The 72089-nt window shown below is 38.1% G+C and overlaps 1 pseudogene; it reads right to left on the bottom strand.

The window, feature by feature from the left end:
* Positions 1-34955: 34955 nt before the first annotated feature.
* Positions 34956-68495, bottom strand: LOC112415011 (cytochrome c oxidase subunit 7C, mitochondrial pseudogene; annotated as a pseudogene).
* Positions 68496-72089: the final 3594 nt, after the last annotated feature.

The following is a 72089-nucleotide window of genomic DNA, read 5'->3' as shown; positions in this document are numbered from 1 at the left end:
ATGAAATGGACAAATTCCTAGATATGCACAAGCTACCAAGACTGAATCATGAAGAACTAGAAAATTTAAACAAACCAATAATCAGTAAGACTGAATCAATAATAAAATACCTTCTAACAAAGTACCAGATGGCTTCACTGGTGAATCCTAATAAGAATTAAAAGAAGAATTAACATCAATCTTCCTCAAACTCATCCAAAAATTTGAAGAGCAAGAATCAACATCTACATGCATCCCATGAGGTCAGCATTACCCTCATACAAATGTCAAACAAAGGCACCACAAGAAAACTATAGACCAATATTCCCATAGATGAATACTGATACAAGAATATTCAACAAAATACTAGAAAAGAGAATTCAATAGCACCTTAAAAGGAACACAACCAGAACCGAGTGAGATTTATTCCTGGGATGCAAGGATGGTTCAACATATGAAAATCAATCAATGTAACATACCAACCAAATTAACAGACTGAAGGAAAAAAATGACTTGATCACCACAATTAATGCAGAAAAAAATCTGACAAAATTCAACACCCTTTATGATAAAAATACTCAACACACTAAGAACATAAGCAAATTATGTCAACATAATAAAGATCATATATGAGAAGCCCACAGCTAATATCATACTCTGTGGTGAAAGTCTCAAATCTTTCCCTTTAAGATAAGAAACAAGACAAGGATGCCTACTTTTGCCACTTCTATTCACATAGTACTATAAGTCTTAGCCAGAGCAATTAGACAAGAAAAAGAAATTAAAAGCACCTAAGTTGGAAAGGAAGAAATAAAATTATCTGTTTTCAGATGACAGAATTTTATATGTAGAAAACTCTAAACACTATACACACACACACACACACACACACACACACACACACACACAGTTATAACTAATAAATTCACCAAAGTTGCAGGATACAAAATCAACATACAAAAATCAGTTTCTGTACACTCACAATGAATAATCCAAAAAGAAAATTAAATTTCCAATAACATTAAAATAATAAAGTGCTCAGGAATAAACTTAACCAAGGAGGCAAAATACTTACATACTGAAAACTACAAAACATTGCTTAAAAAATTAAAGAAGACATTTTAAATATTTAAAATGGATAACCATCAAGGACCTGCTGTACAGCACAGGGAACTCTGCTCTATATTATGTAACAACCTAATTGGGAAAAGAATTTGAAAACGAATAGATACATATATATGTATAACTGAATCATTTTGTTGTACAACTGAAACTAACACAACATTGTTAATCAACTATACTCCAATATAAAATAAAAAGTTAAAAAAAATTAAAGAAGACACAAACAAATGGAAAGACCTCACATATTCATGGACTGGCAGTGTGGTTACTACTACCCAAACTGATCTCTAGATTTAATACAATCCCTATCAAAACCCCAGTGGCAATTTTTGCAGAAATAGAAAAATCCTTCCTAAAATTCACATCGGATTTCAAGGAACCCTGAATAGCCCAAACAGTCTTGAAAAAAAGAAGAGCAGAGTTGGAGGTCTCACACTTCCTGATTTCAAAACTTATTACAAATCTACAGTAATCAAAACAGTATGTTACTGGCATAAAGACAGACATATGGGCCAATGGGCCCATAAACCCTTGCATATATGCAAAAGAATGAAGTTGGAAGCTTATCCTACACCATACACCAAAATTAATCAAAATGGGTTAAAGACCTAATTGTAAGACCCAGTACCATAAAACTCCTGGAAGAAAACAAAGGTGAAAACTTCATAACATCAGATTTGGCAATGATTTCTTGGATATAACACCAAAAGCATGGGCAGCAAAAGAAAACTAGACAAATGGGACAATATTAAACTCCAAAAACTTCTCTGCAACAATGGGCACTATCAAATGGAAATGCAACCTAGAATGGGAGAAAATATTTGCAAACCATATATCTGATAAAATATATATACATTTACAATATATATATAACTCAGCAATGAAAAATTAAATAATTTGATTAAAAATGGACAAAGAACTTGAATAGACATTTCTCCACAGAAGACACACAAATAGCCAATAAGCAAAATGAAAAGATGCTCAACATCACTAATTAATAGTGAAATGCAAATCAAAAGCACAGTGATATACCACCTCTCACCCATTAAGATGGCTACTACAGAAAAAAAAAAACAGAAAATAAGTGTTGGAATGGATTTGGAAAAAATGGAATCTTTGTGCACTGATGGTGGAAATGTAAAAAGGTACGGTTGCTATTGAAAATGCTACAGCAATTCCTCAATTCATTAAACATAGAATTACCATATAATCCAGCAATTCAACTTCTGGTATATACCAGAATTGAAAAGAATTGAAAGCAGGGTCTTGAAGAAATATCTGTATACCTATGTTCATACTAGCATTATTAACAAAAGCAAAAGGTGGAAGCAACCCAGGTATCCATCCCTGGATGACTAGTTCAACAATATGAGCTATATACAAACAGTGGAATATTATTCTGCCTTTAAAAAGAAGGAAATTCGTACACATGCTACAACATGGATGAGCCCTGAGGATATTATGCTAAATGAATTAAGCCCATAACAAAATGACAAACACTGCATGATTCCACTTATATGAGGTCCCTAGAGTAGTCAACTTCATAGAGACAGAAAGTAGAATGGTGGTTGCCAAGGGCTGTAGGGAGAGGAAATGAAAGTTGTTTAACCGTACAGCGTTTCAGTTGAGAAGGTGAAAAGAGTTCTGGAGACGGATGGGGGTGATGGTTGCACAGCAATGTGAATGTACTTAATGCCACTGAACTGTACACTTAAAATGGTAAATTTTATGCATATTTTATCGAAATTACAAAATTTTAAGAAGTCTATACTCATAAAAATACAATAAGTAAGATATAAGCTGTGTCCTTGAGAAGCTTATGATAGAGGAGACAGATGAAAAACCAGAAAATTCCAATAAAATGGAGTAACAAGTTGTTAAGAGGGGATTTTTCCTAATGTCCTAGGATTGTGGACTAGGCCCCCTGGACAAAGTCAAAGGTACCAGGAATCCCAGACCTTAAAGAGATCCACAAGGAGATGCCCGTGGCTGGGACCAGACACTACCCCATGGAGCTAATCAAGAGGTGTCAGAAAAAAAAATACATGCAAACAAGAAAAAAAAAAAAAGAGGTGTCAGAACAACTCCCGTGGATTCTGTTGAGGAGAGGGAAGGAGCAGTAGTCAGCCTTGTGAGGAGGGTGGGGTTTGTGGAGAGAAGCTCTTCCCTCCCCTTTGGAGAAGAAAGAGGTGCTTGACCTCTTGTAGGCTAGACCTACCTGATCCTGAAGAGTCTCAGATGTGTATGCTGAGAGAGCTTGCAAAGCAAAGGAGTCCTGCCTCTTGCATCCCATCTGGGTATCTGGGACCTGCAGGTCCTCTCTGGAGCTGCCACATGGGCAGAACATGGAGAGAGCTGTATCTGCGATCTCTAAAGTGTAGAGCATATGGAAATGTATGAAGGGCTGCCTGCTTCTCATCCTGAAAATTTGAAGGAGGTCCCTTCAAGACACCTGAGCCATCAGAGTTTGAAGGCAATGTGATGTCACGTGCCCAGAAAGAACATGGAGAAAATTCTTCCTTCTCCCCATTCTCATAGAGACTTGGAGGGTGAGGAAAAGGGAGCCGTGGTACCTGTAGCTCCAGGTGAAGAAGCTGAGAGCTTAGCAGAGAGGCAGAAGTGATGGGCAGCCCAGGCTCTACTGAGCCAACCCAGAGGACAGGTGGGGCGTGCAATGCTAGCAGGGCTGACAGCCAACATGGGTGCCCCACAAGGGATGGCCTCAGCAATGGAGGGGGGCTGGGGTGAGCATCCCCCAGAAAAGAAATGCTGACATCCACCTATTCCAAGAGCACAACTTCGGCAGAGGCATGCAGCAGGAGACTGAAGTAGATCAAAGCAGACCAAGGCGAGGGACACATCTGCACCACGGCCGACAGCAGGCTCTTTCAGAGCAGTCTGCTCCCTCTCTCCTCCTCCCTTGCCCCTGACGTCAGAGAAGACACACTTTGATGAGTGCAGAGGGGGTGAGTAAAGAGCAGCGCAACCCCGTTTCCGCCCTTGGTCCCTGAGCCACAAGCCTCACCTCTGTGTGTGTGAGGGGAGGGGGGGCGGGGATGGGAGGAGCTTTGGACCATATATGAGGAGGCTAAAGTTTTAAATGGAACCAGACTAAGTCTTCATAACTAAAAATGATTAGATCGTTGTGAGATTTTGAGACAAAATGCCAGTAACGGACCCATTTCCCAGTGAGAAGAGGCATGGACATTCAATACAGAATATTTGAGAGCAACGAGTGGGGAAGAGGTAACCTCATGTTATGTCTCTCCTCAAGGGAAGAATTTACTTGGTTGACCTAAGATAGTGTAACGCACAGTGTGCTGTAGGATGAAAACGAGGGTTACTTAGGATGCTTGCGGTGGCAAGAGAAGGGCCAGTGCTCAGACCCTGAGGTGTTTGGCTTAGGGCAGTCTGCATGGGTCTGTCAGAGCCCCTCTTCTTTTCCAACACCTGGCACCTTGTGCTTTGGGTCCCCTCGACAGAAAGGGTGCACCCCTCACTCTCTGTGCAAGAGCCTTTACTACCCCTAGTGCAGGGTTAGGCTGCCCACACCAACCACACTACTCATAGCACCTTAATCTTAAGCACTCTGCCAGCAGTATCACCCCCGTCTCTTGAATTTTCTCTGTGGCTCCTGGCCATGTCCCATGTCACACAGACATGATAACCCCTCCACACTCCCTTTTCCAGCTCAAGCAGCCTTTCTTAGTTATACTCACAAGTATGCACAACTCCTAATGCTTAGAGACGTAGGAGGAGCCCTCTTGAAGGTGTGCGTCCTGTCAAGCTCCTGGGTTATGCACACATACAGAGAAGTATAGCATCATGTGATATGTGAACAAAGCACTTGCTGGGGCTGGGTAGGGAGAGAGAGCTCTTATCTGAATGAGATCTTGAAGGACAGTAGTCAACATAGGAGTTGCTGTCACAGTAGTAGAAACGACAATAGTATTAATCTTAGTAGCTCACCTTTATGGAGAGCTTCAATGTGCCAGGCATGGCGCTAAGTATTTTCAATATAGCATTTCGTATTTCTCAGAACAATTAGCTCCCTAAGAGAGACAGGTAGCAAATAACTGCAGATTATTTATACAGATCCTCTTTCCCAGCCTAATGTTAAGTATTTTATTAACCTCTTTTTATTAATGAAGAAATTTGAATTTAGCGTGATTGAATAACTTGACCAAACATTACTCAGATAAAAGAAGTGACTTGTCCTTGATCACGAGACATTAATGTATCATAGTATTTTGGCTGAAAGCAGGAAGTCACTTATAACCAAATATTTAAATTCTACCATGGAAACCCCAAATTAAAAACGTGAGTTGAGGAAGACATTTTCACTTATCTGCAAGAGCAAAAATCCTACAAAGTTTTCTAGAATGTTCTCTGGAAAAAGAATTTGCAGCCATTTGCTTCAGTTTCGAATGCACTTACAGGGGAAGGTCCATGTAATATGAATCTTCTGCATTACCTCTATGATAATTTTTAAAGCATTGGCAAATATTAAACCTTTTTACATTTCCAGAAATGCTCTGACTAGGAAAAAGCTAACAGACAAAAATGGACTTTACAAATTCCATCCTTTAATCATTACGTTCTAAAACTGAGAACTGGTATCACCGAAAAGAAAACAGGCATTATTGTTATAATCTAGCTTGTGTATAGGGAGTTTTAAAAGTTTCACACTCTTACACTTTGTTCTTTGGGCATTTTCATATCTCACAATCAAGATTTTTGTGCCAATTAAATAAAATTAAAATTCAGAATACCCGCCCTACCTATTTTATAGTGTGGTTTGGGAAATAATACTAATAATGGTTACAATGAACATCTGTTGAGTGCTTGCTATGTATATATCTTAAATTCATTTGATACTCAAAAAAATCCTATGACGTAGGTACATACGTCATAATAATATGGGTATTATTATCTCCATTTTACAAATAAAGAAAGCAGATTCTAAGAAGCTAACTTGAGCTAAGTAAGCAATGGAGACATCTGAATGCAGGCAGGTTGGCTGCCAAGCCCAGGTTCTTAACTATTAACCATAAAATATGATAGTATATTTTTTAAAAATCAAGAGTTTCTTGACCAGTTCTCAGGCAATCAAGGCACCAAGAAAATATCTCAAATATTAGTTTAAGTCCCTCTCTTTAACTATACCTGACAGGGTTAAAAATCACTGCAATCAAATATTGCATCTTTGGAACTTGGTAACCACGTCATGTGGGTTCCAAAGGCTCTCTGAAAAGTTAAAAGCATTGCACAAATGTTAGTATTACTAATTTTATTGGCTTGAAATACTGTTCTTTTTTAATAGTCCCTGAATAAGATGATATTGATACTCCAAATTCAGAACTGAGTTTAGATTGTCCAAATATCATTCAGTATAAGTTCTTTTGGAATGCCTTACATTATTTCTCCTTACCCTTCCAAAACTAAAATTCTTAGACTCTATGATGTAAGTCAGAGATCATGCTATGGTGGGGCGGGGGGAGGTTTTATAATTATTTTCTCCCAAAACTATAATTCTCTGCCAAATCACCTACCATTCAAGATTGAGGTCATTATGACTTTTGGCTCTTTCCTCAAACCCAATACATCCTCCAAGAATGAAGACTCACCATTGATGATATGCAAAGGAATGTGACAAATCTCCCAAGACCATTTCCAAAGATGAGTTCCAACAGAAGCATGGTCACTATTAAGATCAAGATGGCGTCAGCATACAGCTGGCTTCAGTGAGTAAGGACATTGAAGTCAGTGGTATTCATCCAAAATCTTCTGTTATTTCATTTCGTGAAAAGAATTCATAGTATTTAACATACACACCTCACATATGTCCCCACATAGCCCCGTTAGTAATTCAGGGTCATGCCACCTTCTTGTACCAAACTTCTTGGCAAACGATCAACAGTATGCTATACTCAGAGTCAGAGCAGCAGGCTGACCTGGTGAACTCCCACCCTCCCCCAGCTCCTCAACATCTAATATCCTGAGCTACAGGACAGCTAATGGTGCTTGTGTTAGAAACAGCCAGGACAAAGGTCAGCTAGTGAAGAATGTCCCTAGGACCCCACTTAGCCAGCTCAGTGCACTGATGCAGAAGGGCGTGATGATGAGAACGTAAGACCACAACTGTTTGAGCCCTGTTATCTGAGCCAATGTAAACACCCAGCCACAAATACTTCCCCTTCCTCCTCCAGGATCCAAATGTCAATTGCTTCCAGCTTCAAAGTTCTGAATTTCTACCACACCTCCCTTTGATTCAAGCCTGCTTGGAAAGTGAACAACATGCCTGACTCCATCTGTGTGGCAAAACTGAGTCTCTCTAGCTGAGTTGTTAGGAGGTACTAGGCGTGCCCCAAACCTGGATCCCTGCCATTATAACGCACCCTAGAGAAAATTTTGGCCATCTATCAAATGACCACACAAACAACAGGTCAGCCTCTGAAAAGGCCATCCTCTAGGTGGGCAGGACCCAGGACAGATCAGACCTAGTCCCGGGGTCTGACTAGGTGGGCTCCAAGGCACACGAAAGATGCCACTCTGCTGAACTTAGGGGTTGCTCACATAAGGGCTTTACCTAGGAACTGTGACAAAGACAAAAAAGAATACCAGCTTTTCCCTGTTCCCTTCCCAGCCTCACATTCGTTAGGCCAAATAATATTGAACAGTGTTGTATTTCCATCCTTTTTCATTAGTAAACGTATCCCCAGACCTTTAACTTAAAAGTAGTTGATCTAATGATCCATTATAACCAGCTTGCTTAATAGTCCTCACCCTCTGAGTGCTTTTTACATTGGTACGGATGTTCCAGAAAATGTTTTGGCCATCTTTTCTTTTTGGCATTTTAAGGACTTTATATCACTCCTTTTGTTACCAGTGCTGTAAAGCTTCAGTCCAGCACTTGAGTTTGTTTTCTGTGCAAGGTATCTCCCTTTCCCTACCCTGCTCCAGAGGAGGTACCCTGTTCCCAGGCTCTGCCAGTGAGGACACCCATGATGCTTTTCACGTGGGTGCTAGGTTTGGACGGTTCCTCCTAGCTGTTTAACAGATTGTTAAAGGGTGGAGGAGGGACAAAGCTGGAGGTGAAAGTAGAGGCAGAGCCCTTTAAATTAATGAAACTGGGCTGACTCATGACCCTTCTGGGTGGCACCTTCCAAGTCAAGACTGAATGCTTCACCTTGTGCACCTCTCCTCCACCCAAGTACAGCCTGTCTCCAGCCCTATCCTTCTTTCCACTGTTCTAATTCTTGTTCCCATAACAGGCTTTTTTTTTTTTTTTTTTTTCGGTTCCAGCTCTCAGGCCATATTTTCATGATACGTAATTCCCCTTGGGTTCATAGGTTGGAATTTGACCTCTGGATTCAGAGGGCTCTGGTTCCTGGCAAGTATGAGAACGCTTCTTGTGAGAGCAACTTAGTGAAAAATCATGGTGTTGTGGCTGACCATTCCCAGAATTCCTGCTGATCTGCATGTTAACTCCATGGGTTCTCCTTTTCAGAAGTGAGAAACTGCCTGACCCCAGCCACTTTTATAGGCAAATGGAAAGTAGCACAAGAGGAAAGGATTTAGCTTTTAGAGTCTGTTGGGCTGGGATCCCAATTCTGTTTTAATCACCAATCCGCTGTGTGCCACTGGGAGCATGATTTCGATTTCCTCATCCATGTGCCATTGGGAACATGGTCTTCATTTCCTCATCCATAAAGTGGGATTAATCACAGCCTCTTCAAGAGCTGCTCTGGAGGAAGAGTGGGATGATGGACATACGATATTGGGCTTGTTTACTTTTCTTCAATGTTAACATGCTTTTCTCTGGTAGCATGTGGATCATCCCATATGCTACCCCTTTGTCTAGAATGTTCTCAGCTTGCTCCCAACTCAGAACCCACTCTTGTGCTGACTTTTAGTCACCTTTCAGGCTTCAGTTTCTATATTGCTTTTTCAAAGAAGCCTCTCCTCCCCCACTCACCAGACTAAGTCAGGTATCCCTTGTTCTATTCCTAGAGTAATCTACATATTCTGTATTTTACTCAGATTTCCTTAATTTTTACCTTATGCCCTTTTTCTGTCCCAGGATCCCATCTGGGAAACCATATTACATTTGGTCGTCGTACTTCCTTAGGCTCCTCTAGACTGTGATGGTTTCTCAGACGTTCCTTGCTATTCATGACCTTGACAGTTTTGAGGAGTACTGGTTAGCTATTTTAAAAACTATTCCTTAATCTGAGTGTGCCTGATGTTTTAATCATGGCTAGACTGGGGTTATGGGTTTGGGGGAGGAATTCTCATCACATCTTCTCAAGGGTACATGCTATCGATATGGCTTATCGCTCTTGAGGGTGACCCTGATCACCTGGCTGCAGTAGTCTGTGTCAGATTTTTCCACTGTAAAGCTGTTTTCCCCCTTTCCATACTTTACTCTTTGGGACGAAGTCACCACGTGCAGCCCACACTTAAGGACTGAGGAGCTATGTTCCACCTCCTTGAGAGGTGAATTTCTACATAAATTATTTGGAAATCTTTTGCACGAGAGAATTCTCTCTTCTCCTCCATTTATTAATTTATTCAATCATTTATTTATATCCGTATGAACTCATGAATATTTATCTTATGCTTTATGTTATAATCTAATACTATATTATTTATTTTGTTGCTCAGATTGCTCCAGTTTGGGCCCAAGAGAACCCTTTCAGGTTGGCTGCTGTGTTCTTTTGACATGTCCTTATCCTTGTGTGTGTGTGTGTGTGTGTGTGTGTGTGCGTGCATTTCATTATTTATTGGCACTACTACGTACTTCAGGCTACATATTCCCTGCCTAAGTCCTAGAATCAGCCATTTCTCCAAAGATCTCTAATTCTTCTTGCTTGAGAAGGTATTAGATACCATGGTCTGTGTGCCAAATGTGTTCATTGCTTATAGAGCAAGGAAATATACATGTGTACACTAATCCATGTATATACATATAGCTATAAATATTTCTATCTTTATAGATAGCCACTCCTACCTATAGGAACTAACATGAGTTTGCACTGATGTCTCCAACCCGAATTCAGTACCACATGGCTCATTCTAGTCTCTTCTCCTTCCTTGCTTATCTGAACCTTCCAACAGTGAGAACCTGGATCGCACTACCTGCCATTCATTCACTTAATTGTTCAATTCTAGTGTACAATGTACAGTGGTTTCAGAATTATTAACCCATACCCTTGTGGGAAACAACTTTACCAAACAGATGACGGTGTTTATGTGCTGTTCCTTACTTTTACAGTCCCCACTCACTTCCAAAGTTACTCAGGTCAGCACCTCCCCACCCAACTTCCCTCAGTGAGGTTATTTTATACATTTATAATATAGTTAGACCCTTTTGTCCTAACTTGCATTCGATCCTAGGACACCTTGACCTCCTAAGTAATTTTTCTAAATTTGCATACATTAAGGTTCACTGTTTGTACTGTAAAGCTCTATGGGTTTTAACAAATGCATACTGCCACATGTTCACCATTACAGTATCACGTCGGATAGTTTCACATCCCCCCGTGCTTTGCCTATTCAGCCTTCCCCCTTCCCCAAGTCACTGGCAACCACTGATGTGCTTACCCTCTCTCTACTTTTGTTTTTTCTAGAATATCGTATCAATGAAATAATACAATAGTTAACCTTTTCATACCAGGTTCTTTCACTTAGCACTATGTTATTCTGTAATCGTTTGTTCATCATTGAGGGCCATCTAGGTATCAGCTAATGCTCTTGCCAGACTGACCACACATTCACAGTTTGCCTCGGGTAATCCATGTTTACACCTGTTATCCTTGTATCCAATCCATCTTAGTATTTTAGTGCAAAACAAGTGTCCCAGGTTGGAAAATAAATTATACTGTCACCCTAGTTCTAGGTTATGGGAATATGTCAATGAACAACACAAAGTCTCCACCCTGAGGAACTTATATTCTAATGGGTGGAGACAAACAGTAAATAAGATAATGTCATATAATATTATAAAGGGAAAAGGAAAATATTTACAGAACTAAATAATCTGGGGGATAACTTACGTAGTGTGGTCAGAGAAAACATCTTCGACAATGGTATAGTTGAATCAAGACCTTGCAAAGAGCCAGGGAAAGAACCTCCCAGGCAGAGGGAACAGCAAATGCAAAGGATCTCAGGCAGAAAAAACCTGCCATGTTTAAGGACTAGAAAAGAACTGGGGGAGAATGGAATAAGATGAAGTTGGTGAAATAAGCCATGTTAAGAGGAGCTACGTTACATGCTTTTTTCTGAAGGCACTGGGAAGTGATGATGGGTCTTAAGCCAGGGAATAACATGATGTGATTCATATTCTAAAAGATCACTTTGTCTGCCATGTGAAGAAGGGACTGGAGTGAAGCAGGCACAGAATCCTGAACACCAGTGAGAATTTGCTGTGGTAAAGGCAAGAGGTGATGGTGGCTGAGACTTCAGTGGTGGCAGTGGGAATGGAGAAAAGTGGATGGATTGGACATTGGGGTTAAGGAAAAGTGAGGAAATATTCGTAGACTTTTAGCTTAGCAACTGGCTGGTAGAATCATTTACCGAGGTAAGGTAAGGGAATAATTGAGAAGGGACAGTTTGGTGGGCAACAGTTCATGGTTTGTTTGAGTTGTCTATTACATGTCCATATCAAGTGGATATGATGTCAAGTAGGCAATTAGACCTATGAGTTTGGAGCTTAAAAGAGGATTCAGAGCTGAGGATTAGCTTTGAGATCCTCACGGTACATTATTTAAAGCTATGGGACTGAATAAGATTTCATAAGGAGAGACTACTAGAAGAAATGGAGATTCAGGAACAAGCCCTGGGAACTCCAATATTTATTAGTCAGATCACAGAGGAGCAGCCAGGAAAACAGGAGGAAAACCAGGAGTTTGGTTTCATCAAAACGAAGAGAGAGGAGAAATTGCTTCAAGATGGCGGAGAAGAAGGACTTGCTCTCACTCCCTCTTGTGAGAGCACTGGAATCACAACTAACTGCTGAACAATCATCGACAGGAAGACACTGGAACTCACCAAAAAAGATACCCCACATCCAAAGACAAAGGAGAAGCCGCAATGAGACGGCAGGAGGGGCGCTATCATAATAAAATCAAACCCCATAACTGCTGGGTGGGTGACTCACAGACTGGAGAACACTTATACCACAGAAGTCCACCCACTGGAGTGAAGGTGCTGAGCCCCCCGTCAGGCTTCCCAATCTGGGCGTCCAGCAACTAGAGGAGGAATTCTGAGAGAATTAGACTTTGAAGGCTAGCGGGATTTGACTGCAGGACTCTGACAGGACTGGGGCAAACAGAGACTCCACTCTTGGAGGGACACACAAAGTAGTGTGCGCTTCGGGACCCAGGGGAAGGAGCAGTGACCCCATAGGAGACTGAACCAGACCTACCTGCTAGTGTTGGAGGGTCTCCTGCAGAGGTGGGGGGTAGCTATGGCTCACCACAGGGACAAGGACACTGGTAGCAGAAGTTCTGGGAAGTACTCCTTGGCGTGAGCCCTCCCGGAGTCCACCATTAGCCCCAAAAAAGAGCCTCTATGCTCCAGTGCTGGGTTGCCTTAGGCCAAACAACCAACAGGAAGGGAACCTAGCCCCACCCATCAGCAGACAAGCAGATTAAAGTTTTACTGAGCTCTGTCCACCTGAGCAACACCCAGCTCTCCCCACCACCAGTCCCTCCCATCAGGAAACTAGCACAAGCCTCTTTGATAGCCTCATCCACCAGAGGGCAGACAGCAGAAGCAAGAAGAACTACAATCCTGCAGCCTGTGAAACAAAAACCACATTCACAGACAAAATGAAAAGGCAGAGGGCTATGTACCAGATGAGTGAACAAGATAAAACCCCAGAAAAACAACCAAATGAAGTGGAGATAGGCAACCTTCCAGAAAAAGAATTCAGAATAATGATAGGGAAGATGATCCAGGACCTCGGAAAAAGAATGGAGGCAAAGATCGAGAAGATGCAAGAAATGTTTAACAAAGACCTAGAAGAATTAAAGAACAAACACTTAGAAGAATTAAAGAACAAACAAACAGAGATGAACAATACAATAACTGAAGTGAAAAATACACTGGAAGGAATCAACAGCAGAATAACTGAGGCAGAAGAATGGATAAGTGACCTGGAAGACAGAATGGTGGAATTCACTGCCATGGAACAGAATACGGAAAAAAGAATGAAAAGAAATGAAGACAGCCTAAGGGACTTCTGGGACAACATTAAATGCACCAACATTTGCATTATAGGGGCCCCAGAAGGAGAAGAGAGAAAGAACCTGAGAAAATATTTGAAGAGATTATAGTAGAAAACTTCCCTAACATGGGAAAGGAAATAGCCACCCAAGTCCAGGAAGCACAGAGTCCCAGGCAGGATAAACACAAGGAGAAACAGGCTGAGACTCATAGCAATCAAATTGACAAAAATTAAAGACAAAGAAAAATTACTAAAAGCGACAAGGGAAAAATGACAAATAACATTCAAGGGAACTCCCATAAGGTTAACAGCTGATTTCTGAGCACAAACTCTACAAGCTAGCAGTGAGTGGAACGATATATTGAAAGTCATGAAAGGGAAGAACCTACAACCAATAGTACTCTACCCAGCAAGGATCTCATTCAGATTTGACAGAGAAATCAAAAGCTTTACAGACAAGCAAAAGCTAAGAAAATTCAGCACCACCATACCAGCTCTAAAACAAATGCTAAAGGAACTCCTCTAAGTGGGAAACACAAGAGAAGAGAAGGACCTATGAAAACAAACACAAAACAATTAAGAAAATGGTAATAGGAACATGTATATTGATAATTACCTTAAATTAAATGTGAATGGATTAAATGCTCCACCAAAAGACACAGTCTTGCTGAATGAATACAAAAATGAGACCCATATATATGTTGTCTACAAGAGACCCACTTCAGAGCTACGGACACAAACAGACTGAAGGTGAGGGGATAGAAGAAGATATTCCATCCAAATGGAAATCAAAAGAAAGCTGGAGTAGCAATACTCATTTCAGATAAAATAGACTTTAAAATAAAGAATATTACAAGAGACAAGGAAGGACACTACATAATGATAAGGGGATCAATCCAAGAATATATAACATTTATAAATATATATGCACCCAACATAGGAGCACCTCAGTACATAAGGCAAATTCTAACAGTCGTAAAAGAGGAAATCAACAATAACACAATAATAGCAGGGGACTATAACACCTCACTTACACCAATGGACAGATCATCCAGACAGAAAATTAATAAGGAAACACAAGCTTTAAATGACACAACAGACCAGACAGATTTAAGTGATATTAAATTTATAGGACATTCCATTCGAAAACATCAGATTACACTTTCTTCTCAAGTGCACACAGAACATTCTCCAAGACAGATCACATCTTGCATCACAAATCAAGCCTTGGTAAATTTAAGAAAACTGAAATCATATCAAGCATCTTTTCCGACCACAATGCTATGAGATGAGAAATCAATTACAGGGGAAAAAGCGAGAAAACCACAGACACGTGGAGGCTAAACAATACTTACTAAATAAGAGATCACTGAAGAAATCAAAGAGGAAATCAAAAAATACCAAGAGACAAATAACAATGAGAACATGACCATCCAAAACCTATGGGAGGCAGCAAAAGCAGTTCTAAGAGGGAATTTTGTAGGAATACAATCCCACCTTAAGAAACAAGAAAAATCTCAAATAAACAATCTAACCTTAAACCTAAAGGAACTAGAGAAAGAAGAACAAACAAAACCCAAAGTTAGCAGAAGGAAAGAAATCATAAAGATCAGAGCAGAAATAAATGAAATAGAAACAAAGAAAGCAATAGCAAAGATCAATTCAACTAAAAGCTGGTTCTTTGAGAAGATAAACAAAATTGACAAACCTTTAGTCAGACTCATCAAGAAAAAGAGGGAGAGGACTCAAATCAGTAAAATTAGAAATGCAAAAGGAGAATTTACAACAGACACTGCAGAAATACAAAGCATCATAAGAGACTACTACAAGCAACCCTATGCCAATAAAATGGACAACCTGGAAGAAAAAGGACAAATTCTTAGAAAGGTATAACCTTCCAAGACTGAACCAGGAAGAAATAGAAAATATGAACAGACCAATCACAAGTAATGAAATTGAAACTGCGATTAAACATCTTCCAACAAACAAAAGTCCAGGACCAGATGGCTTCACAGGTGAATTCTATCAAACATTTGGAGAAGAGCTAACACCCATCCTTCTCAAACTCTTCCAAAAAATTGCAGAGGAAGGAACACTCCCAAACTCATTCTATGAGGCCACCATCACCCTGATACCAAAACCAGACAAAGATACTACAAAAAAGAAAATTACAGACCAATATCACTGATGAATATAGATGCAAAAATCCCCAACAAAATACTAGCAAACAGAATCCAACAACACATTAAAAGGATCATACACCATGATTAAATGGGATTTATCCCAGGGATGCAAGGATTCTTCAATATACACAAATCAATCAATGTGATACATCATATCAACAAATTGAAGAATAAAAACCATGTGATCACCTCAATAGATGCAGAAAAAGCTTTTTATAAAATTCAATACCCATTTATGATAAGAGCTCTCCAGAAACTGGGCATAGAGGGAACCTACCTCAACATAATAAATGCCATATATGACAAACCCACAGCCAACATCATTCTCAATGGTGAAAAACTGAAAGCATTTCCTCTAAGATTAGGAACAAGACAAGGCTGTCCACTCTGACCACTATCATTCAACACAGTTTTGGAAGTGCTAGCCATAGCAATCAGAGAAGAAAAAGAAATAAAAGGAATACAAATTGGAAAAGAAGTAAAACTTTCACTGTTTGCAGCTGACCTGACACTATACATAGATAATCTTAAAGATGCCACCATAAAACTACTAGAGGTAATTAATGAATTTGGTAAAGTTGCAGGATACAAAATTAATGCACAGAAATCTCTTGCACTCCTATACACTAATAACAAAAGATTAGAAAGAGAAATGAAGGAAACAATCCCATTCAGCATTGCAACAAAAAGAATAAAATACATAGGAATAAACCTACCTAAGGAGGTAAAAGACCCGTACGCAGAAAACTATAAGACACTGATGAAAGAAATCAAACATGACACAAAAAGATGGAGAGACATGCCATGTTCTTGGATTGGAAGAATCAATATTGTGAAAATGACTGTACTACTTGTTTACCATATGATCCAGCAATCCCACTACTGGGCATGTACCCTGAGAAAACCATAATTCAAAAAGACACATGCATCCCAATGTTCACTGCAGCACTATTTACAATAGCCAGGTCATGGAAGCAACCTAAATGCCCATTGACAGACGAATGGATAAAGAAGACATGGTACATATATACAATGGAATATTACTCAGCCATAAAAGGAACAAAATTGGGTCATTTGTAGAGACGTGGATGGACTGAGAGACTGTCATACAGAGTGAAGTAAGTCAGAAAGAGAAAAACAAATATCGTATATTACACATATATGTGGAATCTAGAAAAATGGTACAGAGGACCTGTTTTCAAGGCAGAATTAGAGACACAAACGTATGGACACCAAGGAGGGAAAGTGGTGGGCGTGTGGTGGTGTTATGAATTGGGAGATTGGGATTGACATATATACACTAATATGTACAAAATAGATAACTAATAAGAACCTGCTGTATAAAAAAATAAATAAAATTTAAAAAAATAGACTAAGAGAGAAAAGTGATTTTTAGAAAGATAGGTAGTTAAATCTCTTGAATGTTGTCAAGTAAAATATGGTGAAAGGCTAATGGATTTGGCAACATGGAGGTCATGAGGGTCTTTGAGAAGAGCTATGGAGATGGAAGACAGAATGAAATGTGTTGAAGGTGAACTTGCAAAGTAACTATAGGTGATTAAGTTTGTTTAATTAGACCATAAATTCCATGATGGTGTAGACCATTAGGTTTTGGTGTTTGCTCTATTTCCAGTGCCTGTGAATACTTTACATTTAAATATCTCCACATCCTCATGAGTTTTTCCAATCCTTACTGGGTAAGCTATTTACAATAAGGATATAAGCTAACAGCTGCTCTGAAAAAAGAAGTTAACTGTTAGAATGACCTACAAAGAACGCCTATTTTCGTTATGCTACTTTTGTTTTCGTTTCTTTTGCAACTGTCACTTACATAGAAGAAAATTGGCAGTCACCCCCAAAATTATATTCTTCATGATCACCAGTGCTCCATTTATGGAGGCATAGAAAATCATGGGTGTTCCTACTGTATTACACTGGAGCATTCCCATTTAAGAGGGAACTGGCTATTCAAAAATAATACATTGAGAGCAATAATCCTGATTTAAATTCCCAAATCATATCAGCAAAACCAAGAAGTAAAAGAGAAGGAGGAATTTATATGCTAAATTCCTCATCTAAAGTGGGAGGAGACAAGTGATAATATTTCACTTTTGACTTTAACAATTAAGGAAATATAAAATAAAATATACTTTTAGGTTGAATTTCAGGCCTGCTAACTGTTGTTGCCAAATGTTTCCTGGGCTAAGGAAGGTAAGACAAAGCAGAGCTTTAAGACGAAGAAAAGAACCAAGCCAGGCTGACATCTCCAATTTCACTGCAGAGCAGGAGTTCTAGGCCTCCAATGTAAGACATGTTTTTGGACGGCCTAGGGACAATTATTTCAAGGCCACTAAATGGAGAATAATCCCAAAGAAAAAGAATGAGAGAAATATCCACCCATTCAAGATGAGCCTAAATATATAAATTCCAAAAAAGTCCACAAAATGTAGGAAAAAAGTCAACAAAATCAACTATCAGAATATGAATTTACAACAGATGGAAATAAATAACAGAAAAATCTGAAATAGACTTCAAAGTAAGTATGTTTAGGGTTTTCAAAGAGATAAATGAAGAAATAATATCTACGAATAAGGATAAAATTATGAAATGTAAATGGATATTTTTAAAAAATGAAATAATTAAGTTGAAAACTACGGTTGTCAAATAAATTCAATAATGGGATAATCTCTTGACTAGATATAGCTAAATGAAGACTCAGTGAATTGGAATAAAGTATAAAAATGTTTTCTCCAAATACACATAGAGAAATAGAGAAACTTTAAGAAAGAAAGAACTGTTGAAAGATAGATAATATATTGAGAATTTTCAACTTCCATTAACTAGGAGCTCTGTAAGGAGAAATTAGAGGTATAGATGGAGAAGCAATATTCAACACAACAATCGCTGAGAGTTTTCCAGCAATGAAGAAAGACATGGGTCCCTGGATTATAAGTATTCACCAATACTGAGCAAAATAAAATAAACCCAGCAAAACTGGAGAGTCCAAAAATAAAATTTCTAAGAATATAAATGTCAAAAGTGAACCTTTAAAACTTTTAGAAAAAAAATGTAGATGATTGTCTTTCTGGCCTTGTGGTAGGGTAGGATTTCTTAAATAATACACTAAGAGCACCAACTTTAAAAAGAAAAGATTGATAGGTTCAACTACATTAAGATTGTTAAAACTTCTGCTCAGAAAAAGAGACTTCAAAAAAGTGAAAAATCAAACTATGAACTGGTAGAAAATACTCATACAACCAACAAAATATCACAACTGAGAATATATTTTAAAATTTCTACAAGTTGATAAGAAACAAACAAACAACTCACTAGGGGGAAAAAGATTTTCTGAATTCCATCAAAAAGGAAATCATATGGTTAGTTAAAAAGTAAAGAGATATCCGACCCCACTAGTAATCAGGGAAATGCAAATTAAGACAAACTGAGATGCCATTTTTTACTAATTTGATCTTTAAAAATTAAAGAAATCTGATTATATTGAGTTTTGGCAAGCGTATCAATGGCATCCCCATCTGTAATTTTGGGGAGTGTAAATTGATAGTTATTTTAAAAATCAATTTGACATTATCGTGTAAAATTGAACATCCTTATACCCTGCAACTCAGCAATTCTACCCCCAGATATATATCCAAGAAAAAACTTTAGTATATGCGTCTCAAGAATTTGTACAAAAATGTCATAGCAGCACGATTCATAATATCAAAAAATTAAAGCATCCTAAATGTCCATTGACAGGGGAAAGTTAAATTGTATAAATTTATACCATGGAATATTTCACAGCAAGAAAATGAAAAAACTACAACCACATACAATGGCCTGGATGAATCTTAAAATATTACATGAAAAAAACAAGTTCCAGAGAATTATATCTAGTAAGATATCCTTTTTATAAAATTTAAAACCAAGCTACATCAAATAATATGTTGTAAAGGCCTAGATAAATAGATGACAAAACATGTATTAAAGCAAGGGAAAAGTAAACACAAAATTCATATTAGGGATTATTTCTGGGAGGGAGGGAGACGGAGGGATGGGATAGGGAAAGAGCCCATTAAAAGATGTATGTTTTTTGTAATAATTTAGTTTTTCATTCTTAAAGATTCCTCAAATGTTAGATATTAAATACAATATATCTATATCAACTATATCTATATATCTGTTTCTGAACTGATATTGACATATACTGATATTTACCTTTATAGAGATGGAAAAGACAGAAAGATAGATAGATAGGTAGATAGCTAGACAAAAATATATAGTACTTAGTGGTCATGAACCATGAATGATGATCACTCCAAATCTCTATCCCAGAGATCCAAAAGGAGAAAAAAAAAAAAAAGAGTAGAAAGCTTCCAGAGAAAAGTGAGGAGGAAATAAGACATTTCCAGTCACACAGAGACTCAAACTGTTCTCATCTCTCAACCCATGTTGAAGGAACCACCAAAGAGCGACAAGTGACCCTAGAGAAATGAAGTGAGTTATAAAGGACAGTGGTGAGCCGAGAAATTGATGAAGTATGTTTATAAATTTAATAAAACAGTTGACTTAATTAATTTTTAATATTTTTTAAAGGTGAACCTAAAACTGCAGAGAGTTAATAACAAAGGAGACGGTGGGGAAGGTGTGCAGAGTGGATAACTCCAGCAATCTAAAAACTTTTGGCTAAGGATTCCTGAAGAGTTTTCATTAGAAGACGAATAGGTATACATATTTAAAAGAATAAGTACTAAAAGGTTATATACAAAAATTATAACTCCAAGTCAGAAAGGAGTTGGGGCAAGAGGAAGAGAATATATAATGGCCAAAAAAAAAGGTTATAAAGAAAGGTTAGTAATGTATAAACAGGGCATAACTACATCTATAACAGAGATTTTAAAAATCATGAGAACATTATGAACGACTTTAACCAATAAATTGTGAAACAGATGAAATGAAAATTTTCTAGAAAAGTCTAAATTCTCAAAATTATCTCAAGAAGAAATAAAAAAAAAACCTGTTAATATCTTTTAAAGTAATTTAACCAGTAAACTGTTTCTTCCACCTCACAAAATATTACCAGTCTTAATAGTTTTACTGCCTAGTTTTTCTAGTTTGAAGGAATAGGTATTCCCTATCTTACATATTGGGTTGGCCAAAAACCCAATAAATAGTTTCATCGGGGAAGGTAATCCAACTCATTTTTTAAGATTAATATAAAATTGACCCAAACTGGGCAAAAATAAAAGAACATATAACACAATCTCATTTACGAGCACAGATACAAAAATTTTGAACTATTAGCAAGTCAAATCCAAGTACATATTATTCCAAGAACATAAGGATGATTCAGTATTAGAAAATCCACTTATGTATTCCTGCCACATAAATTAACAGATTAAAGAAAGAAAACCAAAAACAAGGAAAGAATGAAAAAAAAGAAAAGGAAAGAAGGAGAAAAAAGAAGGCAAACCATATGATCTTAGCAATAAATGCAGAAAAAGCACTCAACAACATTCATGATTTAAACAAAAACTAAAAACTCTCCGAGTTTTAAAACTAAGGATAGAAGGAAACTTTCTTAAGCTGATAAAGACATCTATCCCAAACCTAAAGCAAATATTATTTATATTAATGTCAAGAGCAAGACAATAATATCGGTCTTACTCTTAATATTCTATTAGAGAATCTAACAAATACAATAGGACAAGAAAAAAAGAGTTTAATAATCGCAAAGGGAGATACATCACTGACGTTATTTCTACAAAGACATAATTCTCCACATAGAACATCTAATCTACAAATAATCAAGATTCGCCATGAACACTAGGTAAAAGACGAACATATAAAAATCACAGCAGACAGGATAACAGCACTAGGAAGTGTTTCTGGCCTCCCCTTGTGAATGCATATGCCATAGAAGCTAGGAGGAGATTCATGAATCAAGGTAGTTAACATTAAAAACAAACAAACAAGGACAAAAACAAAGCAAACCAAAAAACCCTTCTGGGCAACAGTATGTAATTGGGTCCTGGTAGTAGGAGAATAAGCAATTAACATAAAAAAAGAGCTGGGTACCACAGGTAGGATTAGGGAAAGGGATTTTTCAGCTTCTCTCTCTTTTTTTTTTTTTTTTCTCTCCAGCATTAGTCTCTTCACTTCTGCAAGGCAGAATGTCATATATGATGTCATATATAACAACAAATAGAGCAGCATCAGTCAAGCACCAGCTCCAGCAATGAGGGGAGAGATTAAAATCAAGGTAGTGCATCTACCTGTCAGGAGTGGAGTGCAGCTAACAACTAGGGCTTGTTGTACATTAGAATTAGATCTCCCAAACTGATTCATCCTGAATGACTGAACTTTTTTTTTTTTTTTTTTTGCGGTATGCGGGCCTCTCACTGTTGTGGCCTCTCCCTTTGCGGAGCACAGGCTCCGGACGCGCAGGCTCAGCGGCCATGGCTCACGGGCCCAGCTGCTCCGTGGCACGTGGGATCTTCCCGGTCCGGGGCACGAACCCGCGTCCCCTGCATCAGCAGGCGGACTCTCAACCACTGCGCCACCAGGGAAGCCCATGACTGAACTTTTGTACTCTTTAACCAACATTTCCCTGTTTCCCTGCTTCTCAGTCCCTGCCAAACACCATTCTACTCTCTGCTTTTGAATTTGACTTTTGTAGATTCCACGTATAAGTGCGATCATGCAGTATTTGTCCTTCTGCATCTGGCTTACTTTGTTTAACATAATGTCCTCCAGGTTCATCCACGTTGTAGCAAATAGAAGGATTTCCTTCTTTTCTAAGGCTGAAAAATGTTCCACTGAAATCTGCTGAGAGGGTTGATCCTAAGTGTTCTCCCCACACACCCAGACCCCAAAATCGAAACTATGCAAGGTGATGGATGTGTTAATTAACTTGATTGTGGTAATCATCTCACATTGTGTATATATATACACACAATGTCTCACATTGTGTATATATATATATATATATATATCAAAACATCATGTTGTATACTTTAAATATATACAATCTGTATTTGTCAATTACACTTCAATAAAGCTGAAAACCAGAAACAACTAAGGTTTGTCTCTGAGCTTTCTTGCCCCATACTCATTCCCATCTCAGCAGCTAGGTGATTACAGTTCCTGAAAAGGCTGAGCAGGGCAGAGATAGAGACAACACAGAGCTGAAGCATTTTCTCAGCAGGAAGGGCACAGGCTGGGACCTGAGCTTTAATCACAAACCAAGGTGGTTGAATCAGAGCCTTCAGGAGGCTGGGAGGTGGCTAGATGACAATAACATGCCATCTTCACAACCTTTATAAAAAGGAGCGCAGCAGCTCCAACCAGTTAAAACAAGAGAAAGTGGTGGGACAGAGCAAGAGCTTAAAGGCATTAATTATCATCAGTGGGATAAGGGCGGCCGTTCACAACACAAAAGAGGAACATGAAAGAGAGACTATTCAACGCCGGAGGAGGAAGAAGTCATAAAGGAAAATTATCTAGACATGTTAGGTATGAAAATAAAATGGAAAGAGTTCAATTGATATCGTGAATAGCAAAAGGCTTATATCATTTTAAGGAGACTGTATTAAAGAACTCTCCTAGAAGACACCAAGAATGTATTAAGAAAACAAAAAATTATATATAAAAGATACTTAGAAACGCCGGAAGAAGAGAAAAAAAAGTTGAGAGGAAGCAATTAAATGACTGTGAATTTTCCATATTTCAAAAAATATAACTTCAGGTTAAGAAGAAGTGCAGAATAAATATAAAAACACCCCACACTAAGCACCCACATCTTAAACTATAAAATTTTAAAACATCAAACCAAAGGGTTATTTACAAAAGCTTCCAGAACAAAGAAGTAGATCACCTACAGAGGAACAAGAATCAGTTTGACATCAGACTTCTTAATTGTAGCACTAGAGGCAGATGGCAAAGGAGAAATATTTTCAAAATGTTAAAATTATTTTGAAGCTTAGAATTTTATATCTACAGAAACCCTCATTAAAGTATAAACATGTAATAAAGATATTTTTATGCATAAAGGGTTTTGCTACAAATATATTTTTGGAAACTCTCTAAGAGAAAATATTCCAGCAAAAAAAGAAGTTCAAGAAGATAGTGTAATATAAATGAAGGACTGACTGAAATAGATTTACCATATATCTGTTACGATCCAGAATTAAAATTCTAGATAATGCCAACAAAGTTAAGAGGGGGATGTTGAAGGAATGAAAGAAAAAAAGTATAAACAAGTTTACATATAAGCACAGATGCACAAATTCTAAAGAAAATATTAGCTACCTAAACCCACAAGCGTGCCTCTATTCAAGAGAGTTCATCCTAAGACGTAAGGGTGATTTAACATTAGAAAGTCTATCAATGTAACTTACCACATTAAAAGTAGATACAGAGAAAGTACTTTATAAGGTTAAATTAAAATATTTATTTTTTATTTTTTAAAAAGCCTCTTTGAGGATTGAGAATAAAAAGGACTTCCTTAACTTGATAAAGATTTTATGCCAAAACCCTAAGCAAACATCAAACTCAATGGAGATTCGTAGGAACATATTCCCTTTAAGACTAGGAAGAAAACAAGCATTTTCTTCATTACTACTACTTTTAACATAGCACTGAATGTAAAAGGTGGAAGATTAGAAAGGGAAAAATTAAAACTTCTATTCTTTTCCTTTGATATGATCATCTATATCAAAAACCTAATAGGAGCTATTAGAACTAACAAGAGAATTCAGCCAGAGTTACAATATTCCTCTATGACACCAATAATGAAACTGAAAATAAATTAGAAAATAAGGTATCATTCATAGTAACAACAAATTTTATAAAGTATGTAGAATGCACACAACTTTTAGAGAGAAAAATTTACAACTCACAGGATAAAACGGAAGATTTCAATAAAATAGAAAGACAACACACTCATGGATGAGATAGCATTCCATGATATAAAGATTTTAATCTGACCAAATCAGTCTATATACTCAATGCAAGGCCATTAAAATTCCAGCAGGACTCTTTTTTAGAAGCTCAACAAACATTTAAAAACTTATATGGAAGAATGAAAGTTCTTGAATAGCTAAATTTTGAAAAATATAAAGGGTCATGAGGGAATTTACTTTATCAGATAGGAAGGCAAATAGATATAAGTAGAAAATAAAGAGCTCAAAATTTTACTCTTTTATACATGTTTTTGATTTATCAAAGAGGTGATACCACAAACTGATGTTGAAAGGATGGATTATTTAATCAATGAAAGATGTTAGAAAACGGGTTTACAATATGGAGGAATCCTACCTCATTCTGTTTGCAAAAATATATTCCAAATGGATTAAAGATCAAAATGTGAAATGCGAAACTATAAAGTTAATAAAGAACAGCTTGGAGTAAATTTTACCTAAGGGTGGGGGAAAGCACCTTAAATGGGACCCCCAAACCACAAACTTTAAGGTGAAATTTTGATGACTTTGTATTAAAATTAAAGAATTCTGTTTAAGTGAAGTACACCATGCATACAGTTAATTGCTGGGTGACAATTGGGAGAAGATATGTATATATTCAAAATCCAAAAGATCAATATCTAGAATAAAAAAGGACTCCTAAAAATCAGGAAAAAAAGAATAGCAAAACCAACAGACAAATATTTGTAGACGATATATAATACTTAAGAATGCTGAGAAGTAAGCGCCTTGTGTCTTACAGGAGAGTTCACCAAATTGGCCAGTTACAAAATAAATAGACAATATGTCAGCAATATTCTGTTAGAAAATATAATGAATTAAAATTCCATCCATGTGTGGAGAACAGTATGGAGGCTCCTTAAAAAACTACAAATAGAAGTACCATATGACCCAGCGATCCCACTACTGGGCATATACCCTGAGAAAACCATAATTCAAAAAGAGTCATGTACCAAAATGTTCATTGCAGCTCTATTTACAATAGCCTGGAGATGGAAACAACCTAAGTGTCCATCATCGGATGTGGCACATATATACAATGGAATATTACTCAGCCATAAAAAGAAATGAAATTGAGCTATTAGTAATGAGGTGGATAGACCTAGAGTCTGTCATACAGAGTGAAGTAAGTCAGAAAGAGAGAGACAAATACCGTATGCTAACACATATATGTGGAATTTAAGAAAAAAAAAATGTCATGAAGAACCTAGTGGTAAGACAGGAATAAAGACACAGACCTACTAGAGAATGGACTTGAGGATATAGGGAGCGGGGAAGGGTAAGGTGTGACAAAGTGAGAGAGTGGCATGGACATATATACACTACCAAACGTAAAATAGATAGCTAGTGGGAAGCATAGCACAGGGAGATCAGCTTGGTGGTTTGTGACCACCTAGAGGGGTGGGATAGAGAGGGTGGGAGGGAGGGAGACACAAGAGGGAAGAGATATGGGAACATATGTATATATATAACTGATTCATTTTGTTGTAAAGCAGAAACTAACACATCATTGTAAAGCAACTATACTCCAATAAAGATGTTAAAAAAAAATTCCATCCATGATATCAACAATAAAACGAGATTCCTATACATAAATGTAATAAGAAAATTGCTTGATGCATAAAGAAAACTTAACTGACGAAAGAACAGTTGGAATAAAATCATGTTTCTCATTGGGTAGATAGGATTTTGCAAGTTGTCAGTTCACCATTATTTAATTTAAGAATCTTATTGAGACACCAATCAAATCCTAAAAGGACTTTTTTGGGACTTGAGTAAATCCTTTAAAAAGTTTATCTGGAAAAGTAAATAGATAAGAAGGGCCAATAAATCTTCTAAAAATAAGAAGGGTGAAATTACATTAGTAAATGTTCATACACATTATAATTCTACAATAATAAAAAGTGTCCTCTCGGAATATACAGATAAATGAAATAAAATAGAAAGTCGAGAGCCGAAAATGGTGTAAGAATTCAATATATGATAAACGTAGTGTTTCAAATTGTTCAAAGAAAGTGATTATTCAATAATAGTACTAGGAGGGTTACCTAATTATTGGAGGGAAAATAAAGTCATAATCCTATTACTCAACGTCTTCAGTGTAAACTATGAATTGACTGAAAGATTAAAATATTAAAAATGAAATAAAAGAATAAGCAAAAGCACATTAACCTGTATATATGTAAAGGCAGTATTCATAAAGGAAAATAACGACATTCTGACAACATGAATGGAAGCAGTCTATATGTAAAAAATCAACATAAATAAAGTTCACAGGCATACAAAAACTGGTAAATTGTTATTGTAATATATGATAAAAGATTCACATTTTTAATAAATAAATAGCTCTTACAAACATCAGTACAATAAAAATACAAGGGATATAGACTGTCAAGTGAAAAAAGAAGAAATTAAAAGGGCTTACAAAAGAGAATTCCTGGGGGGGGGGGGGCTTATATAAGGTAGGAGAAAACTGAACAAACATTCTCAGATAAATGTAAATTAAACAATGAAGTATAACTTTTTACCTATAGAACTGGTGAAAAGAGTAGGGGTAAATAGAAATTTTCACAGTGTTGATGAGGGTATAAATTTCTTAAAAAACAAAACAAAAAACCTTCTGGTAATATGTGTTTAAAAATCGTAAGACTGTACACACTCTTTGACCCAGTAATTCCATGGCTAGAATTTACCAAACTATTGATATAATGAGAGAGATGCTAAAGCTTTGGCTACAGGGCTGTTTATCAGAGAGTCATGTGTAATTATGAAATGTTCAAAACAAGCTAAATGTCCAACAATAACAAACTGACCCATGATATGAGGATATGATAGAAGATGTACAACCATCAAAAGTTATGTTCTGTTAAGAATGCTTAATTACATAGAAAATACTCTAAGCATATTAAGCGAAAGAAACCTATTACCCCATAGTTAGGAAAAAGAACCCGTAAGAATATATACCAATATGTTAACAGATTTATACTACGGAACGAAGCTTATAGGTGCTTTTAATTTCACCTTTGGGCTTCTCTTTGTGCTTCACCTCTGTGCTTCTCTTGTGCAAATTTTCTAGAATGAACACATATTTGTTTTGCAATCAGAAATGTGTAATAAATGTTAGTTTTATAAATTACATTGGAGCAATGGAAATATAAGTGTATTTTCTGCTTCCATCAATGTATTCACATTTAAATAGATTCAGGGGAAATGTAGTATCAGGAAGCATTACTAATTTATTATGTAGTGAACCTGGAGAAGTATAAGCATTTTACCTGGCTATTTTTATTGTCTATTCTACTAATTGGCACAGAAGTTCCACGTGGGACCAACAGCCACAAACTCCAAGCTATGGATTAATTAGCCCAAACTTTGAAAGTCCTTTGGACAAGCTGATTTCTTGGCCTCTTCCTTCAACACATGCTTCATTCAGTGTTGGCACATTCGGTATAGTTATTAAGGATTTCCTGAAGGGTATTGTGTAAAAGCAACTGGAGAAGAGTTATTCTCAACTACTTTATCCATTCATTCATTCTTGCCTTCAGTTATTCATGCGTCTCTATTCTATTGTTTCATTTTATAATAATTTATTAAGCATTATTATATGTCATATGATGGGCTTGGAACATGGAAAGACTGAAAATACAAGTGAAACACAATCTCTACCCTCTTAACACTTTAACTCTCGTAGGTGTAATAAAACATATATGTGAATAGCTACAACACGAGTTAAGAAGGAATGTTATATGATCAGTACATATAATGAGATTGATCTGTCCTCAGAGGTATAGGTCTTTCTGTCTGGGTAATCGGAAAAACAATTCTAATTGTATAAAATGCTATTTGAGTTGAGTCTTAAAGCACGGATGGGATTTTCACCGGTAGGCTGGAGAAGGAGTACACTCCAGATGGAAGGAATGGCTCAGTAGGTGGGACTGTCTGACGCATGCCCAGGAGATGAATAGCAGATGTTTGGTAAAAGGGAAGGATGTGAGATCATTTTGGAAAGCTAGTAGTGGCCAGATTGTGGAGGATCTTAAATTCCAGGATAGACTGATACAGATTTGGTCAACAGTGACGAACTCCTGAAGGTTTTTGAACAAGGAAGTCATGTCATGATTAAACTGTGTTTTAGGAAGTTTACTCCGGTATCTGTACACAGCTGGGATTTCAAACTCAACATGCTTAAAATTGTATGTAGAATTCTTTTTCTTCTTCCTCCTCTTGTACATCCTCTTCTTTCTCCATTCTCTATCTCAGTTAACAACCATCATCTCTGCAGTAGCCAAAATAATGTTACGGGTCATCCTTGTACTTACCACCTACCCACCAATAACATCCAATAAATCACCAAATTTCACACCCACCATATATCAGACACTATGCTTGGCACTGTGCTAGGCTCTTGGAGATACAATAGTAAAGTTTGTTGCCTTTAAATGAGTTGGGCTTCAAGGGCAGACTTACTGATCTAAAAGCTGACAGGACTAGAGTTCTAGAATGAGGGTAAGGTGTGAAGATGTAGATTTAAATTTCCATATAGAAATGATAGTTTAGGTTAGGGGATTATATATGATATTAGCCTGGGAATGAATATACGGAAAGAAGAGAAGATGGCCAAGAACTAGATTTACTTAGCAGGCGGAAGCAAAATCATAAAGGGGTCAGAGAAGAACTAACTGGAGAAACAAAAGAACTAGGTTGTGTAGTGCTGGACTGAGAGAAGAGCATCAAGAAAAGGGAAACAAGCAACAGTGTGAAATACTCCCCAAAAGTTCAAGGAGAACAAGGAAATAATAAAAAAAAAGTTCATTCAATGTGCGATTAGGAGGGCATTGACTGTCACCCACCAAGACAGCAGTTTCTCTACAGCAACAGCTGCAGAAGTCATGCTGGAGGGGACAAAATGATGAATATGAGGAAGCAGAAGAGCCACATGTCTGTGAAGCTGGTGGTGTTCTTTCTAATACAACTCTTTAAAAAATTATGGCTTTCCTATGAATTTGACTGGAATTCATTCAATGCTCCCAAAGCTTACATCTGTAAATTTTGAGAGTCCTCTCTGTATTTTGGGCCATTGTTGGGTTGCTTTGGGGACAAGGCTCTCGCGGCTCTTAAACGTCCTTTGTCAAGGTGAGAGGGTCTTCTAGGCACCACTTTAAATTGTCCTGAGCTCTTACAAAACTATCTTATAGCCACACCAATAGTTTGATCTTTACCCAATTTCCTACTTCAAGACTCCTTGCTGGGAAAGACTGAGAATAAGAAATAGTTTTATTTTCTAAGTTAGTTTTATTTCCAAGTTAGTTTTCTTTTCCATTACTGAGCCTAATTTTCCATTACACGTCCTAATTTCTCCTTGAAAGCCAAGCAGTTCCTTCCTCAGTTCATTTATCACTCCATGTATCTTATGTATAGCTAAACATTGGCATTGATACTTTCAACATTCTCTCTGGAAATCTCCTTGTTCACACCTACAAGTTAATTAACTACATTCCTAGCTTCTAAATTGCTACAGGTATGAAATTTGCCAGTCTTTCCACCATTACCTAACGTGAGTCTTTCTCCAGCCTCCGAAAGAACTTTCCTATGACCGTTCAGTCTCCATTATCTGTTCCTTTCTACATTCTTCCTGCCTCCATCTGCCATCTGGTCCCCAAGCTACTGGCACATGTTTAAGATTTTTTTTACACAGCACCCACCTCCAGGTAGCAATTTCTCTTTCATTTAGCCTTTGCTGTATTACAAAGCACCCCCAAAAGTTCATGGCGTAAAACAATGATGATTTATTCCTTCTCACAATTGCATGGTTTGTCTGAGCATCTCCTCTTCGGTTTAGTCTGGGATTATTCATAAGGCTTGATTCAGCTGGAGGGTTGACTGGACTGGGAGGTTCAAAATGTCCTCACTCACATGTGTGGAAGTTGGCTCTGGTACTTGCAAACATCATTTCTGCCACATTCTCTTGGTCTGAGTAAGTCACAAGACCAGGCTTTATTCAAGGGACTGAGAAAAAGGCTCTGTCTCTGGATGTGAGGAATGGCAAAATCACACTGCAAAGGGGTAGGCATATTAGGATGAGAGGAAGACAGTCAACCACATTTTTGAAAAACAATTTTGAATTCTGATAAAGTCCTATTTATTTATTTTTATCCCTGGTGAATGCTTCTTGTGTTATGTCAAAAATACTTTTCCTGTCCCCAGGCCAAAAGATTTTTTTTAATAAAAGTTTTGTAGGTTTCAGTTTTATGTTCAGGTCTATGAACTATCTTGAATTAATTTTTGTGTACTGTGTGAAGAAGAGACCAGAGTTCAATTTTTTCATGTGGGTATCCAATTGATCCAACACAATTTGTTGAAAAGACTATCCTTTCCTCATTCAATTAACCTGGCAACTTTGTCAGAAATCAATTACCTGTACATGTATGGACCTATTTCTGGACTCTCTACTCATTTCCATTGATCGATTTATCTGTCCTCCTGCCAATACCACACTGTCTTGATTAGTGTAGCTTTATAGTAGGTCTTAAAATCAGGTAGAGTAAATCTTCCAACTTTTTCTTTTCAGGTTTTTTTTTGGCATATTTAGATCCTTTACATGTCCATATAAAATTTAGATTTATATTGCCTACTTCTACATAAAAATACTGTTAAGACTTCACTGGAAGTGTGCTAAATCTGTATGATCAATTTTGAAAGAACTGAAATTGTAACAAAACTGAATCTTCCAGTTTACAAATGTAGTATATCTCCCCATTAATTTAGGTTTCTTTTTCTTTCTCTCTGCAAATTTTTTGTTTCGTTTTGTTTTCAGGAGGGAGGTCTTGCACCCTCTGCATTAAATTTATTCCTAAGTATTTTATGTTTTCTTCCATGCTATTGAAAGTGATTTTTAAAATATTTCATCTTCCACTTGTTTGTTACTCATATATGAAAAAGACAATTAATTTTTGCATATTGTCTTTTACTTTTATATTACTCACTTATTAATTATATTCAATTTATGTAGCTTTTTTAGAATTTTCTATGCAAATACAGTTTATTTTCTTCATAGACAAATAAATACAGTTTTATCTCTTCTGTTCTAAAGTGCATGCTGTTTATTTCAATTTCATGTCTTAGCACATTGGCTATGACCTCCAGAACAATTTTGAACAGAAGTAGTGAGATCATACATCCTGCCTATGTTTCCAATCTGAGGGGAAAAAAACCTTCAATACAGCATCAAGTATGTGATAGCTATAGGCTTTTCATAGATTTCATAGGTGCCCTTGATCAGATTGAGAAAATTTCTTTCCCTCTCCAGTTTTCTGAGAGTATTTATCATGAATGGGTGCTCTCCTATATCAACTTAAATTATTACATATTTTTGTCCTATATTCTGCTAATGTGGTAAATTGTACATCAATAGATTTTTTAAAAGCTGAACCAAAGTAACATTTGTGAGGTAATTCCCACTGTTTCATATTGGCTTATCATTTTTATATATTGATGGATTAGATTTGCTAACATTTTTTTTAGGACTTGTCCATCAATGGTCATGGAGCACACTGGCCTGCAATTTTCTTTCTTGCATCTTGTTTGGATTTGATATTAAGATAATCCTGGACTCAATAAATAAGTTGAAAATTATTCTCTCCATCTCTATTTTTGGAAAGAGTTTGAATAGGATTGATATTAGTTTTCTCAAATGTTTATAGAATTTACCAATGAAACCATCTGTCCCTGAAGCGTCTTTGTGTAAAATTCTGGTTCTAAGGAATTTATAAATTTCATCTAAGTCATCACAATTTTTGACACACAGTTGTATATAGTATCCCTTTATTTTGAAATCTGAGGGTCTGTAAAGCTATCCCATTTTAAAAATTCCTGGTATTTTTCTCTTTTTTTCTTCATCAGTGTAGCTAAAAGTTTATCAGTTTTTTCAAAACTGCAACTTTGGTTTTGTTTATTTACTCTATTATTTTTTCCCATTATATTTATATCTGTTTTCATCTTAATTACTTTTTTCTACTCATTTTGAATTTAATTTGCTCTTTTTTATCCAATTACTCATGGCAGAGGCTTAGGTAATTGATTTTATCTCATTCATTTCTAATATGAGTATGTATTCAAGCTATTTATTTCCCTTAAGAATTATTTTAGTTGCAGTCACACATTTTGATATGTTTTCATTATTATTCAGTTCAAAATATTTTCCAAATTCTCTTTTAATTTTTTCTTTTAAAAATGGGCTTTAAGAATTTATGAAGGGACTTCCCTGGTGGCGCAGTGGTTATGAATCTGCCTGCCACTGCAGGGCACACGGGTTCAAGCCCTGGTCCAGGAAGATCCCACATGCCACGGAGCAACTAAGCCTGTGCGCCACAACTACTGAGCCTGCACTCTACAGCCTGTGAGCCACAACGGCTGAGCCTGCAAGCCACAACTACTGAAGCCCGTGTGCCTAGAGCCCATGCTCCACAACAAGAGAAGCTCCCGCACCACACTGAAGAGTAGCCCCCGCTCGCCACAATTAGAGAAAGCCCACGTGCAGCAACAAAGACCCAACGCAGCCAGAAGTAAATAAACAAATAAATAAATGTTTTTTTAAAAAAAAGAATTTATGAAATGAAATGCTTCATTTCAAAATTTTGATGAATTTTCTAGGTAGTTTATTGTCATGGATTTCTAGTTTAATTATGTCATGTTCTAGAAACATACTCTGCATGATTTTAATCCTTTAAAATGTATTGGACACTTTATGGCCCTGTATACATTCTACTATTGAAAATTCCATCTGCACTTGAAAAGAATGTGTATTATGTGGTTATTGGATATAATGATCTATAAATTTCAATTAGGTCAACATGGTTGATGATGTTGTTCAAATTTCCCATACCCTCACTGATTTTTTTCTACTTGTTCTAGCAATTACTAAATAAAGGGATATTAAAATATTTAACTGTAATTGTAACATTTTGTATTTTTTCTTTTAGTTCTGTCAATTTTTGTTTCTTATATTTTGAAATTTTGTTGTTAAATGTGTACATGCTAGGATTGTTATGTCATTTTTTTCTCCTATGGTAAGAACTTTTCATTTAATCAAGATAGTAATATGACAAAATATAAAGGTGAGCATATTTTGTTACTTTTCAAACATATTATAAAGATGAAAATGATATTATATGACCAAAACTATTTAAAATACCATACATAGTATAACTCAGATAAAGAGATGAATAAAAAATGAAAAGATGCATAGACACATAACATCAGCATGGTCATCTCTTAAAGACTGATGCCTCTAGAAATAAACATTTGACTATATATATGAGCTTTTTTTTTTTTTTTTTTTGCTGTACGCGGGCCTCTCACTGTCGCAGCCTCTCCTGTTGTGGAGCACAGGCTCCGGACGCACAGGCTCAGCGGCCATGGCTCACGGGCCCAGCCGCTCCGCGGCATGTGGGATCTTCCCAGACCGGGGCACAAACCCGTGTCCCCTGCATCGGCAGGTGGACTCTCAACCACTGCGCCACCAGGGAAGCCCTATATATGAGCTTTTGACTAATTTAATTCAACACATTCCATGACTAACAGAACAAAATGGCTGAACCAATGGGACTGTGATATAGTATATTAATCAATGAAAATCATTTCAATAAACTTCTTTTTAATAGCTTTATTGAGATATAATTTATCTACCATATAACTCTCACATTTAAAGTATACAATTTAATGGGTTTTAGTATATTCAAATAGTTGTGCCAGGATTGTGGTTTTTTTCTCTTTATAAAATTGCCCTCTCTATCTCTGGTAATACTTCTTGTGTTTAAGTCTATTTATCTGATATTCATATAGCCAAACCAACTTTCTTAGTATTTGCATGGTGTATCTTTTCTCAACCTTTCCTTTCAGCCTCTCTGTGTCTTAACATTTAAAGTGCCTCTTATGTAAACAATATAGTTGGGCCTTCTTCTTCAAGCAGTCTGAAAATATTTTCCTTTTAATTGGAGTGTTTCATTTAATGTATTTATGAATATGGCCAGGTTTAATTCTACAGTTATTCTAATTTGTTTTAGTTGTCCCTTCTGTTCTTTGTTTCGTTTCTCCTCCTTTCATGTCTTCTTTTGGGCTAACGAGTGTTAGCCCAATCAGTTAGTATTTCATTCTATATAGTATAGTATATAGTATTTCATTCAGCTATACTCCTTTGTATTTATAGTATTTCATTCAGCTATACTCCTTTGTATTTTTTTTAGAGTTGTTTTAAAGATTATACTATGCATCCTTAACTTGTCACAATCTATTTTGAATTAATGACATTCTACTTCCCTTGTAATACAAGAATTTTACAATATAATTTTTTTATGCTATAAGTTTATTTACAAACATATCTAGGACGCGGAGTTCAAGAGTTTGATCCTTTTTCCAAAGAGACTGCACATCTTAAAATGCTCCTCTTCGTATCTGTCTCATGGATTATTTTTTAAGCAGTTGGTGTCTTACTACATAGAAAGATGCAGCAAATCCAGACTCAAAGTACAAAGTCATCATAGCTAGTAACCGCCACTTGTTTACCAATGAAGATGGTAAATTCTTCCCCGGACCCTCCTCATAGCGGCTCCTACGGACCACAGAGGTTGTGAACTTCCGGATGCTTTGTCCCAACAGAACGCTGTTGGAGGCCCTGCGAAAGGCGCAGAAACTGAAGGCGGAAGAAATGGCGGCAGCACACCCAGCACTCCTTTCCTCACGACCTTTACAATATTATTTTAAATGTATATCCTCCTCCTTTTTAATAGTGTTGTAATATATTTTTCTCTTTTGATACTTTATAAATCCATAATGTTGTTATTTTATTTCCTTTAAAAATATATATTTCCTTCCTAAATTTTAAAGAATTTAAAATTTTAATTCCTGTTTGAAAATTACCCCATGGCTTAGCGATTTTGATTTATCTTTCCTTTGCATTCCTGTAGCCAGTCAAAAAGAGTAGAAGAAATGAAAGCGATTACAGGTGCTTTATAAATACTGGAGCATAACAAAGGCAGCTGGTGGGAGGTGGGGATGGGGTGAGGTGGAAAAGACTTGTTTTGAAGACATCAGTTATTTATAAAGTTTTTCAAATTCAAGATGTAGCTTCTTCCAGGTTCCTTAGTCAGTCTAATTAGGAACAAAGATATTTTGAGTTTCCAAATTCTCATTGAGGGTCCTTCCCGGAGCCCTGGTGGGCATTCTTTGTCCTCTGAGCTTTCCTACTGTATCCCTTATTCCTTGTCTAGTGGAATTTGAAGTAGTAACATAAAACCCAGGGAAAGGAACCAGTTTTTAATACCCAAACCACCAAGTCTGAATCTGGGTTTGTAAGCCTCCAAGGCTTCATAAAATTGGAGGATAACGTCAGCTTAGGACTTACCACAAACCACGAGACATTTAAATTCTGATTTATGATTTAGGCTGGACCAGCACAAGCTATCAAGAAATCTCATGTTCCACCATTATTTTTTTTTAATGTAAAGTAGAAGTAAAAGGACTGAACTTGCTCAATTCCTTCCTGCTTGGTTAATGGAATTGATTGTGGAGTTGGCAGAGATAGTTACAGGTCAAAGGAATAGAACGGACCAACTTGTGTTCCTTCTCAGATTTGCCATCAATTGATCAAATGATCACAGTCAGATTCCTCTTACTCTCTGGGAGTCCAACCTTCAGCCCCAGTCAGGAGGAGACTCTGCCCTGGACTCTGCACTTAGAGGGACATGTTCTTGCTTTCCTCCTGTGGAGGAGGACGCAGGGTCAAGGGGATATGCCCACCTGGAACCCATGCCTGCCTTCTAGACACTTCTCCATGGAACCCTGGAATTCCTTGCACAAATGTCCCCTAGACCACTTTCAGGTCTTGCACAGAGTTCTGTTCCAAGACTGTCCTCCCAAATTTTGACTGGGCCGCAAATATGCTCACCATTTTCCCACTGGCCAAAGGGCACCTGCATTCAGAGCACATGAGCAGAGCTTGGTCATGGGGCTGTGGTGTCTATGTACCTACATGTGTGCCAGCTGAACGTCTCAAAGACGAGACAGATCTGAGCTGCTAAGGAATCCCAGAATTTAAATGTAGTCTAGCTTTCCAGGTCCCGATGAAAGTACACTTGTTAAGGTATGTGGCTAGAGCATATTTTATTCAATATTTTTAAAGGCTGAGTTATAAATTTTAAATATTTAGACATATGTGAGTCACCATTAAATGCTTGTTTTGGGCCCCACAAATGTTAAAGGAGGGCCTGTCTCCACAACATTTCCTTTTCATTGATCATAAACATGCTGGCTATAAATAACAATGGATGTTTAAAGGTCTTTAGAAACCTCAGGAACCTCAAACTATTTTTGTTTCTCTCCTTTTAAGTTTCAAGTGGTTGTGGAGAGCAGTCTAGAATTTGTTCGGGTTGATAGCAAGATCATTCACTACAAAGAGTTAAAAAATGTATGGAAAATTGTAAAATCTCTAAAGTCGAGGTATATTTTCAAAAATCTAGTACAATTCTAGCCGCCATTAATTTTTCAGATATTACATACTATGTTTCTATGTCCATGCTGCCAGAAGATCACAAGTAAATTTTGTTTTCATTCATACAACAAAAATCAGTTGAGCTTCCATAATGGGACATATTATGCTTATGCTAGGGATATACACAACTAACTATAAAACAATATAGTAAGAGCTGTCACAGAAATATGCCTGTAGAGCTGTAAAAGAGGAATATTAAAGTACTCAGTTAAAAACAGCCAAGAAGAAGAGGCTCATTAAACCTCAGGACTGGAGAACATAAGGACCATCTAGTCCACTGCCCAGCACTAACACAATAAATGAAAATAGACCCAGGCACATCACCATGAAATTCTGGAACACAAAGGGAAAGAGAGGATTATAAAAGTATCTCAAAAGAAAAATCAGGAAGATACAAAGGATCAGAATAGCCCCGATCATTTTAATGTAATACTAGAGCAATGTCATCAAAATTATAAAGTTATGAAAAATTATTATCAACTTAAATTCCAAACCTGGTCAAACTATTATCATAGTATAAGGAGAGACTAAATATATTTCCAGACAGGTACGTTCTTTTTTTTTTTTTTTTTTTTCATTCTTAAGATATACGTATTTCAGAGAAAGTTACTGGAGAAGGTGCTCCATTTTAAAAACAAGCGAATAAGCCTATATGGATGTAGACACAGGGCCCAAGTAATAGGGAATTCAATAAGAGAGAGGTCAAAGAAAACCCCCAGAATGATGACAAAGAGTAATCACAGGATGGTATCAGGCAGGAGGACTTATCGACCCACAAAACCAGATCTTTTGATGAGAAGGTTCTCTCGGTGATGTCTCCAAAAAGATAAAATTGGTAAAAAATATTTAATACGTTGAGACATACTGAGAGAGAATTTGGGGCTGAGTTAGTAATAAGACCACAAAAAATGCAGCAGATAAACAAAACAAAACAACTGTTAAATCTCGGGGGAAAAAATACTTGTGAGAGGAAAGAAAAAAATTATAGTACTCTATGTGGCTCAGCTATGAATAGGGTTTATGTACTCACTTTAACTTAAGGACTGATGATAGAGCTAACCAAAATTATATTACAATATGTTTGTATTGAGAGAATGGAAATATTAATACTGTGCATGTATTTTCTGGTAGAGTGATAGGGATGAAAATCCTCATCTCCCATGACTGGTAGGTCATTATAAATGCCTAAAACTGAAAAATCAAAAAATGACACAATGCACAGAATATTTAGATACATGGAGGTAAATATTTAAAAAACAAAAACTTAGAGTTGAAAGTGGTTGCCTCTGGGGACAGGACATCAGTGACAGTAGGGAGAAGGGGCATAGAACCATGTGTTACATAAGTTCTGTATAGGTAGTTGATGCTTTAAACTATGAACGTACATAACTGATTAAAATGACATTTTTTAAAAATCTGGATTTTTTAAAAAGCTCTTATTTGGGGAAAAAAATAAGTGCATGGGCTTTACTAGATGATAGTCAAAATATTTAAATGTATACAGGGTTTCACAGTGTAAAAAGTTTTACGTCCACAATCTAATAAAATTCTAGCGAACTTTCTCTGTGGTAGGTTATTATTATCATCCTTTTATAGATGAAGAACTTCAAGTTTAGGGATGTTAAATGCCTTGCCAAAGTCCACACAGCAAGGATGTGGCCGAAGTGAGACTGGACTGCAGGTCTTCTGACTCTAGGTCCTTCCTCTGTGCCATGGCTGCTTTCTAAAGCAGCTCTCTGAGCCTGGGATATTTTGTAAATGCAAGGCTGCCTTATTCGTAGGATATTTGTGGAAGTGCAGTAATTTGGTGCTACAGATGGGAAGGACTTTGGAGATAACCTAGCTCAACCCTCTCATTGTACATATAAGAAATGTGAGGCTCACAAAAGATTTTTCAGGCCACCAAAATATTAAGTGTACAGGAGAAGAATTTGATCAGTAGAAAGCATAGCTTAAACTTTCTTCAGTTGCTAAAGTCCAGAAGTCTTTTTATCATTCTGACAAGGTAGGACTTATTTTTATCTTACAGATGAGGAAACTGGGGCTCATCGAGACAAAGTGCATAGTCTGATTCTACAAAGAAATGGAATTTTTCTTTGAGCAATCACTCCTAGTCTACTCCTTCAAGGTAGGGTCCTCATGGATTATACAGTATAAGGGAGGTAAGTTTTTTTCTGTATGAATCTGGTCCTGTGTCACTTTGCCCCTCTTGAGCACGGTTGCAATGGAATCCTTCCACGGTAACTGATTCAATTCAATTTCTGGAATAAGCAAGCCCAGCGAAAGTAAATCCTTACCACATTTTATAGTGTCTCTCATTATCAAAGTGACCTCATAGACTTGTTTCCCAAGCATTTAAAGCCTGGTGACCTGACAGTTTTCTACTCAGAAATGACCATGTAAAACAGTCCAGCAAAGTTCCCCACAAGGCAAGAACTGAGGAAAGTTTATTTTGCTGGCAGTGCACACAGCTTTTCGAACAAGTAAGTTCTTCCTCAGGTCAATTAAACCTGTGTTCAGTAAAATCGCATGGGAGGCAAGAGAGCTGGGAATGTCAGTTATTGATTACCTCTAGGTTACACCTGGAGAGAGGCTCTCCTGACTGAACTTGATTAAAAATCATTTCCAAATCTAAATTTCCACAACATCACATCATTTTCCATTATTTCCATCCATCTTCTCTCCTCCCCGCCCCCACCCCTCTGAGCTTGCAGACTGAGGGTTCTGCGGAAGGTGTTCCAGTCATGTGTGCTTCTCAAATTGTACATCATTTAGTTGAAAGACAGCCTGACCCTGGCATGAGCCAGGGCACCACAGGGAAAGTAATGGATGCTTTTCTTGTCAAGGTAAACAGAGAATTACGGCAAAGAACTCTTAACACTTCATTTACTAGCATCATCATGGAATGAGATCCTCAATACAAGTGCATTTTCCAGGGCTCAAAACCTACCTATATTTCCTACTTTACGTAAGTTACTTAAGCTCACAAAACCTCCATTCCTCAGCTAAGACGGAGATAATAACGTTTGTCTCACCCACTGTTTTGAGTATTAAATGAAAGAATACATGCAACGCCACTACCTATAGTTCCTGCCACATTGTAAATACATTTTGAATGTTAGTTCACTTCCCTAAACTCTGAAAGTGTCAAAACTCCAAAGGAAAAAATATATATCTCTTACTTCCCTGACTCGTTGGTAAATATGCTGTATTGATGCCTCAGCCATGGGCTGGCCTCATTTGCTAATAAGACGATATCTTGTATCTAATGGTAGAACATTCCAACCATTTACATAGATAAACTCAATAAAATAGAGTTAGATGCCAAAAATGGACAAAAATGAAATTGTACCCCTAGGATGTTGAAGTTTTTCCAGAGAATATATGAAAATAAGAATTTTTAAAATTTGATCATGGATTCAGTTCTATTGTGAACCAAATAATATGCCTATTTGCAGCAGTAGTCTATTTCTGTCACCATAAGATATGAAAACGACAAATATTTGTGGCAAGGGAGGAACTGGGTCCAAATGCTGGCTCTTCTACTCATTAGTTGTGTAACCTTAAGGAAATATCCTCTCAATTCTGAGCCAGAGTTTCCTCATATGCAAGATGTATATTGTCTTCCTTAAGGGACATGCACCTGGTTCATACTAAGTCAACAAATGATAGCTTCTTCAAATTGATTTATACTACTGAAAATGAGATGAATTCCACTGATACATTCTTCCAACAGGTTCCATTATTTACTTATATTGATCATCTATGATTATCAAGTTCACACTATTGGATAGATGTAAGGGAAAAAGAGAAGGGGCCCTAACATTTATTTTCTACTCTATACAAGGCATTGGGCTACATGCTTTAGCACACATCAATTATGTTATTTGTTCCTACTAAAATCTGTATGAAGGAAGAACTAGGCTGCCCATTTTATTAACACCTAAGGAAACTGAGGCTTGCAGAAGTTAAATGCATTGCCAATGGTAAGTAGCAGAGCGTGGATTAAAATCAGGGCATGTCAGATTTCAAAGCCCACATCCTTCAGTTCATCAGAGATGGAGGTATTCCTTAGGGATTATAAAGGATGGGAAGCAACCTGCATTTTAAGAGCATTTCTTTTTCAGAATCCTGTGAGAAGCAAAGAATCTCTGTGTGTACTCTAATGAGAGTAATATTTTCCCCAATTTATTGGTTCCCTTTTATTTAGCATTTTCCAAATCCTTGAAAAAATGAATAAGGATAAGAATTTTTCTTCTAGTTGACTGTGAAAAATGGGTTCATCAAAATGCACGAATGTTTTTTGATTACAATGGCATTTTCTCTAAGTCTTTTGTTTTACATATTATCTGAACCTATCACCTTCACTAAGTTGTGGTTCTTCTCTCTCTCACTTGTTTCTTTCTTTTTATTCGAAGGGTACCTGGGGGTTAAAAGATGTACCTACTTGTAAAGACAGAAAATCAAAAGTAATACTTTTATGAAAACATTTCCATTGATCAGAAGGGGAAAATGGATGCTTTTCCCCTCTGAGACCAAAACAAGCATCCTTTTGAGCTAAAGTGAGCCCTTCACACCAGGGCTATTGGAAGTTTGTTCTGTGAAAAAGCAACACATCAGGTAAAATTCAGACATGTCCAGCAGAGTATGTCTTTGTCCACAAGGTGGAAGAGAAAGAACGTTTGTTGAGAGCATGTGCAACTGTCTTATACCCTGTCTGAGGTTACAGTCTTCCCATGACCTTACAAGATAGGGATCTTTGTCCCCATTTTACAGATAGGAAAATTTAGGCTCAAAATTGGTTAAGTAAACTTCCTTTTAAAAAGTCCTAGGAAGTGGAAGAACTGGGATCTGAATCCCATATTTGACTGACTCAAAATAAAAGTAATTTTCATTTATTGTATCCCTGTCACATGCCAGGTAATTTACATAATGATCTCTAATGCTCACAACAATATTACAAGGTAGGTGCTGTTCTCTTCATTTTTAAACATCAGGAGACTGAGGTTTAGGTAGGCTAAGAAACTTTCTCAAGGCCACATGGTTAGGAAGAGGTAGAGAGCCAAGATTTTAACCTCGGCTTACCTGTTTCCAAAGCCATCCCTTTTCATAGCGCCATGCAATCTCCTGCCAGAGTTAATGACCATGCTGACCTTAATTAAGACAAATTGGGGGACTTCCCTGGTGGCACAGTGGTGAAGAATCCGCCTGCCAATGCAGGGGACACGGGTTTGAGCCCTGGTCTAGGAAGATCCCACATGCCGCGGAGCAACTAAGCCCGTGCGCCACAACTACTGAGCCTGCGCTGTAGAGCCTGCAAGCCACAATTACTGAGCCCACGTGCCACAACTACTGAAGCCCATGTACCTAGAGCCCGTGCTCTGCAGCAAGAGAAGCCACCGCAATAAGAAGCCCGTGCACCACAACGAATAGCCCCCACTCACTGCAACTAGAAAAAGCCCGCACGCAGCAATGAAGACCCAATGCAGCCAAAAATAAATAAGTAAATAAATAAATTAATTTTTTAAAAGAAGAAATTGGTAGTGGATGTGGAAGCAAGAAGAACCTACAAGAGAATGCCAATGTATTCTTGGAATTCATGCCAATTAGGAAGCAAATGAAAGGCATGGTGAATATGTGTCATGCAGTTTGAGAAACAGATTTTTGAAAATGAAAAAAAAAAAAAGAAGGGAAAAAGGGAGTCAACGCATGGGACAGAGAAAAAGAAGAACTACAAGTTCCTAAAGTAAAGTTGTGACAAGTAAAGTTGTGACAATAGTCATACCTAATGTCAGATAGAAATATAAGTGCAATAATCTAAAGAAGTCCATAACCCAAGAAGGTCTCTGATATTAAAAGAATAGGAACAAATGCGGGCAAAGTCTCTCGGAGAACCTCGGGCATGTTTTCACTGATTAAAAAAAAGGTACTCAAAATAACAAAATGATCCTTTTGTAGTTAACTCTGGGTAAACATTAAAAAAATAAAATATAAAGAATATGAAGTATAAAAAATAAATAATAATAAATTAACAGTCAGCAGACACAACACCTACCTTAGCTGCATTTACAGCTGTATTGTCGTTCTGGGAAAAAAAAGGATTCTCTAGTGATTGGTTCCTAAGAGCCCCACACAGTTGTGTGGGAGAATATGTAGGATCCCCGAAGTCACCAACCTTCGAGTCCCAAGTTAAATGTTAAAATATCTTATGGAAGGAAATTGGTGAATAGAATTCAAAGGATGCAGGAATTGGGGGAGGAAGATGGCAAGAGGATCTAAGAATTATGGAAAAAAGAAGACAAGAAATGTAAAGTAAACCGCATCTTTATATACATATGGTTGAAATTGGAGTTAGATTAGAAATTACTCAGAGGCTAATTAGTGCTCAGAGAGAATGCCTTTGTCACCGGCTTGATCTAAGTACTTTGTTATATCCATGAACAATGAGGGCTGGGCTGTGCTGCCTCAGGGTAGTGAGTAATGGCCTGCACCATCTGTGGCTGTTTTCAGGCACCTGAACCCAGGAGGATCCACCCTCTGTAGGAACCATCACACACTGGGTATTGAGTGTGTGCTGTCTTCACCGCCTGGGCAGACCCCTTGCAAGAGTAAGGAGCCCTGATCTTAGCATAAGGAAGATTGTTACTGGGAATAACCTGAAGTCACTGTCTTGGAAAGGTTCTCTTCTCTAACAAGTCCTTTCTTTTCTTTTCCTTGTCTCTTCTTTCTCTTCTTTTCTTTTTTAAACGGTGTAAGAGTAATAGATGTTGTACTACTGTTCTTCAAAGAAGGAAAAGGAAAAGGAAATGCAGAGTGGAACTGCCTGTGACAGAGGGGAAAGAAGATGAGGAAAGTGACCGTAGATGAGAAATATGGAGGAGGAGGAGAAGAAAAAGAGGAAGAAGAGAAAGAGGAAGAGGGGGAGGAAGAAGGAGAAGCAGCAACAGGATTCAGAAAAAAAGGTAAAAACAGAAAAATGTTTTTGAAAACCTTAAAGGTAAGTATGAGAGACCATGGATTATTGTTAGGTGTTGGTGTCATACCTGAGAATCACATTTTCTCATGTATAAAATGAAGGTAAATGTACACAATCCTTGCATGGTTTTGTCAGATTAATAATACGAATTATTTCATAAAGTGTTGACAGAATTAAGTGAGTTAATGCATGTAAAGTGCTAAAAGCATGTCCAGCCCACAGAAAACGTTGAATATTGTTAGCAATCATTGTCATTGTTGTTGATGTTGTTAGTAATAATATTAGTATTATTGGAAAGTGTGTAAAGTGCCAAACATTGCCAGATGCATGTAAGTTTTTAATAAATGACTATTATGACAATAATAGTTATTGTTACTATTGTTATTACTATTTGAATAAAAATGGGACATAAACCTAACTAAAACATTAATGAAGAAAACATACCATAAATGAAAAGACAGAAAACAAGGAGACCATGGGAAAGCACAAAACAAGATCAAAGTAACGTTAAGTTAGACAAAAGTTGAACTTTCATACAATATAGCTATATATCACAAATTAAAAACAGAAAGTGAAACAAGGAAAGGAAACAATTTCATGTTAGAAATGGGGAGAAAATATAATTTGCTGATACTATGATTCTATGATAGGAAAACATGAGAGTATCAACTGAGATATTATTAAAACTGATAAGAAAGTTCAGAAACATAAGTTGAAAAATAAGACAGCAAAAATCAAGATTGTTTCTCTATACAAAGAGATATAAACAACACGTAAAGAAATAAAATCTCATACACAATAGTGTATAAAATAAAACTAGATTTAGAGTAAGAATAAGAGCAAGAGAGAAAGATGTAGATATACTGATACACACATGATATCTAAGGAATAAACTAAATAAGTGTGCAGACTTTGACAAAGAAAGTCATAGTCTTTGCTCTTGGACAAAAGGCTTAAATAAGTTCAGAAATAAAATATATTTATTGTGGGGAAGATAAAATGATTCTTAAATTTATTTAGAAGAAGAAAACCGCATGAAATTTAGCACACACACAAAAAAATAGAAGAGCAATGAGAGCTAATTTTCCCAACCTGTATTAAATAAAATATAAAGCTGTACTAAGTGGAATACAAGGCACAACTGTTAAGTGCTTTACATGCATTAACTAATTTTATCTCATACATAACATCGCTGTGAGGTAGGTACTATTTTTATCTCCACCCAAGACAAAAGCAGAGCAGTCAGCTTAAGTAACAACCATCCCCATTCACACAGCTGGTAAATGTGGGACTGTATTCAAATCTAGGCTTCCCATCCCCAGAGCTTGTACAAGATGTTTTATAACTTAATATATGATAAAGTTTTAATCATGTACATAACTTAAACGTCAAATAATACCTCAAAGCTTCAAATGAAATGCAATGTCTCACTGATACGCCAAATTCCCACACCCCAGAGGCTGCCACTTTCAATTATTTTAGTGTTGCTGTTACTATCTAACCTTATATTTCTAAGTGTAAAGCTTACATTTTTATTTCTTGATATTTTCAATTTTAGACCTTATCTATTGACTTCCAAGTCGGAAAGATGAGAATTTATCTCTCTTTGGCACAATAGTTTCCTATCCTCACCTTATGGTAATTAAACAACAGTTGGTTAAAACAATATTACGTTATAATAATATAAATATTATTCACAAAGTCAGGTGTGGACCATGATCATATTTTCCTTCTTGTAACAACGCCCCACCACTTCTTGGAGTTAACTGTTGTCCCATTTTCTTAGTTGTTTTGTCTTCCATGTACCTATCACTAATTAAGTCCCCCAAATCTCTTCTATAATTATAAATGTCCTCTTGATATAAATCAAACACATCAATCAATTCTATTAGTTTCATTTTCATTTTTCCTTGGAAATATCTTGATGTGTGCCATCTTCCTGCTTCTATCCAGAAAGAATGGTCTCTAGACAACCTTCACAGATGCCATCTGGCTAAATCACTGTAATTCCAATTCTCTCTTGTGTTGAGTTTCTTCTTCCTGGATCTTGTGTTTTTCTTTCTTTCTTTTGTCTTTTTTAAAATAACCCCCTCATATTGGTGACACATATCCTCAAGTGGCTTCCTGAGAAAGTGTCTAAGGGATGTACAAGTTTAAAAACTTGCTTTCTCTGAAATGTCCTTATTCTACTCTCACAATTAAGTAAAGGATAGTTTGGATGAGTATGAAATTCCAGGTTGCAAATAATTTTACCTAAGAAATTTGAGGACATTGTTTCTAGCTTCCAGTGTTGCTGTGGAGATGCGCAAATGAATTCTGATTCCTGATCTTTTATATGTGACTTGTTTGGTTTTTCCTCAATGGAAACTTTTAGGTTCTTCTTTTTAACTATAGTGTTTTGAAATTTCACAGTCATGTATTTTGGTGTGGCTATTTTTTATTCCATTTCCGGGCATTTGATGAGGAGTTTCAAACAGGGAATTCATGTCCTCAGGTTTGAGTAATTTTCTTATACTATTTCCTTGATGATTTCCTGGTTATATTTTCTTTATTCTCCCTTCTTAGAACTTCTGTTAGTCAGATGTTGGGCATTGTGTGTTGGTCATCTAATATCCTCTCCTTCCTTTTTTGTATTTTGATGTCTTTCTGAGAGACTTCCTCAATGTTACCTTCCTTGTTTTCTACCAACATGATTTATTTCTACTATCACATTTTAATATGATGTTTATAATAGAGTTATGTTTTGTTCTCTAAATGTTTTATATATACATATATATACATATATTCTATCTTTACATACATATATACTTATTATATTCCCATTTTGTTCATACAATATATTATCTTCTCTTTTTAAAGATATTGCTTTTATTTTGTTTTGAAGTTTTCTTCTGCTTGTCTTGGCTTCCTCTGAGTTCCCTTTTTGTGTTTGTCTATTGATGTCTCTTTTTCATGTTAAAGACGGTTTTCATATGTTTGTTGAAACTTGGCCTGTGTTCTTATTTGAAAGTGTGGCATTTAAAGCCTTAAACACAAGAAAAAAAACCCAGGATAATCCTCAAAATTTCAACTCTTCTTGAAGGCATCAGAGTACTGAGGTGACATAGCAACTAACTGGCCTGAAATGGAAGGAAATGCAAGCACTTCCATGGAGAGGTGGGACATGAGTACTGATTCACCTATAGCAGAGCACAGGGGGCAAAGAGCACTACCATACAAGTGAGTAAGAATTCAGCTAAAATTTTTTAATGAAATGCTAAAGGCTAGCAAGAGAGACTAGAACCCCTGGATGCTATAGATAAAACAGGAGTCTGCACTCAGTCCCACATTCTTCTCCATGGACTTACTCATGGCTTATCTGGAAAAGACTGGAGGAAAGGTGGAGATTGGAGAAAACCTCCCTTGGTGATGGAAGATTGGAGTAGGGTAGTGGGTGCACTGCAGAAAAAGTACAAAGCCCTTCCCAGACACTTCTCTCCAAGGAAGAAAAGCCTTAAGTCTTTGGAGGCAGGGCAGGAAACCCTGTTACCCCAGGATCCAGTAGAAAACCCACTGCACTGGGAGAAAAATAAAATTAAAAAAGTCTAACCCTAGGATGAGGCAGGAGGCTATCCTGGGCTCCATAAGAGGTCAACCACTGGAGAAGGGCAATGATCACTGAGAATTGTGTCCCCCAAAAGATATGTTGAAACCCTAAGCCGCCCCCGCCAAGTAACTCAGAACGTGACCTTGTTTGGAAATAAGGTCACTGTAGGTGTAACTAATTATGTTAAGATGTATTAGTTCTTAGTATTATATCAGTGTATCATAGTGTATATTATATGGTACTATATACTAATATAGTACTATATTATACTGGTATTATAATACTAGTAGCAATATTATATATTAGTATTAGTTAACATGAGTACTGGAGTATGGTGGGAACTTAATCCATTATAACTGGTGTCCTTATAAAAAGACTGAAATACAGACACAGACAGAGACACTGGGAGAACACCATGTGAAAATGAAGACAGAGATTGGAATAAACGATGCATCTAAAAGCCAAGGAACACCAAGGATTGCCAGAAAACTATCAGAAATTAGAAAAAAGGCATGGAACAGATTCTCCCTCAGAGTCCTCAGAAGGAGCCAAACCAGCTGACACACTGATTTCACATTTATAGCCTCTGGAACTGTGAGAAAATAAATTTCTGTAGTTTTAAGTCATGTGATTCTTTATTATAGCTCTAGGAAACTAATATACCTGGAAAGAAGAAAGATGAGAGATCTTCTCTGAGGCACAGACACATAAAGAAGGCTTAAAGCTGAGGATACAGCAGAAATATTGAGAGAGAGAAAAAAAAAAAGAAACGACAAATGAGCCTCCACCCTAAACATAAGGTAACACTAGAAGAACTTGAAGTCTTGATTCACTGAAGATGACAACAACAATAAAATGCAGAACTAGCTCAGTTACTGTTTAGATTGACACAGCCCCCTGTATATTGACCTTGTAAAACAGTATGCCTATTTCCAGACACAAATACTGTTTACCTGAGGCTTTACTGTTCTAGACACAATAAAATAAGAAAAAAACAACCCACTGAAAAGAGACAAAGCAATCAAGAGAATCAGATTCAAATATGAACAGATATCAGAACCATAAGATAAAGAATTAAAAATAACTATGATTAATATGTTAAAGATTCCCATGGAAAAGATGAACGACATGAATGAACAGATGAGGAATTTTAGCAGACAGATAGGAACCATAAGAGTCAAATATAAATGCTAGAAATAACACACACAAACACACAGAGTACTAGAGATGAACAATGTCTTTGACAGACTCATCAGTAGACTCAATACAGGTGAGCAAAAAATAAGTGAACTTGAAAGCAGGTCAAAAGGAATTACCTAAACTGAAGTACAAAAGAAAAATCAGAATGAAAGGAAGCGAAAAAAAAAAAAAAAAAAACCAAAAAAAAAAAGACTGGGCTTCCCTGGTGGTGCAGTGGTTCAGAGTCCACCTGCCAATGCAGGGGACACGGGTTCGTGCCCCAGTCGAGGAAGATCCCACATGCCGTGGAGCGGCTGGGCCTGTGAGCCATGGCCACTGAGCCTGCGCGTCCGGAGCCTGTGCTCCGCAACGGGAGAGGCCACAACAGTGAGAGTCCCACGTACCGCAAAAAAAAAAAACAGAAAAGACTATCAAGTAACTATGGGACAATATCCAAAGATTTAAAATTTTAATCCCAGAAAGAGAAAAGAAAGAAAAAATACTTTAAAAGATAATAAACAAGAATTATCCAAGAATAATAAATGACATCTTCACAGATCCAAGAAACTCAGAGAACCTCAAGCAGGGTAAATTCTCCCTCCTCATTTCCCAAAGACAGATTATATTCAAACTGCTAAAAACCAAATTTAAAAAGAAAATCATAAGAGCAACAGTGAAAAAAAAGACATATTACATACTTACACAAAGGTAAGAATCACAGCAAACTTCTTGTTAGAAAATATACAAGCCAAAAAACAAGAGTAGCATATTTAAAGTGCTACAAGAAAAAACAAAACAACTGTCAACCCAGAATTCTATACCTAGTGGAAATAAAAGTGAAGTAAAGACTTTTCCAACAAACAAAAATTGAGAGAATAAATTACAAGCACACTTGTCCAACAAAAAGTTGTTAAAGGAAATTATTCAGAGAGAACTTATAGCTGAACAAAGAAAAAAAGAGAAAAAAACTTGCTTCTGAACAAAGAAAGGACAATCTCCAGAAAGGACATTTTCTTATTTTAATTGCTCTAAAGAAAATTGACTACCCACAGGAAAAAAATTAGCAAGATGCTAGATTTTCATTCAAACATATAAATAATTACATTAAATGCAAATGGTCTAAGCACATAAAGTAAAACATAGAGCTTGTCAAATTGGATTTTTTAAAAAAGCAAGATCCAGCTATACTTTTTCTATAGGAAGCACACTTTATACATACAGACATTAAAAGGAAGAAAAAGGATATATTGTAAAAAATTTTAATTTTGAAAAATGCTAAAATAGCTATATTAATATCAGACAAAATAGACTTCATAACAAGAAATATTACTTAGAATAAAGAAAGACATTGCATAAAGATAAAGGGGTAAATTCACCCAGAACATATAAGATAATTGTGTATGCACCAAAAACACAGAGCTTCATAATACTTGAAACAAAAATCGATAGAACTGAAAGGAAAAAATAGACAAATCCATGATTGTTGGTAGAGACTTCCACATTGTTCTATCAGTAACAGACAGAATGTGTAGATAGAAAATTGGTAAGGATATAGAAGATGTGAATAGCATTAACAACAGGTTTACTCTTGAACTAATGAAAGAAATCAAAGAAGACCTAACCTAATAGATATACCATCATTCATGGATTGGAAGACTCACTATTGTTAAGATGTTATTTCTCTCCAAATTGATCTGTGGACACAATGCAGTCTCAGTCAAAATCCCAGGAAGAATTTTTTTTTTTGTAGAAATCAACAAGCTAGTTCCAAAACTTATATGGAAAGACAAATGAACTAAGATAGCCAAAATAATTATGAAAAAAAAGAATAAAGTTAGAGGACTCACACTACTTTAAGACTTACTTATATAAAGCTATAAAAACTAGCACGGCATGTTAGTAATGAAAAAACAGATAGGTAGGTAAACAGAATGGAACGGAATAGAGTCCTAAAACAGCTCCCCTCCCAATCAACGTAAATGTAGTCAATTTTCAACAAAGGTGCAAACACAAGCCAATGAAGAATGGATAGTCTTTTCAACAAATAATGCTGGAACAACTGGAAATTTATATGGAAACAAAGGAACCTCAACCCATACCCTACCTCACACACAAATATTAATTTTTTAAAACTATAGACTTAAATGTAAAACACACAGATATAAAACTTCTAGAACAAAATATGAAAGAAAGTCTTTGTGATTTGGGATTAGACAAGGATTTCTCAGTTATGATACCAAAAGTATGATCCCAAAATTACATATTGATAAACTGGACTTCATAGAAAATAAAAACCTTTGCTCTTTGAAAGGCACTGTTAAGAAAATGAAAACAAAGCCAACAGACTGAGAGGAAATGGGAAACAACCCAAATATTCATCAACTAATAAATGGATAAAATTAACTGTAGTGCATCCAAATACTGGAACTCTACTCTGCAATGAGAAGGTAAGAATGGATAATGGTGTACCCAACAACATGCATGAGTCTCAAAGAAGCCAGATCAAAAATCTACATATACATGACATTAATTATATTTACATGACATTACATCTAAAGGCAAAACTTTAGAGACACAAAACAGATCAGTGGCTGCCAGTGACTGGGAGGTCGGCTATCCAAGAGTCAAAAAATAATTTTCATGCTTGATTAAATTGTTCATATATTTTGACTGTGAGGGTAGTTACACAAGTGTACTTTCAAAATGCACAGAACTGTATATTTAAGAGTGTATTTTGGGGCTTCTCTGGTGGCACAGTGGTTGAGAGTCCGCCTGCTGATGCAGGGGACATGGGTTCGTGCCCGGGTCCGGGAAGATCCCACATGCCACGGAGCAGCTGCGTCCGTGTGCCATGGTCGCTGAGCCTGCACACCGCAACGGGAGAGGCCACAGCAGTGAGAGGCCCGTGTACTGCAAAAAAAAAAAAAAAAAAAAAAAAATCCAAAAAAAAAAAAAAAAAAAAAAAAAAAGGAGTGTATTTTATTGTGTGTAAATTATATTTCAATGAACCTGATTTTTCAGAAATGCTAATTGCAAGCTTCATGTGCATGTGTAAATTGTAAGCTTCTCTGGTTGACATGTCTCAACGCCTATAAATTTCCCCTCCTAATTTTTGTGGGTTTAAGCCTTTGTATTCTTTTATTGCCATTTTAATTAAGCTTTTAGGAGAAAGAGGAGATAACCATGTGTGTTCAATTTGCCATGTTTAATCAAAAGTTCAGAAGTGGTATTTCAAATCAGTGAGAAAGGCTAGATTACTCGGTAAGTGGAGAGGCGATCTTATATGTTGTGTATGTCAACACACACATGCAAAAGGTAACTATCTGAGGTGATGGATGTGTTAACTAACCTTATGATGGTAATCATTTCATAATACATACATATAATAAATCATCATGTTACACAGCTTAACCTTACACAATGTGATTTGTCAATGATATCTCAATAAAGCTAGGAATAAAGTGTGAAATTTCTGAATTAGTAAATTAAGACAAATAAAATAACAAAAAATACTAGAAATATATTTCTAATATACATGATAGATTCAGATTAATGTCCTTAAAGCATAAAATACTTCTATGAATAAGAGGGAAAAAAGATAATCTAATTTTAAAAGTCAAAGGACATGAAAGAGTGGTTCACAGAAAGGAATATGGATGGCAAATAAAATTATTGTAAATCTTTGACCTTTTTTGTAACTAATAAATCCTAAATAAACCTATATATAAACTGGATAATTTTCTTTTCTTTAAGAACAATACCCAATGACTGATAATGGTGAAGGCAACTAGCTATTCTCATACAAATGTAAATTTGGTTCAACTTTCCTTAGGGCAATTCAGCAATCTGTATATAAATCACAATTTAGCAAGACTGTATACTAAACCTTAAATGCATAATATACCCTATAACCAGCAATTCAATCTCTGGGAATCTTTCCTAAGAAAAGTATTAAAAATGTGTACAAAGATTTTTGTTACAAGAATATTAATCACAATATTGTTTATAACAGTAAAAGAAAAACTGTGAGCAATTGCAAGTTGATAAAATACAGCCTTTTAAGAATAATGCTTAATGTAAAATAGATAGCTAGTGGGAAGCAGCCACATAGCACAGGGTTATCAGCTCAGTGCTCTGTGTCCACTTAGAGGGGTGGGATAGAGAGGGTGGGAGGGAGACGCAAGAGGGAGGAGATATTGGGATATATGTATGTGTATAGCTGATTCACTTTGTTATACAGCAGAAACTAACACATCATTGTAAAGCAATTATACTCCAATAAAGATGTTAAAAAAAAAAAAATAAGAGGGCTTCCCTGGTGGCACAGTGGTTGAGAGTCCGCCTGCCGATGCAGGGGTAAAAAAAAAAAAAAAAAAAAAATAATAATGTTGTAGGTATTGTTTTCCCATGGAGAAATGTTGGCTATAGATTGTAAGTAAAACCAACAGAATCACAAAAATTTACATAGAGCATGAAACCACTGTGTGGGGCATAAAAGCGTGTATAAATATGCACATAGAAGAAATTATCTAGAAAGAAACACACCCAGAAACTCTCAGGAATTATCTCTGAGTGCTGCGATTATGAATGTTTTATTTTTCTTTAATTTAGCACAGTTTTGTGTTTTTGATGATGATATGTATGACTTTTTTAATTAATAGAAAAAGATTTTTTTTTAACTTTAAAGAGAAGATTCTATACAGACTAGTAACAGAAATGTAAAACATTTAGAAATAAACTTTAAAAGAAATGTAAAGAGTATTGGCATAAAAACAGACACAGAGGTCAGTGGAACAGAACAGAGAGCCAAGATAGAAACCCACACTTGTACGTCAATTAATTAAGACAGAGGAGGCAAGAATATACAATGGGGAAAAGACAGTGTCTTCAATAAATGGTGTCGGGAAAACTGGACAGCCACATGCCAAAGAATAAAGCTGGACCACTATCTTACATCATACACAAAAATCAAGACAAAGTGGATTAAAGACTTGAATATATATACACATAATGGTAAGTCCCAAACTTCTTTTCCCCAGTCGGGCTGCACTAAAGCTTCTTGGGGACTAGACCTCAGCTCAAGGGGTGTGCCTTGGCATAAGGATAATCAGTCTCCACTCATGTGCTGTTGACAGGTTCAAGAAGCAGTACGTGACCCAATTTAGGTTGGAGAACTTGTGGTAGACCTATTATTACTTGTAATACTCCCTTCTCTGTGGACCCCACTGATTCCCTGGCTCCACTGATGTTATGCTTGGTCATGAGGCTCATTTTGACAAATAAGAGTGAGCCCAGGTGTGGTTCTGGCAACGTCCCAGATGAGGGCTGCTCCTCAATCTGGATCCCCAAGTGAGGATGATAGGAAGCAGAACTGCACTCAAACCATATCGGACGTGAGCAAGAAATAAACCCTTGTTGTAAGCCACGGCAAATTTCACATGACAAGGAGATGAAAGGAAAGATCTGCTGGATGCTTTTGGAAAACGTTTTTCTTTATCCTTAAAAAGAGTCACAAGGAGTAAATCTCCTATTGGGAGTTACTGAGGGCACGTGTGGCCCCTGATGTGGCTCCTGATGCCATCACTAAATCATGAGAGAGATCAGGCCTGGCATGAAACCAATGCTGGAGAGATGGGAAAAAAACTAGATGCTTAATATCCTGAGCCACTGGGTCCTACTTCTGAACTCCAGATTTCCAGGAGGGATTTCTAGACCCTTTAAACCAGTACAAGGGTCATTTTACTTGCTGTTGAAAGCATCCCACCTGATTCACAGAACTAAATAGTGAGAAGTGATCCTGGGGTTACCAGCCACTGAAGAATTTTCAGATGGCAGTGATGAAATAAAGGCAATGTATTAAGAAGACATATCTGGCATTTGTGAAGAAATGTTCAAAATGGATTGGAAGAGAAGAGGACGAAGCAAGAACACCAGTTCTAGGAAAAGTACAATAATCCACATATAGTGTAATGGGAGTGAGGACTAGGGAATATAATGAACAGGTGAGAGACAGGACTCGGTGCCTGAAAGAGAAGCAGATGTCAAATGCTACAACGTTTGCAGGACTGTGAGAATGGGGAAGTCCTTAATGGAACACAGAAGAGAAAAGGAGAAGCTACTTAGCTAGGATGGAGATGATGATGGTTTGGTTTGGGACATAATGAGTTTGAGGTGGAAGCAGGAAAATAATGCAGTTAAACACACTTGTATGCAGTTGACTACATGCCAGATACTAAAGATATTGAGACGAATAAGACCTAGCTCATTTCCGGTGGGACCCTCATAGCCCAGAAGGGAGGGAGTGGCAAACAAATGCATTGCAGATAAGAACTGCAAGGTTTAGAGGTAGCACAGAGGTGGAAGATCCAAGGAGACATTTACCTACGCTCTTACAGAGATGTGATGGGAGTTTTTGAGACGTCAGAACTGTCAAAACAAATGTAGGCATCGTTTTCAGACAGGTGATAAAGTCATAGAGGATGAATCTTCAAGAACGATGAGATGCAGAGACGCGACACAGAGCAAAAGTGAAGTCAGATTTGGGTTGGTGACCCGTTCCTGTACTTATTGGCTATATCAACCAGGTTGCTGGGAGGAGGTGACACATCACAACACATCCTGCTTACTGAGAGACCCACTAGTCACAAGGGAAGCACATTTATTGAATAAACACAAGTTGCCAAGAGTTCCTGAATTTCCATAAAGCTTTTCTGAGGACAGTACATGTGACATAAGTTCCTTGATTTTAGCTGAGCCGGGACAAAGTCTAATATATCAACATTCATAAAAGGAAAGGCATCCATGCATCTCCTCAGGCAGTTCAGAGCCTTTGTTTGTTGTTTTTCAAAAAATGTTGTGCTGCTGACTCACGCTTGCCTTGTGCCCTGCTGTGACCTCTCGATATTCAGGGCCCTGGTCACGTTCCTCATTATTATTAATAATCAGTGCATACGAAATTATACTACACTCTGGCTTGTTATCAAGTCCTGGAAGTATGCAAATAGATTAATCAACCAGCTCCCGCGCTTAAAACCTTGAATGGAACTTTAAGTATGGAGGAAGTATTTGCCCTGGCTCTCGGCTGTCTCCTCCAATCAAGCCTGAGGTGTGTTTTCCTCCTAACTTTTAATTGCATGACCTCTGAGAACCTAATTTCCAGAAAACCCATTTATTATTTTAATGCTCATTTGGCATTATTATTTTCCCAAAGCAATCTTTTTGTCTCTGAATCTCTTAGGAGAGTTGAGAAGCCAGCCAAGAAAAGCTTCATTTTCTCCCCCTGGCCCTCAAAGGAAGCAGAATTGAAACATTAAGAATCTTAGCTTCTAACTAGGGATGGGAGGAGGCAGCAAGGAAGGAAGGGGGGGAGTGGGGAGAAAGAGAGATTGGAAGGCACTTGCCTTGGTCCCAGATGGAAAGCAATCCAGCAAATTGCCTTTAAACAGCAGTGTCCCTGCAAATAGGGCACTCTAGCTGTTTCGTGTCACTTGAAAGCGTCTTGTTGATATTTTTATAGATTTTATGATACATTCTAAAGCATGAGTCAGGAACAACCACTTGGAGTTCTGGCAGTAATGAACATTATATTATACTCGCAGTCTGAGTAGTCTTTACTTCAAAGGGAGGCGTTGATCTGATCTTTCATCTTCTCAGCTGTTGCTTACCAGCTTCCTTCAGATACTGTTTGAACTAAAAACCTCACATTTCCTGGTTTGAGTGAGCAATTCCCATGACACTTCTAATCCTCTCACTTGGAAGCTACTAAACTGTGATTGAATGATGGCATTAACAAGAGGAGGTAAATACATTTAAACAGGCAGCCTTAGACTTTACTCAAATAATAACTGGTTTATGTCTTCAGGAGTCTTGTTTGTTTACCGAAACAGGAGACTTGAGAAGGGAGAAATTAAAATTGATGAATGAATGAAAAATGAATACAGTAACAGGTAGCTGAGTTTTGTGATATTAAAAAAGGCTTTTCACACTACTCTAAGTAGAAAGACAAGAAGAGGAAAGAAAAGTACATAATCTACCCTTTGGAGACGTTGAACTGGATTTCCCACAAGGCAGGTAACTTAAAAGTCTTTGGTCAACCTTATTCTGGGCTACTTTCTATTGAGAACCATTTACTTAAGGCATGCCATCTTGCTCATTGATATTTGAGCTTATTTTTTCCCACCACTGAAAACTGTACTGTGTGGCCACTTAAATCTAAATATAAAAATTTTTTTTAATTTTTAAAAATAAATTTAAATGGAAATTAATTCAAATTAACACTGAAAATTGAGTTCCTCAGCTGCACTAGCCACGTTTCAAGTATTCAATGTAGGCTAGTGGCTACTGTGTTAGACAATATAGACAAAGAACATTTCCAACATCTCAGAGAGTTCTATGGACGGAACTCCTCCAGGCACCTATAAAGTGTTCCTTGTTCTTCCCTAATTTTGATTAAATGGATCAATCAGAATCTTATTTCATAACACATTTTCATCGTTGATCTATGCATGACCCAACATTTATTTGTTTGTTTTAATTCTGTAGTAACTATACATGAAACCACAATTCAAAATTAAAGTCAGGACCTCAAAAATAACTTATGTATAATCACGTGTCCCCCTCCACATACCATTCTGTTGTCTCCTCCCACCTGAAATTACCATCGTTGGGATTCCTATGTGGATCCATGCCCTTGCTTTCCTTTTCATATCCTTCATGTATTTCTTTTTCATATTTGTGTGTGTATGATTTTGTGGTTTTAGCTTTAAGAAAATAGGTTAAATGTAATTTTGGAAGACTTTTTAAAATTTAGCATAATATTGTTGATGGTGTAGTCATTTGTTTTTTTCTGATATGTAATATGCTATCCATTGGGTGACTATACCACAGGTTTTTCATTTACTCTCCTGTTGATGGGTTTTTGCATTACTCCAGGCTTTTGCTATTGTGAAGAGTGCTCCTATGAACATTCTCATACATATTTCCTACTGTAAATGTGCAGGAGTTTCTCTTGGGTATATACCAAAGAGTAGAATTATTGGTCATAAGATATGTGAGTGTTTGACATCAGAAGATAACAACAAACCTTTCCAAAGTGGTTTTGCCATTTCACTCCAACAGGAAATGTAGAGGAGATCCTATGGACTCACATCCTTCACAGCACTTGGTATTATTTTTAGACAATTAAATAGGGGTAAAATGGTATCTCATTGTGGCCTTGATTCACATTTCCTAGATTGCTAATGGTGTTGAACATACCTTCAAGTGTTCATTGCTGACATGGACTTCCTATCCTCAAATGCCCCTTCATGTCTTTTGCCCATTTTTATACTGGATTGTTTGTGTTTTTCTTACTGATTTATAGGAGTTCTTTATACGGTCTTGGTAAGTTTCAAAATGTTGCCACATGGTTGTTTACAGGAATTTTACTATGTATGTGGTTATGTACTCTTTTGCAATTGATAACGTTATTTATTTGTATTCTCTCTTACTCTCTTGAAAAGTTTTTCCAAAGATTTGTCTAGTTTTTTAGTTTCAAAGGATCAGCTTTTGGCTTTGCTAACTATCTTTGACTTTTTTGTTATTGATGTCTATTGCATTCATTTTTACTCTTACTTTAATTATTACTTTCTACTTTCTTTGAGTTTATTCTTGTTCATTTATATAGCTTCTGAAGATGGATACTCAGGTCATTAATTTTGAAGCTATCTTTATTTCCATGAAATTATGTAAGGCTATACAGTTCTCTTGAAGCACCACTTTTGATGAATTCCCATTTTGTTTAGCCTAATCATATCCAACACCTTTGAATACTCAGGTCAAATTTTCCTTCCTTTACGAAGTTTTATTCCATTCCTTTATGAACCTTCCCATGCTAGTCCACGGCCATACGTTCAGTTTTACAACTCTCTATTAAAATTACATAGAATAAACATAGGCTTTGAAGTCACATAGACTCAGGTTAAATCCCAGCTCTGAAACTTAATAGCTGGTTTACTTTAAGCATAACAATATATGTCATCGTTCACCTTAAGAATGGAAAAAACAAAAGCTAACTCTTCAGGTTTTTGTGAAATGTAAATGTGAGTTAACCTATGTGAATCTATCTGGTATCAGTTACTGGTATATACTGTATCAAAGCACTCTTTCTGTCTTCCCTCCCTCCCTCCCTTCCTCCCTTCCTCCCTTCCTCCCTCCCTTCCATCCAAGGAATAAGATTCCAGGGTTGGTTTTTCCCTTGACAGACACTGAAAGTCATTTCTGCATGAAAGCTCCAAAATGTAGAAGAGCTTCCAGGGTTGGTTTTTTCCCTGACAGACATTGAAAATCATTTCTGCATGAAAGCTCCAAAATGTAGAAGATGACTTGGCTAGTTTTCTTCTCTCTTTGTCTTTACTTTTCTTTTGTGGATATTCCCCATTCCATTTTCTCCTTGATGGAGAAAAGGAGAGCACAGCAGCAGCTGAGTAGTTCTATCCATTTTCGCCCTTGTGATTAGTGTTATAGATTACTTGGTCTTGACCATGAGACTTTATTTGGCTACATATTAACCTGCTGGACCAACTCATCAAGTTGCTGTACCTGGAGTCCTGTCAGTTTAGCTCATTTACCTAAGAACACTTTCTTGTTGAAGGATCACATTCACCAAGTTAGCTTTCTTTTAAGTTCAAAGTTGTTGACTCCCTCTATTAGAACTACCTCTTTCTTCACTGTCTTATCTAAGTCAATGAGGAGATGCTGTCCTGGCCTCTTAATGCATTAACTCCTTAATGTTTTCACATCTCTCTAAGGAGCTGCCATTGACAGAGGCAATCCTTAATCTCCCACAGTGGTACAATGATCATCTCATGAATTGCAGGGCATCAGCAACTATGGGCTACATACTTCATGGTTCCAAATAGAGAGATTTCTTTGATCTTGCTGTTATTTAGCCATATAACCCTCTAACACTTGACCCTCACGCTTGGTACAAAAACTATTAGGTCAGACAACTAGAATTAAATGTGGACTCATTCGCTAGTGGAGAGTAACCAGGTTAGTAATTTAGCAAGGAACAGGCAAGATATGCCCATCAGCATCCACGGGTACTTCTGCATCCCCTGTTCCACTGTGAGGAGTATATTGCAACATAAGTTGTCAGTCAAGAGCCCTTAGCACAGCATGAACTGAAACAACACATGTTCCTCTAAAGCAGTGGGTATTTATACTATGTCAGAAATAGCTCACATAAACTCTGGAGGTATTTCTTTACTGTGAAAACATACACAGCTCTAGATGCAAAATATCAATACTCAGGAGTCTTCCACTTATTCCTTAAAATCCTATTATTCCACCTCTGACGTCTTGAGATGTGCTAATAACAATCTGCTTTTGTTCAACAGACACATCAGCAACTGAACCTGAAATTAGACTTGGGCATTCATCATCAGTTCCTAGGCAAGCCCATATTCTCACAGAGTTCAGTAATGAGCTATTATACTCCACCTCTCAACATATGTTTCACTACAAGTCACAAAGTCACTTCTGTAAGGGTGGATATGGGGTGGGGTTTATAAGCAGGAGTTTATAATCCATATATGATAACTACAGAAATCAAAGCATAAGATCTGGCACAAATAATAAACCATACAACTAACCTCAATTATGAATTAGTAAGTGTTCCTGGTAGAGCAGGATAGCATGCCCCAGCCACTTGCTTCCTGAGTATTCAAAAGGCTCTCAGGTCTAGAGCCTTTAGAAAAATCTTTTGCCTTTTCTTCTGTTCACTAATTCCAAACAATGCCAGTGTGGGTCCTGAGTTTTCAGGATTTGCTATATTACACTTTATGTCAAAGGTTCCTTCCCATGACTGATTATTGGGCTGAATGAAATTTCCTTACTGTTATTATTGTTACCTAGTCACCATTTTAACCTAACACCACCTTTTCTGTTCCCTCAGTTCTGGGGATGCTGGCCACTTCCTTCAGTTATTAAGGAAAGTCTGAGATCATCGGTGTTCCCTCATGTGGTAAATGAGGGTCATAATAGTATCAGCTTCTCAGTCTTGTTCTGAGGATTAAATGAGGTAATATGTGAAAACACTTTATGAAGTGTATTATTTCATACAAATGTACTATTATTACATATGGAGAACAAGGGCTAAAACTTAAGTGCCCAGGCTCCCTGCCAGTTCTTGCTTTCTACACTCTCCTGTCTTCCATTCCTCCTGTCCCTTCATTCTTTCGCTACCTTATTAGTCATTTGGTCACTCCCTGTCTGTGTGTCTGAGTCTCAGCAAGACTTCAAGTTTCTTCAAGTTAGGTAATACATCTTCTATTGGGTTGGCAAAAAAGTTCGTTCATGTTTTTCCGTAACATCCTATGGCATCCTAGATATATCCATCATTTCTTCACAGCACCCAAGCACACTATATACATAATGAGTATTTGAAAAATGCTCAACAAAATGGAATTTACCCCAAAGCCAACTGAAAAAGGTTCTCAGTATAGAGAAAGTAAAGTCTTCAGGAATGCTCTCATTTCTTTGTATCTATCTGAATACTAAGAAAGAACTGAAGGTAATTCTTTGCCCTAAAAGAAGTATACTCATGCAGAGGGAGTTTCAAAGAAAATGAGATAGATAATTTAAAAGTTTGACCCGTGGAAAGAAGGTTTAGGAATTGAGAACTTTTTTAGTACTCATTATGAAACATTCTAATTGTGTTTTATAATGACAAGTCTTTGCAATGTTAAGATTCTATATATAGTTTTAAAACACTTTAAACAGATTTACATGAGCTCATACATGTTCCATAAATGAGTAATGCTGACAAGTACAAATTCTGAGGATGTTGGTAAAAATTGGGCTTTATTATTTCCATTCATTTAAGAATGGGTAGAACATTCAGATTGTCCATGACTCTACACCCTCTTATGTTTAAAGCATCAGTTTCTAAATAGGTAGAAAATGTTTCAAACTCTGTAGAGAAAAGCACTCACCAATGCCAGGTTTTTTTCTTTCATAGATCATGATTATTGTTGGAAATAGAAATAATTTTTGGCATTGCTACTTCAGGATTAAATTTTTAGTTTGCCTGCCTATATCTCTCAACAGACACTGACAGATAAAATTCATTTTTGGGGCTGTCTTTAACAATTACACATATCCTACTTGTTTGTGTAATATCTCCCTTCATACATTCTTCATTAAAATTCCTAGGTAAATAAGTTCACAGCATTCATAAGTGGCACATTTCCCCTATCTTTCAACTGGAAATGCTGTAAATATTTAAAATAGAAGACATGCCCTTTTATTATAAGCTTATATTTAAAATTTTAATCAGTCAAAACAGTATGGAAGCACATGTATTAGTCAGGACAAGCTAAAGTATGCTACAGTAACAAACAACTCCTGAATCTTAGACAGTTTATTGCTTTCTCCTATTACCTGTCCAACATAAGTAGTTAGGTGGCTCTACCATTTAATTACTCAGGGACTCAATCTGATGGAGGTAAATGTTTTCACACTCACCACATGGGTGATTGTAGAGAGCTGCACTATAATCACTGGCAACTAAACGCTTCTCCCCTCAGCAAAAACACACATCACTTCCACTTCCATTTCACTGATTAAGAACATAATGTAGGTAGGGAATTCTCTGGCGCTCCAGTGGTTAAGACTCTGTGCTTTCACTGCCGTGGGCCCAGGTTTGACCCCGGGTTGGGGAACTAAGATCTCACAAGTCATGCAGTGCAGCCGAAAGAAAAAATCATAATGTAACCGCATCCAAGTAAATCCTGTCATATTAGGTTTTTTTTTTTTTTTTTTTTGGTTTGGCTATTTCTGGACTAACCTCTACTCCTGCACCACTCCTGCACTGTCCAATATATCAGTCACTAACCACATGTGGCTAAGGAGCTCTTGAAATGTGCTGGTCCAAATTCAGATATGCCAGAAGTACAAACACACTGGGTTTCCTAGACTCAGTACAAATAAGAATGTAAACTATCTCAATCATTTTGCATATTGATTTCATGTTGAAATGATAATATATTAGATATACTGGATACATAAAACATATTACTAAAATTAACTTCACCTGTTTCTTTTTACTTTATTTAATGAAGCTATTAGAAAATGTAAAAGTCCTTATGTGCCTTGCTTTGTATTTCTATTGGATAGCACTGCCCTGGTCAAGTCAGGATTTTGTCAGGCTATTCAAGAGTCTGCTCTTCCCCTTCCCTGGGGGCGAGCTCCAGGTGGGCTAAGTGTGTACAACATTCACAGCAAGGGGCTCATCTGGTACAGCTGTCCTCTGTTCTCCTCAAGCATTCATGGAGATGGCCATCATCCCACCGGGTCTTTCTTAGGCAGCCTCTAGACCCGCTGCATCCAGCTGAGGTCAGTACTCCCAACAAGACTTACGGCTGATACAGCCCATGTCTGGACACTGACAAATCCTCTCAATGATACTGAGAGGCCTCTGCTTGTCCTCTATCCATCTCAGGTCCCTCTGCCTTTCTCAGCAATTGGTGGTCCATTGTTCTCTTACTGTGTTGGACTCGGGATAAAGTTGGATAAGGTTGACAGTCTCCTTGAGCAACACCCCCAAATGTATTGCACTTTTTATTGTGGTAATATACACACCACATAAAGTTTACCATTTTAACTATTTTTAAGTGTATAGTCCATTGGCATTAGGTACATTCTCATTGCTGTACAACCGTCATCTTCATCCATCTCCAGAACTTTTTTGTCACCCCCAAATGAAACTCTGTACGCATCAAAAAATGTGAATTTTTTAATCCATCCCAATGGAGCTTAACTCAGAGCAAGGCTATTGGGTTTTTGTCCCTAGAAAACACATCAGTGATTCAGTCTAGACTCTGTTCTTCTCGAAAAAATATCCTCCTTATGATCTGCATAGGAAAACTGCCTAAACAGATACTCTACACCTGTCACTTGTAGATAGTGTCTGTATAGTTTTTATCCAAATTTTTAAGAGTAAAGAGGGATGCTTGTGATAACTATATTAACAGGGCAACAAACATAAACTGGGAATATCCCAGGCAAACTGGGACATGCGTTCACCCTATTTATAAGTCAGCAGTTCTCAAAGTATAGCCCAGGGACCTCTGGGGGGTTCCTAGAGACTCTCCCAGGAGGTCCATAACGTCAAAACTATTTTTAGAATAATACAAAGATGACATTTGCCTTTTTCATTCTCATTTTCTCATGAGTGTACAATAGATTTTTCCAGATGATATTGCTTCCGTCGAAATGAGCTTCACTGAGACCAAACCACTCCCAGCCTCCTGGCAGGGAATTGGGCTAGTGCCAGCAGAGGGTCTGTAAGACCCCATGGACAACAAAGTGAAACTAGTCAGTACTCAGAATTCCACCACTCCTTGAACACTGTCATTTGGGAGACTGAATATCCTTAGGGCCACCTGTAAGGTCAGGTCAGTTCTCCTAGTCAAAGGCATATTTCTTCCCTCCCCTGCCAACCCCCCACCATGGTCCCCAAATTCCTAACTATCTAAGAACATGGCACCTAATTTACTTCTTCTTCATATTCACTCAGCCTCTTCTGACCCCAGTCCTTTGACACTTGCCAATGGAAAAGCCCAGATCCGGTCACTGTTGCCTCTTCACATGGTACCACCCACTGTCTAGACCTCCCCAGGTGAGTGTTGGGCTCTAGCGTGGCCGCCATCATGCCTGAATGGTAGGGGCCACAGAAGCCCCAAGTGCCCAGCTGGGGCCTGCCTATACCTACAGAGACTTTGCCTCCTCCCACCACGTCCAGATTCAGAGGAAGTGCTGTAACCACTGGGCATGGGATTCTCTTCCTCAGCTGTCACTCGATGAGGCCAAATAGCAAAAGCCCTGAAGTGCAGGCGATGAACTTTCACCAACAAGAGACAGAATGAGAATGTATCTGGCAGATAAATTTCTCTCTTTACCTCCCTCTAACAAAAGGTTCCAAGGCACAGCATTTGGGACAGATGGTTCAAAGATAGACACATGACTGCATGACTGGCTCTCTTTTCCTGCCTCACCTCTCTACTTCCCTCACCCTCCCAGCCCTGGTGTTGCACACCCTACTCCCCCTTCCTCAATAAGGCATGACCACATAAGCTTTGCCTCAAGTCCTGTTTTGACGTGATTTAGACACTGAAAGCCTCAGATCAATTGTTCTTCTCAAGGGATGGAGAGAAAAAGGTGTAGATGTCCAAAGCCACACTTACTGTGCCAAGAGCAAAAGGAGACAAAAGAACAAGCATCCATCCTGAAACAGAAGTCACCTGTTTGGCAGCTGTTTAGCCCCTTATAAACCCTGCACTCTCCTTACTTCTATTGTCCAGATCCACACTTGGCCTTGACTCTGGTTCCCAGCTTCCTGATCCCCACGCTTATCTGGGCTCATAGCAATTTGTTACACCTTCACTGCCTCTTGCCAGGCTCTAGACTTGCCTTGCACATGTGCTTTTTCCAGCTCACATGGACTCCCTCAGGCTTTTGCTTTCTCTTCCTCACGTGCGGACTCACGTGCTCAGGCATGGGCCAGCCATGCCCCCACTCCAGGGGCTCAGTGAGTCTCAGCACGTGACTATATCTTGTGCCCTTGAGTAGGAAAAACCTACTTAGAAGCACTTGATTGGCAATGTGGGAAGATTTTTAATGAGAAGATATTACAGGGAATTAAACAATTAAACAATATACACATTAGTTTCTTATTGCAATATGAGGACCGGGTTAGAGAAATCAAAGCCCTAGAGGAAACCCATCCAGATTAACACCTTGTGGGCTAGAATTCTCTCAATACACACAAACTATTTGGGGGAGCAAGGAGATGCCAAATTTTGTGAACCAACTGACTTGTTTTATTGTCCTCCCTACAAATTCTTTCACCAAAAATTTGTCAAGGAGGTACATTATAAATGAAATGCCATGAAACCAACTGGTTTTAGGTTAATCAGCTAAAGATAACAACACATTTGGTGAGCAAAGTGATAGCTGGAGATGGGTCTAACTTAGAATATTAGAGTTTAGGGGGAAAGATTCGAGAAACTAAAGGCTCAAAAAAACAAAGGGTAAGCATGGTGGCTAATAATACTGTATTGTATACAGTTAACCCTTGAACAACAAGGTTTGAACTGCGCAGGCCCACTCGTATGCAGATTTTTTTCAGTAAGTACAGTCAGCCTTCCACATCCATGGGTTCCACATCTGCGGATTCAACCAACCTCAGATCCTATACTATGTTTACGATCCATGGTTCCCACGGAATCCACGGATACAGGGGACACAGAGGGCCGACTGTGGGACTTGAGCATCCCCGGATTTCAGTATCCTCAGTGGGTCCTGGAACCAATCACCCACAGATACCGAGGGACAACTGCATTTGAAAGTTGCTAAGAACATTGTAAATCAACTATACTCCAATAAAAATTATTTCTTTAAAACGCTGCTAAGAGAGTAGATCTTAAAATTTCTCACCACGAGAGAAAAAATTTAACTATGTGTGGTGATGGAGGTCAACCAGACTTATTGTGGTGATAATTTCACAATATATACAAATATCACATCATTACATTGTACACCTGAAACTAATATAATATTACATGTCAATTATGATTTAATTTTTAAAAAGGGAAGGGTGGTGACTGCTGAAAGTCACACAACCATTCACCGGCCAAGACGGGCCTAGACCCAGGCCACCTGCTTCCCAGGGTAGAAGGTGAAGTTGATGACAGATTCTTTTTTTTTTTTTTTATTAGTTTTTATTGGAGTATAGTTGCTCCGCAATGCTGTGTTAGTTTCTACTGTACAGCAAAGTGAATCAGCCATACACATACACACATCTCCTCTTTTTTGGATTTCATTCCCATTTAGGTCACCACAGAGCACTGAGTAGAGTTCCCTGTGCTATACAGTAGGTTCTCATTAGCTATCTACCCTATACATAGTATCAATAGTGTATATATGTCAATCCCAATCTCCCAATTCATCCCACTCCCCCTCTCCTCCCTTGGTGTCCATACGTTTGTTCTCTACATCTGTGTCTTTATTTCTGCTTTGCAAATAGGTGCATCTGTACTATTTTTCTATATCCCACATACATGCGTTAGTATGGAAGATAGAATGGTGGATGGTGGATTCTTTGCGAAGCCAAAAGCAGACTCTCTTGTTGGATCATAGGACATTTGTGTTGTCCCCAGGCTATCTCAGCCTCCACTGCTCTTCCGTCAGCCTCCAAAAACAGGACATGAAAATGGATTTGTTCAAGTGGTAACTCACAGATTCCACCTTTTTAAATGAGCCAGTGACACAGTGCCAGGCAAGATGCAACCTCCGTGAATGAATTAATCAGACTTTCTAAAAGAGCAAGCAGGTTTGGCGTGGTGTTTTATTACACAGTTTTCTAACTGGTAATTGAAAAAGAAGCACTTGATTTTAAATTCCCTCCCTGAGGTGTTAATTGTGGCAGAGAGGGACCGAGGAGACAGAGCCCCATGTAAAATGAGTCGTTCTGTTGCTCAGGACATGTTGAGTCCATAGCCCCTTCCACTGCTTTGGGAAACTGAAAGAGAAGGAGAAAGATGCAAGGTGGCAGCTTGGCTTAGAGAGCCTTAGCCGTTGTGATGATGGAGAAATTTAAGATATGCTCTGTTGGAGATCTGCTTCCAAAGCACTGCAGATCAGAAGGTTAATATGAATCAAACTTAAGGAAAACGATGAACTTGATCCTGGAACTGTCTTCCATGCAGCCTGTCGCCTCCCTTCCATTTTTCCTCCTCCCTTTCCTTTCATCAAGAAAACTTAGTCTTTGGGCTACTATTCACTTCAGTGACATTCAAGTTTCTTAAGACTGGCTGAGCAGCTACGATATGTGAGGCACTGGAGATCTACACAGGAGAATACAGTATTCTGTCCTCATAGAGGATGTAGTAAGGGAAAAACAGGCACGTGTCACAGGTATGAACAGATCCACGGCCCCAGTGGTGCAAGAAATGAGGAAGTACAGACCACGGAGAGTGGAGGATTTATTCACGATGCTACTGGTCCACACGATAGGAGGAGACAAAGTCAGAGTTGAGAAGTATTAAGAAATCATCTAATCAAATCCCTTCATGAGTGCAGTATTCCTCCTTGACACTCAGGATCTCAAATTAGTGAGATCAGTAAAAGTGTGGGTTCTGGAGCCAGAGTGACACTGAATCACCGCTCCTACCACGTGACTTTGGGCAAGTAACTTAACCTCTCTCTGTTTCCGTAAAATGAGGGGTGATAATAATGTCTGGCTTTTAAGATTTTATGAGAACTAAGTAAGTTCATATATGTGAAGCGCTCGTAATGGAGCCCAGGACGCAGGAAATGCTTCCTCTAGCAGTATTTGCTTCCGAGTGGTGGGGGCACTTATAGAACATCACAGATGAGAGAAGGATGATGCAGAGACACCTGCAGGAACCTGCAGGGGTGGGAAGAGTTGCGGGGGACACAGCACAGGACCAAGGCACACAGGCGCCCGCACACGTGCGCACACACGATGTCCAAATGACTACGGAGAAAAAGGTTCTACTTTGCACAACTGTGAAGTTCACACCCATGAACCAGCTCACCGAAATCGGGCCACGACTTGCCTAATGCTTTCCGGCTCTGGGTTTCCGCAGCTGCTTCCTCTGGTCGTCGATGTTCTGGCTCCTGCTGCCACCGCTTCCCACAAAGAAGCCCCATCTTGACAATCACAAAATGAACCCAGCACCTCCTCACCCACCTGGGTGGGCAGTCGCCCCACATGACACATGGGAATGATGACCTTTAAGTCTCAGATGCCTCATGAATAGAGTGGGCATGTTTATGCCAAACCTGACAGAAGAATGGGGACTGGAGTCAGCTGACCTTTCCTAGGGATTAAGCATCACCTTCTTGTAGGGCTTTGGTGATACACTAATTGAGGTAATGCATGTAAAGTGCCAGGTGCAGAATAGGTGTTCAGGGAAAACTTATTATATTCTTGTAACTATTATTTTATTCCTTTGGTTCTAAGTTCACTGATGTTGTGAAAATCAGGCACACGTTTATGTACGAGGACACCTCTATGCAAATGAATGCATATTTGTACACAATTTAGGAAGGCTCAGGGGGTTCATTATTCCCTAATGAAACTGATGTGCTAAACAGGAGAAGCACTTGGGAAGGTTCTTAAAGTCCCACTGTCTGGGGCAGTCCACAAGTAAATCAGAATTCCTGGGGGTGGGATACAAACATTAGTAATTTTTTAAACTCCCAGGTGATTCCACTGACAAGGTTAGGACCCGATGATGTGGTTTAGATCCTTGCTTCTGGGACAGGTAACATCAGCATCTCCTGGAAGGGGCTTGTTAGAAATGCAAAATCTTGGGTGTCACCCCCAGATCTACTCAATCAGAATCTGCATTAGGACAAGATCCCCACCACTTATGTTTTTTTGTGAGGAGTAAATGAATCCATACATGTCACGGACTGCTGTGGAAGTGCCAACCTAGGAATCAGGAGCTCCACTCTCTTTGGCTATAAAAGCTTTGCCAAGCACTGGGCCTCGGTTTCCTCTCTGGTAAAATAGAGGAAAATGCTGGGCTAGACAACGTCAGCCCTGGCATCCGATCAGTCTGTAAGTAGAGGCGTGTGGTCTCCCGCCCAGCACAGCTCCTCATGAGCCTTCGTCCTCCCCCCTCCCCAGCTGGGATCCCTAGGGTGTCCTGCTGGGGAGTCCAACCCAGGAGCAACTGAATCTGGCAAGAGCTAAAAATTAATTTCCTTCAAATCAATAATTTGCAATTAAACACAGAAGACACTAAAGCCAATGGGGGGCAGGCTTCTGGAGAGAAGACAGCTGAGCACGTCAAGCCTTTGGAACTGAGAGGGGGGAAAAGCCCAAGCCATTCCTAGCAAACAAATGAACAATCGTCTCCATTGTTTGTCAGGAAGCAAGCTCAGGGACATAAGTGGTACTCGAGGGGTGAAAAAAATCAAGAGCTTCTATCAGCAGGACTCGATGGCAGGAGCTAATTTACTTTCCACGTCACTCTCTGCTTATACACTTCCCGTGGCTCAGCACCCCAGTCCCCATGCTGGGGACCTCTGATGCCTTCAGAACAGGGCTGAACAGTTTGCTGGCTACCTGGAGCACCCAGCTCATGAAAGAACTGGAAGCCTGCCTGGGTCCCCTCCCCATCCTCAGCAGCAAGTGTCAGACCGGATTGGGTGAGTGCCAAGCGGGCAATGCCAACGGGAGCACAGACGTGATAGAAGCAGGCAGCTCCATGGAGCCGGGCTTGAAGGATGGCTGATGTTATACTGTGGTAGCTGCAATCTGGGGCTAGGAGCCATCCTATGGATCTCCAGAGACGCGCAGGGATATGCTGAAATTCTTGAAACAGAATTGAAATGTGCTTCATTTCGGAAGTAAATGCATGCCATGCACCATTGGAGGGGAGGGGGAGGGTGGAGGAGGCAAAAGTAGAGAAGAAAGAACCACAGCTCTGAAAAGACAGGAAATTCAATGCATAGAGAATGGTATGATGACCACTCGTTATTTATTTTTCTTTGAAGATATTGTGATAATCCCCAATTTTAAATGTTGGTATTGTAAAGTTGTTGTCCAAATGCTTTTTACTCCTAGAGGAATTCTAATCGTAGAATATAATAAGGAAAAATAGCTATTTGGTCATTCAACAATTATTTGCTTAGCTTGCTTTGGGCCAAGCACCCCAAGGCCTCACACACTGCTAAGAGCTCAGCCTCCTGCCACATGGTGACACATTCTAGTTTCTTAAGAGGTGACATAGAACTGTAGTCTGAGACACCTACCCAACTGCAACTTCTTTAGAGCACAGATGTGTGCTGGTACTGTTCTAAATGAACGGCAAGAGCCATGGGCAAGGTTCCAGGCATCTCATACTAGTCAACTGAAGTTATTTTTATTAGTACCCGTGGATCCCCAGATGCACCATGACTAACATTTATATACCGGGCAAACCCAAAGTCACTGTCCGAAGCGGAAAGAAGAAAGACATACTAGAAGGAAGCCAAACCACTCTCTGGTAGAAGTTTTGCATCTCCCTTCTTAAGGGGAAGAGGGGTAGGCTGGGTAAGACCTCTCTCTTCTCTTTGGAGGAGGCAAGACAGTCCATCCCCAAGGAGGAGAAGTCATGGCCTAGATTGCTTAAATCCCAGAACATCCTTTTGGACCACCATTCTACTGGGTGGAACACCTAATGGAACAAAAGTTCACAGGGCACATAAATGTTGTATCTTAATCCCAGTGCAACACTTATGTGAGGTATCCGGGTCCAGGGTCCTGACATCTTTTCTCACTTCCTTCCACTAAACCAGGGTATTAAGAATCCCTGAGCTGCTTTGAGCAGCTCTAACCTCCTATTTTCTCTCCCCATTGGATGTTTCTCTGTCTCCCTCTGTGTCTCTGTCACCATGTTGCCAGCTAGGCGCTGGAAGGGCAACATATGCCAACTCCACTCTCCCCACTGAGGCACCTACTCTGGTTCTTTGGCTCCTTTTGGCTGGGAGTCCAACCTGTTGTTCCACTGCAGACAGAAAATCCAAGATTCATATTTGGATGTTGAAAGAAACATAGAGGAGTTCACAAAATGTATTTATCTTTGAGGCTACGGTGCCCTGCCTGATAGAGGATAAAGGACTGTGAGGGAGATTCAGCCTAGTCCTGACATACAGCCCAGGGTCCTACACGGAGGCCTGGGGGAAACAATACAGCGCACACACCCTTCCATTGCCTTCCTCTGCGTCCCTGGTGCACCTCCCTGCTTTGAGGGAGACCTCCGAGAAGGAGAACCGTCCACACCAAAAGGAATTCAGCTATTTGTGCGAACCCTCGTCAGATTTAATGGGAACCCCTTCCTAACACTGCCCCTCAATGAGACCCAGTGTCCAAGACGCCCTTCACGAGCCTGAAATAATGAAGTCCCTGGGATTCAAGGAAAATGGGGGATTCCATGCAAATCCTCCTTTTCCCTCTTCTCGCCCCTCCTCTGTGACCACCACACGCTCCACACCCCCAGCCCAACTCCACGCAAATGAGCCTGAGACGTTTTCTGGAAGCACAATCCACGGTTTTGTTGCCATGGAAGCACTCGTGGGTCCCCAGGGGCAGCACAGGGTAGGCAGACAGCGGCGCGGGAGCCGCAGCGCGCGGTGAGCCTGCCCCGCGCCGCCCGCCCGGCACAAGGCCCCGCAGCCGAGGGGAAGGCATAGCCCAGCCTCCCCAGCAAAGCCCAGCCTCCGGGGAGGCAGCGAACCCCAGCTGTGCCCCCT

Source organism: Neophocaena asiaeorientalis, unplaced genomic scaffold (genome assembly GCF_003031525.2).
Source record: "Neophocaena asiaeorientalis asiaeorientalis breed wild unplaced genomic scaffold, Neophocaena_asiaeorientalis_V1.1 scaffold523, whole genome shotgun sequence".
NCBI lineage: Eukaryota > Metazoa > Chordata > Mammalia > Artiodactyla > Phocoenidae > Neophocaena > Neophocaena asiaeorientalis.
Note: the sequence above shows the minus strand (reverse complement) of the source record. Positions and strands in the feature narration are given on the sequence as shown.